Source organism: Molothrus ater, chromosome 5 (genome assembly GCF_012460135.2).
Source record: "Molothrus ater isolate BHLD 08-10-18 breed brown headed cowbird chromosome 5, BPBGC_Mater_1.1, whole genome shotgun sequence".
NCBI lineage: Eukaryota > Metazoa > Chordata > Aves > Passeriformes > Icteridae > Molothrus > Molothrus ater.
Window position 1 is genome coordinate 43,164,785 of NC_050482.2, and position 69,923 is coordinate 43,234,707.

The window sequence follows — 69,923 nt, forward strand, 5'->3', positions numbered from 1 at the left end:
CAGTAGTTTTGTCCCAATATCTGTCTAGGAAAAATTAAAAGGAATTGTTACTGTTTACTTCCCTTGGAAGCTGTTTCTCTTGCAGTTATTCATATTCTTCCACTAGAGGTCACATATTTTCTGAGATTTAGTGCTGGAGCTGCATTTTATCCGGAGCTATAATGAATTCTGATGATGTATAAAAAATTCATGAAAATCCAATATACTTGTTCACTTTTTGTCTGTGTTTTGAGTTTTTTACTGTATGCACACATGTATATACTTCATTACTAAGAATATATACGAGAAAAATTATTTTTCAATATTTATTTAAAGATAAATTAGATTTGTGATAAAAATTGATAAACTGTATGTAAAACATGAAAATTTGCTATGAAATATCAAAAAGGTGCAAGTCATTTACCATAAAATTGTAAATTGTACCATCATAAATCCAAATCCAATATAGGTGTGCGAGCTCTGCTTAGAACACTAACATGATTTTAAAATATTACTTAATAATTCTGAACATGATTTTAAAATGTTACTAAATAATTATGAACTCCAACTTCACATAACTTTCTAATATGTTAAAGACTCTGCTTAACTTCATTCATTAGTAGCTGTATTATGTAGTATGAAAAAATTGATATATTGGATAAAACCTTGATTTTAAAACACTTCTAAAATTTGGAAGATCCTTGCATAGAACTAGAAAACTTACTATTTTGTCCTTCAATCAGCATAACTAGTCAAAGCATTTAATTCTGTCAGGTTAACTCTAATTCTAAAAATGCATTATTTTGATTTTCTTATATGACAATTCAGGATAAAAATTAAGGTATAGCAATTTTCTTGTTTCACATCACCTCTCATAAAAAGAGTATTGCAGACCTGCCATGCTTGCTGCAGAAGAGGGGTCTATGTTAGCAAAGAGGTAGAGTTGTTTTCTGTAATCACCCAGACAGTTCTGTGATCTTTGCAAGTTACTTTCCCAGTGTATCTTCATTTCCCCATGTTTAACAGTATTGTTCAGCTGAGCCAGAGCTGCACCTTTTGAAAGTGCACTCTATTCTTTAAATCTAAAACAATTACTTAGTATCATTACAGGGTTTCACACATCAATGGTGCTGTTAAAAATGTAGGTAATTGTGGAGACCCTGGGGGGCATCCCCTAGTTTAGGGGTTCGGAAGAATCTTCGCCCAAAAAGCTGTTAAGACCCCATTGGCTCCTACCCCTGTTCCCATGTCTGTTCCTATGTCCCTGAGCCACTCCCTCCCTATTCCCTGATTGGCCCTCATCTTTGTACTGCCCCGAGACCCGGTTCACCCCCTGCCCTCGGATAGAGAGAAACCTGGGCCCTCCCTGTGTGTGCCTGGGACCTGAACACCTTACCAGGTGCCTGAATAAAGCATCTGTGGATACCATGCAAAGGCCCTTTTTGCTTCCTTGCCCTGGACTTTATTAGCAGTAATTCAGGCTGCAATAGGTAATGCATTTAACCCTGAAGGTGCTGCACCCCTGTGCTGCATTTAGCACTCCTTATCTTTTTCTAAGACACAGCCAAATACAGAAATTTTGGTCACAGTATCATTATTCCAAGTGCAAAGGCACCAAAGCCCAAAATTCTGCTTCAGTTTTCATCCACTGCAGCTTTCTAGCACAACACCACCACAAAACTATTGAATCCCGAGTCTTTAACCTGACCAAGCATCTCCTTTTTTGACACCATCCCACAGCTACTGCTTTCTTTGCTGTTTTCATGATGAACCAGTTGTTGAAATCCATCAGAGTAGTGTTCATAAATTATAATTGTAAAAGACAGGTAAAAAGTAATTGACTGGCCAAATAGTTAGAACTTTTAAAATTTGGTTTTGTATGTAGACTATAGAAGTTGAAGGAACTAAAACACCTAACATCTGGATTCCAAGCACAGGCAAATCTTTGCTGTATTTGATCCCTATTTGAATCTCTTTGTATGTGTATATATATGTAATATGTAACATATTAATATTTAATATGTGATTCTGCCCTCCTACTCTGTTCTTGTGGGACCCCACCTGCCGTATTGGATCCAGCACTGCAGTCTCCAGCACAGGGAGGACATGGGCCTGTGTGGAGGAAGTTCAGAGGAGAGCCAAGAAGATGAAGACAGGCTGAGAGAGTTGGGGTTGTCCAGCCCAGAGAAAAGTAGCTTTCCAGTGCCCAAAGGGGACCTTACAAGAAAGCTGGAGAGAGACTTTTTAGAAGGACATGTAGTGATAGGACAAGGGGGAATGGCTTGAAGCTGAAACTTTTATATATTATTAAAATCTTTACTGTGAGGGTGGTGAGGCATTGGAAATGGTTGCCCAGAGAAGCTATGGAGTCCCTTGCTCAAGGCAAGGTTGGATGGGGTGTTGAGCAACCTGGGCTAGTTCAAAGTGTCCCTGTCCATGGCAGGGGGATTGGAAGTAGAAGATCTTGGTCCCTTCCAACACAAACAATTCTATGATTCTATGAACTGTGAAAATTTCAGAAAAAAACACTTTACCTCTCATAATAGACTATCTTGCAGCATAGCTATATATAATTACAGGCAGTATTAAGCATTATGATCCTGGATTGCCATGCAACATCTAAATAACTACCTAAAATCTAATTTTTTTGTACATAAATAATTTCATTTAGGTTATATAATGGCAAAAGGTTCAAATATTTTATATCAATTAGTTTCACTGAAGACAGAGAACATGAAAGCAATAAAAAACCAGTAAGCACTCTGAAGCACACAGGCTCAGATTTTGACTAAGAACATTTTAGGTTTTCTGTATCTTCTTTTGTTGTATTCCACTAAGCCACAAATGGTATTACTAATTAGAGTTTATGGATAAAAATGCTCCAACACAGTTGCAAAGTTCACAAAATGCAAGGTAATCAAATGAGCAAGATGACCTTCAGCTGAACTGAGTAACTTTGAGTTGATGTAAGTAAGAGTAAGGATGTACCTTGTCCTTTTGTGCAGACAAATACACAATGTTACCATCTGCAGCACTGACAGTAGACAGCTTAACCAGGAATGGACTTGGGGACAAATCAAAAGAAGGCTTTGGGAACAAAGGAAATGGGACAGATGTTCTCCGAATGGAGGAAGCCTAGAGGGAGAGATACATTCCAGACTTTTATTGACCCAGGTTAGTGCTGCACTAAAGTTCTTGCACATGCTACTTCTTCACTACATTTGTGGAAATCAGATAAGAATCCTTCTTCTGAACTTTGGAATTAAATCCAGAGATTTAAGATCTGTAAATGTCTTTATATGCAACTTTTCTTCTACTGAAAGTAATATTCTGTAGAAGAGTATTTTCAAGATAGGCTTTGTAATTAGTCTTCAGACCAAAGATAATTTTCCTTTCACTTGTTATGGGGTTTGGGTCATCTACACTGACTGCCACCTCTCTGCATATTTGGGGCATGCTTTATGGAACTTACTATCTTAGGATTTGTTATTTACTTTATATTTACTTTATATTTACTTTATGCTTTCTGAGGGTTCTTAGTTGATTAATCACTGCAGCTGTTGGGTAGCAAGTGGACGTGTTAACCTCTAGTACTTCCATTTCTACATTGTTATCTCTTTCTTACTGTTGGATGTTACCTAGATTTGCAGATACACAATTGAAAGTCTCCCAGCAGTTTCCCTGCAAATGCTCTATGTCTGGGGTTTAGGGAAACTGTTCCAAATAGTTAACTTTATCTGTTCAGTGTTCTGCAGTTGTGAGTGTCATAAGAAAATAAAAATTATTGATGTTAGATTAATGATGTTGCAATTTTTATACTTGCAACAGAGTAGGAGTTCATTGATATATGTGTTTTACATACCAGACCAAGAGCATGATCAGTATTTTCTTGCTGTACATAACTTGGACTTGAACCAGTGACCTAAAGGTAAAAGTCTGTTTCCCATTATTGGTCATATGATCCATGCAGCTTTGCATCTTTTACAAGTTTCATAAATCATGCGAGATTTTAACAAGACAAAGATGTTTCTTGGACTATATGCTGTACAGAATAATCCCTCATTTTCCAGATGTTTGTTTATTTTTGGCAACTGGACTTTAATATAAAAAAAATTGATACATAAATGATTGTATATCACTTAATATCATTATTTTCCATTGGGTTTTTTTGGAGGGAGATGGGAGCCTGGAATTAGGCAGGGAGTGGACTTGTATTTCATCTGGTACTTTAAGAAATATTCTTTGTGAAAAATCACAAAGCAGGAAGAACATTGCAGAGAAATACAATAAGATGTGTTCCTCCTTGTCAATATCTACAAGTCTCCAAATAATAATCTGCCTTCCAAGACAGTTTTAATAAATGGCATAAGAAAAAACTGAAGGGGCATCACATCACTTATCTTTAGCCATCTATGTGGTTAATAGTTACCCTAATCTGTCTTTGGAATCAATCAAGAGATTTAGAAAATATCAGTGCAGATTAGTCCCAGAGCGTGCCAAAGGACAGTGATATCTTTCCTAAGATTGCATGGAGTACCTACTTTTTTCCCTATCCTATATTTATCCAATGTGACTCCAATTTCCAATGGAAGATCTTAGTGAGGCTGGCCAATTCAGAGGCAGTTTCAGACCAGGAAGTTACAAAAGTCAAGAATGCAGAAATCAGAACACATCCATAAGTGATAAAATGCAATTGGTAAAGTCTAACTTGCTGCTTGCCATCCATAGGCTGGGCATTTAGTTATATTAGCATCACTTCACAGTCAGTATAGACTGAGACAAAATTTCTGAAAAGCAGCTCCAGACATTGGCTACAGAAATTCCTTTTAGGGTGGGCTCTTTAGGTATCTATATCTCACCACTGACAGTAAAAGAGGTGAGACAAACAAAAGACTCGGAGAGGCTCAGGATTTTATTTTATGTGTCTTTTTTATGTGTCTATTTTATGACAACATCTTTTAGGATCAAAGCTGATGTATTACATGTGATAAGTTTAAATCCACAGAAGACTTCTGAAGTGTGTTCTGTTTCAGTGTTTCTTTTACTGCAAAAAAAATAGATTTAATACACAAATAAAAATGCAAAACTTTTAAAATAGGCATTTTAACCTTGAAGGGACAGTTTTTCCACACACTGACCCATCAAAAGGAACTGGTTTCTCCCATAGCTGTTTTGAAACTACCAAAGGCTTACAAGAAAATGTCTAATTATGGTAGAAGTTATTCATAGAATCACAGAATGGTTTGGGTTGGATGGGGCCATAAAAATCATCTATATCCAACCCCCTTGCCACAGGCAGGGAGTTTTGCTTTCCTATCCAAAAGTGGTCTAAACTTGTTCTTGAAATTTGCATTTAAAGACTTCTTTTCTCCTGTTGTTCCATCTTAAAAAGAAAAGGTATTGTTAGTCACTGCAGACAAGTGAATAACAAGATCTGTAGTCAAAACCTTTCCGAAAAACTAGAAAAATTCCTATTCAGGGATAAAGCTTCAAATGATGTTAGATTTTCTGATCAGCTATGTGGCCATCTGACTTGTACATTACTTGTACCAATTAATAGGGTTTTTTAAAAATTTATGTGATATTCTGAAAAGTCATTGTATATCCACTTTGAAGTCTCCTATTTAATCAGACACTGACCACAAAGACTGGAACAGCAGTGGAAGCCTCTGTCAACTCTGCAGAATGGCAAGAGTGAGCGCTTGCTCAAGCATGGCTCCTTCTTCACGTGTGTTATGCCAACAGGAGAGATGGTATGTGTGTATGCACACAGACATGAGCAAATGTGTGTGTGGAACTCAAGTTCTGAACTTTGTGCAGGCACCAAAATGCCCTATTATTAGTTGATTCAAATTCAACAAGCTATCAAGTAATGCTAGTCAAAATGCATCAAATATTAGACTTTCACTGTATTTCTTTCTGAATATTTTGTGGATTGTATTTTACAGCTCACCTCTTTTGTGTAAACAGACCCAGACCAACCTGTATTTAACTCCCTTACTTTTCTGCTTATTCAGTGCTAGGCAAACCATTTCTATTAAGTGCTCCTTTGCTTTTCAGCCTCACTGATAGCCTATCTTAGCAATGAAAATAAATTTCTGATGCTCCTGTATTTTTGCTTCTTATTTTTCTTAGTTTTTCCTACCTAAAGAAAAATTGACTGATTATATTTGACAGACACTGTGATAAAATTGCAGTGCTATTTTATTAGGCATTAGTAGCTGATGTACATAAAAATGTCTCTCCGCAATTTGTTTTTCGCACATATTTTCCAAACAAAGTTTTAGTTTCAAAGAGGCAAAAAATGAGAAGCTCACATAATAATTCCTTTGAGAGTCTGGCTTGATTCTATTTGTTTTAAAGAAGGAAATCTCTCTTTGTATATGCTTTCAGAGCAGTTAGGAGAGCTAGTTTTGACTGTGGCCTCTGGACTCTATCATTATATAAATATTAATTCAAAATACTAATGAACTGTAAAGAAAAGAGGAGATACATCAGCTCATGTTTATACTGTTACTGTCTGTTTCAGAAGATAAATCCAACGCAAAGCTTGTACACTTACAGTGACATTTCTCTGCTGTAGATTTCTCCTTGAGGACCTTGGAATTCTTTCCTTGATAATAGGCTTTTCTTTTACTCAGCCTTTTTTTAGCCATTATCTGTGAAAGAGTTGATACTGCTATCTTAATGTCTCTATGCACATTTTATTTCTGAGTGATATATTACTTTAAGTTGTACCAGTATTAATTTCCATTGGGATGCAAGGCAGTGAGGGTAGGGGGTGGGCTTTATTATTAAGGTGTTTGTCATCAGGAGTACCTGCTACACGTACTCAAGTCCTACTTCCCTGGAAGTGTTTGGCCGTTACCTGCTGACGGGAAGTAGAGGATAAATCTTTTGTTTTCCTTTGCTTCTGCATGCAACCTATGTTTTTCTTCATTAAACTGCATATATGTCAACTCCCAAGTTTTTAACCTTAACTTCTTTCCCTGTCTGTCTGAGAAGGGGGAGTGAGAAAGCATTTTGATGGTCACCTTGGTAGCCAGCTAAGATCAACCCACCTCAACAGATATCCAAAGAGAATGACTCATTCTTGTCTTGGAGCATGGTTTTGGGATTCCAAGCCTAATTTTTAAAATAGAATGAGTGGAAAGAATCCCTCTCTAATTTTCTTCAGGTCTTTCTACACTTTGGTGATTACACATTGAATGTGTGATTACAGTACCTAATGGTCTGGAAAAGGACATGTTGACACAGGTGCTTTAGTTTAACTCCTTGAGGTGCACAGGTTAATTTTACTTCAATTACATTGAAATTATCAGGAGTAACATTTGAATGCATCTGAGGTACTAGAACTTGTCAGTTTCCTGGACCTTCTGCTAATCAGTTGGGTACACAACCTTGCTAAAGTTTGCATTTTAGCCCATGAGTCTAAAAATGGATTAAACAGAATGGCTTCTATTTGCACATAACTGAATTTTCAAATCTTAAACTGAAGACACCAACAACAGAAAATGCTATTTGAGTTTTTTCTCCACTGCTCCAATAGCCTGAATACATGATTCAGAACTCTAAATGGAAGTTCAAGTCTTAAAGAGTTACTGCACACAGGCTAGATCTGTTGAAGGACTGCTGGTTGTCTGGGTCTCTGTGGTATTGCTCATCATGCAAACTATGCATAATAAAAACTAACCTGTGACCTTGAATAAATATTTTACACATAGATCCATTTGTGTTGTTCACATCATTACGATAACAAGATTTTAAGCAGTAAAGTCATAACCACAATCAGGAAATCAAACATATTCTGCTTAAAACTTGGGTGACATCAGTAATATCAGTGATTAAAATGTAACTTGCAAGACTGACATGCCCTATCAAATAGTACACTGACATGTCTATAAAATTTGCTTGATTTCTACAGCACTGACCACTCATATCTCCTGGGATATGGGGAACTATGAATGCTTAGGATTCTCTTGGGTGGTACATGGTATTAGGAATGTAAGCAAAAAAAAAAGATTTTGGCTAAACATCTATGAAAATAAGGCTCTCACAGTGAGGTCCATCCATAGGCAAAACAAAACTCTGTTCAACTGCTGTGTTGGATGAACTTTACCTGATGAATTTTAAAAAGGCTGTCTGAAGAGCTCAGTAATGGAAGATAATCCTGCTCTGGAAAAGAGGCTTACCAGTTTACCCTGACTCTGCCTATTCCATGCCTTCTAGAAAAAAACAATCCATGTTGGGATCTCGTATCTTTTCATGTTGGGTGCAACATCAGTCATCCTGAGTTTCCTTTTGGATGGAAAAGAACATCGAAGCCTTGCTTTATCCTTCACTCAGAAACTTGGAAAGGGCCACCCCATGTTTTGGTGTTATAGGACCTCGCAGAGAGAGCACAGCACAGGAGAATCCCACCTACCATTAAATGCATTACTAAGAAATCTGTTGTTTGAATGAGAAAAACTCAGTGATGAGGCACATTCAAAATAACTTCTCCCATTTCTGGGAAGGACGTGATTTCTGTAGGAATGATAAAGGCTTCATTTCTAAGAGCAAAGTGAGGCAGAAACCATGGTTTATTAATCAATGTGAAATAGAGCACAGGGACTAAAATTGGTAGTGACTTTATTAGGAAAGTGAGCTCAAACAGAATTAAGTAGAGCACAAGAGTGGCACAAGGGAAACAGGCCAAAGACAAGGTAAGTTCCTTGCAGCAAAGTTCTTCTCAATCCCTCTTAGATTGAAAATTTATTTCCTACAAATTATAAGGTTCTGATCTTAGTGCTAACTTTATTTTTATCTCTTCAGTTCTCCTGTTTTGGAATATAGTTATTCTTAAATTGTCTCTGTCCTTTGATTTCAAAGATGTTATCCAATTTCTATTTCACATTGATGAAAGAAGAGCTCCTGTCCCTCCTGCTGTAATCATGAATCTTTCAAAGGATTGTATTTTCATGAATTATGCATTGTTATGTGAAAAAACACCAAAACATTATGTATAAAAATGAAAATACCACGTTATTTAAATGTTATATTTTTTACTCAACTTCTATCACACACAATCCTGAATCACAGAGTGCTTATATTACCTTCAGGGAAGTTGTGCCAATGTCTAATCAGCAGGGTGAAAAAAAAATTAATGTAGCCTTTTAGTAATTGTAAGGAAATAAAGGATTGTAGAAGAGGAAGGAAACATTTAAGTCAAGAAGTGGAGTCCCTTGCTTCTACAGGCGACATATCTTACCCACTCGTACTGTATCAGAGTTTCAACAGGTTTTTTTCACTATTTTTTTTTACTTTCCTGTGTTTAAATTAAATGCTTTCCCTTTCTTTTTTCTTCCTTCTGCCACTTTCCTAGCAGCAAGAGAAAGCATTAGCATTTATAGCCTGACACACTTGTAGTGAACATAAACCTAAGGAAACAGCATTTTACAACCTCATTTAACGGGAAATGCTGGAAATCTTGTCTCAACTGCCTCCATGCATCACCCAGATAAATAAATTATAATGACGATCTCCAACAGAATTTGTGGTATTTCATGGAGACCTGAGGAAAGCATGATACCTTTCACCTACTCTTAAAGTTTACCACAAATAAAGCCCAGAACAATTAGAATATATTTTGTCTGTGTTTGTAAGTTAGGGAAAAGGTGAATGAACTGCAAAGGCAATAGAAACCACGGGTAGATTTGTCAGATAAGTATTTTCATGGCAAAGAAAACCTGATCAGTAACTACTGCATTTATGCACTTTGAAAGACAGAATAAATTAAGTTCTAATTACCTCTACTTGGTCTGACTGCTTGTTTTCATCATGGGCAAAAGGATGAGGCAGCTCTCCAAGTGGTATGTCATAGAACTCAGAATCATAAATTATGGTATCACTGATAGGGGCAGCTACAACAGACTTGAAGATAAAAAATCCCAGAAAAACATTTACAAAGGTCTGCATTCTGTTTTCTTTTCTGAAAGAGAAGAAAATGGACAGATGGTAGGTACTCTGGTGTTGAGTACCATGTCACAAATACAGTGTGTGTATATATATATATATATATATATATATATATATATATATATATATTTATATATAAACCCCACAATATTTCTGATGAATAATTAACATTTATTTATGGTGACTCAGTAGTTTAATCTGGTTTTCTTCATGAAGAGTCCCTGTAGCTGAGAATTCTGCATACTGCTTTGGCCATATTCATATTCATATAATTCAGAAAAGACCTATGGAATTTTATTGGTGTAAAAATAAACATCTGAACGATATTTTTACCCTTTCATCTAACTTGACCTATTTTCATTGCAATTAGATATGAACTTTTGAGAAACTGGAGAAAAGGTAAATTATTATATTACTTGTCTCTATCACAATAAATAATCTATTGGAATGTATAAAAATGTAATATTATATCTCTCCTCCATCATAAAAAACACTAAATAGAATCAAACAAACAAACAAAACAACCAACCTGTTAGAAAACATTAGAAACTCTGTCATTTCTGGATAAGCATAATCAAAACACTTTTCACCTGTTAGTTGGTTTGTCAGAACATAATTTTACTTGGTGTGGCACATCTGGACCATACTTTTGCAAAGGCCTTGGGAGCAAAATAAAAAACAATATGTTGCCCCAAGGACAGTAACACCAGTACTCTGAATTCCTTCGTTATTCAATCAAAACCATTTCTGAAGTAGTGAGAAATTGTGGTGTGGTGTATTCACCTGTTCTCCTTGGAAAATAGAATTGTAAAACTGAGTTATCACCTATTTAAAGTTCTATAAAATTGAATTATCACTTATTTAAGGTTCCAGAATTCAGTAAAATGGTTGAAAATTCATGCTAGGCTTGAGAAGCAGTGTTTATGCATTCCCTTTTCCTTGTAAATGATGCATTCATTATTATCATATAAGATGCCTGACACAAGGCTCTATTCAATGTTCTTTACTTACATCTTTATTTATCTACAGCTCATATTAATTTCACTAAAAGCACAGAGATAATGAGCAATGCATAAGTCTAATAAACTGTATTCCTTATGCAATGCCGTGATACACAGTCTTAAATATTTAATTTCAAAATTGTAGCTACTTATAATAAAGTACAAGAAATACATGAGACTTTTTTTTTAATGTATGTACTGGGCAACAAGCTGAATTTTAGCTTCATGAAAAGAGGTCTTTATAAAGTTGGTTTAGGCATGAGGATATGAAATTCCTCTGGGGATGGTCAGTAACACAAGGCGTTCATTTTTCTCTCATTTTTATTATTCGGAAAGACTTCAGCTGCTGCTGGAAGAAGCTAGAGTCACTGGGTCTTCTCTTAGATGAATTTCACCTTTCAGTATTAGCTTCCAATATTAGTAAAAGTATTCTGCTTTATAAAAAAAATTAAATAAAGTAAAATAAAATAGAAATGCAATCAATCTCTTAAATAAGTGAGTATGCTAGAATTAGCAGATTTTTGTCGGTCTTTGTTTTCTGCTGCCTATTTTTGACAGAATGGGTTTTGGTCTTGCTTTTCCTTACCATGTCATTTATCTCAGATGATTCAGCAATAGAGGATGTTATCTATCAACCCAAAATGTAGTACTAACATATATGGTGTAATTTTTCCTCTGAATAAACAATTCTTAAATAAAAAATTGTTCACTATGCATAATTACTCGCATGCCACAACTCCTAAAAATTAAAGCTTTTTAAAGGGTATGAGGCTTGATAAGTATTAAATTTTGCATATATAGAGACAAACCCATCAAATATCTCTGGAAAAAAAAAGTTTACCTATGGCTATAGTATCTGCACTAATTTGCAGGGTTTGCATGTCTCTATTTCCCTTTCATGAAATATATTGGAATGCACTGTAGAAATATTGGCATCTGCAGTAGCTGTAAGATCAAATATTTTGATGAAGATTATGCACACCTCTCACAGGAAGGAACTAAGACATATCCAGGGAAAAATAAATAGCCTCCACAATCTGCGAGCTTTGAATCAGTATTAAGCATGATAAAATAAAACAAATACTAGTATTTCCAGCGATAAAAATTCACCTAAGAGAGAAGTGCCAAAACTTACCTTTAGCTTCCGCTGTCTCAAATAGGATGGAGCTACTCAGAGTGCAGAGCCAGTGCTATTAGACCCTGACCAATGGCAGTGGCATTCTGCAGCTGTGGGAGGTAGTACAGCTTCTACCCTCAGCTGAAGACCTCAGCCCAGGGAGTTTCTCAGACTTCAAACACCTTTAATATATGATTTTGCTGAACTGAATTTTTGGAAGGTCAAACAAAGATTTGTTGTAAGGAAATGGCATTTACTTCACATGACAGTTTTTTTACCCCTTCCCCTCAAATTTCTTGGTGCTCCTACCAATATAGCAATAAGTTGTGTTCTGGAAACAACTTTTTTTGTATTATCTGATAACCTACAAATACAAATTTGTCTTTGTCCAAAATTAAGCCTTCAGCAAATTGAGTTATATAATAATATTTTCTCTATATGTAACATCTCTATTTTGTGGCTTATTATATGTGATAATGTTTAACAAATTTCCATCTACTGCAGGTATTATCTGGTATGTATTCAGAGGTACTTTCCCCTCACCCCCCCTTACTTTTCTGTAAGTACTTATGGAGCAATGCTCAGAAAATATACTACTTCAAGTGTTTTCCCTCCAAGAGGAAATGCCACTTTCTTAATTGATGTAAGTCTCTATCATAAGCTGCAGATAATGGCCATACACTCTAGTATAATGTGCTCTATTACACCACAAAAAGTTTTACTATATTAGCATGTCAAGCTGTGTCTTTTCTTAATTGATTGTGTTTTCTTTATTACCAGTTCTGACTTAATTCTTTACCATTGTATTATCAGTATTTGTACAACATCCACCTATTCCTCTGAATATTTTCATAATTTTTCCAACTCTTCAATGAAATATGCCTTCTAATACTGTCAACATCTAATATTTTCAACAGAACCTCTTCTGTATCCCTGGAGGGATGTAAGATTCATGTATAAGGCTCCAATGTGCTAAGGAAAATTTATTCCCTTTGCTTTATGTAACTTCCACAGCAATTTTTATTTTTTTTCCAATAAGGCCATCCTAGTGGACAAAATTTGCATAAGCCACTGAAAGCACATCAAGAATTTTAAGCCATGTGCCTTGTGGCAAGAATCCAAGATGTTTGGCCAATAGGTCAAAGGGTAGAAGAGCAATTGCTGTGTTAGCAGATAGAAGGGGTTAGGGTGTTGTGGGACAAATAGCTCAAGGTATCATGTGCTATTTTGGCAATTGAGTCAAGTCTGCAGTGGCTTTTAGAATATGACCAGTCTTGGATGACAGACTTCTTTCTTAGGAAGGTTTAGCATTAATTGCTTCTATAAAAATAGAGGTCTTGAATCATTAAATCAGGTATTTTTTCTTTTTCACTGTCTTTCCCATTGCAAAAGCATCTTCTTCCATGAAGAATCAGGGCAGTAAGCAGAGTGAAAACGCCACACTATTGTGTCCTGTTGCTCTTCTCTTTCTTCAGATCAGTAGCCTCAGTTTACTCCTTAATTTGGTGATCTAGTTGCTTGCAATACATACCTATGTATGCTCCTTCCTGACAACAAAGCAAACATCTGTACCTGCTGCAGCAAAAATTCGTCATTCACCTTCTTAGTGCTACTGATAATTTTTATGCTGCTCCATTTGCAAGTAGTTAACATTATTTCACTTTTCAGTGTAGTATTTTCTGCTGTGTTTGGTAATTTAAAATTTGTTCTGCTAAATCCTCACTTCCAATGTGTCTCTTTCATTTACAAAATGTATTCTCTCTAGGCAGGTCCAATATTCATTGCTTTCACTTGTGCAAAATATCCCAATTTTTTATTTTTTATTGAGGGAAAATTGAAGGAAAATTCTTATCTGTAACAAGTTATTAATATCATTATTAATATTTATCTTCATTCTTACACAACTAAGTAGATTTAGGCATACTGAGACCCAGGACCTGAAACCTTTGTATCTGTAGGTTTCCTTTTTTGTTTTATAATACCAATGAAGTTCAAACCACTTTGTGTCTGGATCTTAACTTTGATTTTAGTGGCATACTGTACTCTTGTCAGAATACAATATGCTTTGCTGGCCTTGTTTTTCCAGAAACACTAAGCAAGTAAAATTAATTGAAAATGTTAACTTACAAATATTGGATTTCTATTTTTTGTTGGAGCTAGGGAAACTTATCTGAAAAAGAATATATTTTATATAAAGAATTATACATGCTTATGAGAATGATAGTTTGCTAAGCACACAAATAAGAAAACAGTTTTGTTTGTTTTGGTTTATGTTTTAAAGAACAAGAATGTGGAGATTGAGTTCTGCATCTGTAGGGGACATGCCTTAGTTGATGCCAAAATTAATGTTTGGCAATTTGCTTGAGCTTGGATGACAGAAGTCCTGACGCTAGCAATTCTAGACCAGCTAGAAAGCCAAGAGACCCAACAAAAAAAAAAAAAAAAGATAAAAGAAAAAAAAAAACTACTTAGAGGTCTTGTGGCATCACTGAGCAAAACCCCAAGCTTTTTAAAAACTCACAGTAAATTTGCACTTGAGTTAGAAACTGATTCAGATCATTGCTTGCATTTTCTGAGTCCTGTTATCACAGAAGATAATGAAATTCCCAAGACTTGGGAGTGAGCTTTTCATGTCCTCTAATTAGTCCCTTCACTGACGTTTGGGTTTTTTCCAGATCCTCTGGCCTTGTGCAGTCTTACTGTCTTGTGAACTTCCTCAGCTGTCTTTAAATCTTGCTGTTTGACTTAGTTGGGCTTGATTAAAAACTCACTGAAGTTAATAGAGAGTTCCATCCCATTCAGTGGTTTTTGGGGCACTGCTTAAACTGGAAGCATACCCAGCTGTGACCATTGCCTAACACATTCTTAGGAAGAATGTATTCCCACTGCATAATATCTGGCAGTAGTAAATGAATCAATTTATTCCCCTGTTTTTTTGAGAGGCCTTTGTTTCCATTTCAGTTCTCCCAGTTCTTGGAGGTGCAATGACTCCTAAGGGTGTTCTTGAACTCAGTTCCAAAGCCTAAGGGTCATCCTATTCTTGTTCTTCCAAAGCTTTGATTATAAAGCACTGAGCCTTTGATTCAGACTGTCAACATTCCCTCATTATAATTTTTTCTTTGCTTTCTTTTCTTTCAGTCCTCACAGATTCATCCCCAGGAACTTAAGATAAGAAAGAATGTGTGGAAAAAATGTTATCTTTGCCATAAAATGAAAAATCCTGTCTGAATCTCAGAAAGAGCTTGGGTATTGTAGCAAATTTCCCTCTTGTCAGCTTCTTGGCCTGCCAGTCTGAACAGAAGCAGAGGTCTTCAGTCTACAATGTCAGCTCTGGAAAATTTTAGTACTGATTTTTAACTAGAGGAGAAAGGTATGTCCAGCATTTAAAAGAGTGACAGGAGAATCCCAAAATAACTTCTTATTCATTTTGATGTTTCACCTTGGCACCTGGCTAAAAGATTATCCTGGTCTGAAGCTATTGTGTAAGAGTAAAGCAAACCAAACTAAGTTAACATTTTGATGTATTCTCATCTAGAACAATAGTAACAAAATAAAAGATCACCTTCTCCTGGGCCAGGGACCAGTCCTACATAAAAGGGGAGATTATCATTACATGAGTGTTCCTGTAATGGTGACAGTAAATTCAACTGCTGGGTTATGCATTCTCTTAAAACGTCACATTCAGTTTCCTCCAAATTTTTCATATTCTGTGACCAGAAAAGCATCTGTCAGATGAACAAAATTGGGTCACTCGTATTGTGTGACAGAGACAATTGTGTTTTGGTCAGAAGTGGGAGGTCCACGAATATTCATTTCTCAACATATGCTATTACTCATGAGCTTGGTAATGTTAGTGTGAGGAAGCAAATGAATGTTAGTTTTCTTTGAGTTTACTCTAGACAAGCAACTGCAAAGTAGGTGTAACTCCATCTACAGACACTTTAAATTATTTGAATTATTTGGAAAGACATGTATTATTGTGAGTTAAAAAAAATGAGGATTTAAAATATGACTTTTCAAACAATATCCTTTTACCTACATATATTTATGTACCTTAACCTAATTCAAATTGATTTGCTTTTGTTTTCTAAATAAAAGTATTTAGTATTCCAGAGTAGGCCCACTGAATGAAGAATTTTACTACAGTGCCTATCAAAGAGCACTGGATCAAACATCTTTGACATCCTACTTCTCCCAATCATTTAATATGAAAATCCTCCAACATTTTCACAGATGTTACATGATGTACCAGTGTGTCTGCTTCATGTCCAAATAAAAGCTTTTCTCACCTTCTTTTTAAATTATTTTATTATTTCCTGCATCATTATTTATCATTCATTTTCCAATCTGAAATATGTGGTCAGAATTACACTGAACAAAGGAAAAGCACAATGTGAAATTCTGGAATCATTGAAGACACTACAATCATTTCCAGGGCTAAAACTCAGGCCAGTATTTTAGACTGATTCCTTCTGCAGTACTGAACACTCGACTCTTTTGTTTGTTTGTTTGTTTCTTTGTTTGTTCTGTAGGCATAGGAAGAGGATGGAGAGGTAGGAATCTGCTTTGATAGATCCCTTGCCTGTCTCAGTACCAGTTGCACTTCATGAATTTCTGGTTGTGGAATTTCGTTCACCCTAGGGGCCTGGGAAAAGGACAGCATCCTATGAAGCTTGATGGGACTAGGGAACAAAGGTTGGATAACAGAAAAACAAATATCTCAGAGAGAGGAGAAAGGAAGGAAATCATGTGTCTGCAGAAGGGATTAGCATTTCCATTTTGCTCATCAAAGTTAAAAGAAGTACAAAAGAAGGATTTAGAGTGCTCCAACTGTTCCATCCCCTGTGCAAATTAGCATAAACAGCAGGGAAAAGAGAGTTAAACAGAAAATGTGAGATCGCTACAACTGTTTTTGCTAGCAAAGTCTTGTTTAAATTTAATTATTTCTGCATAAACAGTGAATGCAAGCAATAAAAAGAAGCTTTTTAATGAGTCACAGAAAAAACTACTCTTTACATAAAGATCTACTCAAGGGTCTTATTTCTCATGTTTGCCTGATTTTTGTTCTTGATGGAAGATTCCTTTTCAATTCACATACTCTTAAAGTCTGTTATTCTCTTCCTCTGTGTTTACTTTATTATCACCTCTTACTTCCATGGCTGATGGAGGCAGATAGCATATGACTTTTTCCCTGTCCTTCAAATATATTTTGCTGCTTTTTTTGTACTGCCCATCCAGCTGTTTGGTTTTGGATTTGGCGGTTTTTCAGTTGTTTTTTTGGTTGGTCGGGGTTTTTTAAATCTTTCAGAAAAAAATGACAATTTTAAATTTGTCAGGTGTATGCTATTAGATCCACCTAATATTGCTTACTAGCAATAAAATCTCAGAATATTTTCATGCAGTCTGGTCTAGCAGACTGATGACTTTCTAAATGAGCATTCAAAGTATTATTTCCTTGCACATGGAAAGACCATACCTATATAGTCTCTGATACCTCAATGTATTCAGCATGCTTGGAATTTAGTTGTTAAGAAAAAGCATTCGTTTCAACAGAGACCATGCACATTTACAGTAGAATCAAACAATCCATAGTTATAGCAACAGGAATGGATGCCTCTCACTTTACTTTCAGAAAGGGTGATTTAGAACCTTCAATATCTGCTTCTGAAATTACTAAACTTTGTTGCAAACTGTGAGCAAGATCCAAACTTTCAATTGCCTTAAGCCAGGCTTGATATAAAATTCAAAGATCCTCCTTAAATGCATTGCTAATTTTATATGTCTAACATTTGTTTATGTTATAAGCCCACAAGTTAAATCCATCAGAGTATGCTATTCACTCTTTCTCTATGATATGAATTTTAAAGCAGATGAAAAACTTGTCAGATTGTCACTATATGTTGTATACGAATAAACTATATTGTTAGCCTAGAAAAGCACTTTGGAAATCAGAGAAGTCCAATTATTCAAACTCTGCTAAAACAGGTCTGAAATACAGTTTATAATAAATTATGTTCCTTGCACTTCTATTTGATTAAAAAGTATCAAGAGAATATATTTTTGAAGGGTATTTAGTAATTTTGGTTTTGAAACAGCTGGGAGGTAATACTGAAATATAATCTAAATTGACGTTGGTGACTAAAATAAAAATTTTCCCTGTTCCATGCAAATATGCATATGAGAGAAGGAAAGATGATTTTTTTCTGAGGAATGTGCTGGACAAATCTTAATGGGTCAATTTTTTCTACCTTGTAACTAGTCCTTTCATACTTTTGAAATTACTTGGGTTACAACACACCTGGGTTGGCCTGTTGGGTACGTGCATGCACGCAGATCTTTGCAGGTTATACCAGAGCTCCTTCATGAAGGAAGTTTCAGGAATTCCTAGTGAGGCCAAAGGCAGGAGTCAGAGTTTCAGGCTCACATATTTGGATTCTATTCCACTCACATTAGACAGACTGTCATTCTTCTAAAACCAAATTTACAATATGCTGTTTAAGAGGTATAATTTACATCAGTTTTGAGAAGGAGCAGGGAAAGAAATTGCTGTTCTTTCTTTAATCATGGTTGAATATAAGATAGTACTGCTGAGTATGCAAGCATGTGGTGTTGCAAAATGGTTTTTATTAGAATACAGAGCAATTGTCTGCTGTTCCAGCCCAGCCTGTGGACTGGTGGTGTTAGACCCTTTCAGGAAAATGCAGTTCCTGGCCCCAGAGATGGAAAATTTCAGTGTGTTTTTGCTTAGCTAAACAAGTACAGTTCAGAGCTGGGTTATCATATTTATCTCTAGAAGACAAATGATATTTTGCTTGGGATTGAAAAATAAACCAGAAACAAAGGTCAATAAGACAAGGATTTGGAATTCATAGAGCTTTGTGTTATATGTTCACACACCCATTTATTCAAATGAAACTGTGAACACTATTTTACTTCACTTATTTCATGGATAGAGAATAGAAAAAAATTATGTAGCATAGTGTCCTCAATATCCTGAGAAAAATTGAAATTGATGTAATAAATTAAAGTTCATTTTCTCATTAGCATAAATATTTCCCAGTTTCCTATGAAGTTTGATTATGAAATTTTATGTGTACTCTCAGGTTTGCATTTTATATTACATAGATTGCAGTGGTTTATACCCCCTATATGTGTTTCCAAAATGTTAAAAAATATTTACAAAGAAGTTGGCATGATAATTTGCATTTGACTGCCCTCAACATTTGCAACATAAAGGAGTTCTCTGCTGTTACTGAATTTGTTACAATATGCATAGATAATAATAACTTGTAGTATCTTAAATCTTAGAACAACTCACCAGCAAGTAATTCTCAAACACAGTGATCCCAAAAAGTTATAATTCCTCCAGACTGCAGAATACAATCTGGAAATTATTAGTACGGTGTATAAACCAGTCATGTTAAAACTTTGCTTAGTCACCAGTGTGTCATACATGCAGGTTTTAGGTTCTCAAAATATCCATTGCACCCTTCAATGCCATATATGCATTATCTCCTTTTGATTGCTTCTTCTAGCAGGAGCCAAGGTAGTGGCTCTGAGGGCTTGGATCTCAGGGGAAGCTCTACTGACCTTAATTCATGTTGCTCTGATCTAGTATATTTGAAATATATTAATTCTCTTAATCTGTTATGGAATCAATGATTGAGTATGGGTCCTGTTACATGACCTAGCCCTGACTATAACACAGAATTTCAGGCTGAAGGTACAGAAGGAGTGGTGGCACGCAGTGGGTGCATGGGAGGGGGGTGCTGTGGTCAAAAGCAGGGGGCAGAAGTGAAGGAGCCAGTTGCACGGAGTGAGACAGACACAGCTGGTGTGGGCCAGGGCTAACCACAGCCTGACTGCAGGACCTCTGGCACTGTAAATAAGAGACACACCACCCTTCAGCCAATAGTTCTGTTTATTTGGTTTGAATTTCTCCTTTAAACTGTTTCTTTTCTGAGTAGATGTGGAAACATGTCCTTTGAGACACTAATGTACAAAGAATGTGAAAATCTTGGTCTTTCTCACAGGCTTTAAGGAAAACTATTAATTAGCTTTAGTTCTTAGAATGACGATGGACTTATTTATTACCAATAAAATAATGTGGCTGTGAATGAGAATTAAAGATGTTTTTAATCAAACCGTCATTTACACAAATTAAATATTTGGAAAACATCTTTAAAAAGTTTGGAGAAAATATCAATGCAGATAGCAGTCCAGCAAAAGTGCAGGTTGCTATGAGCAGAACAATGAAGGAAACTATAATTTGTTAATGAGCAGCATGTGAATTTCTCTGCTATTTTACAGGTCAGACAGTCATATTTTTAAAATGCAGATATCCAATAAAAATACTGAAGTTAATACTCCATGTGTGGTTGAATTGAAGTATTAAAAAATTGCTTTTCAGCTCTATTTGGAATATAGGCAGCGTTTTCCAAAAGTATTTTTCTAATTTATGCACATACACACACACACAGTCACACACACAGAGATCCTGGTAGCTACAAAAGATCTCAAGATAGTGCGATCAAATAGTCTTTAAGCTTTTGATTAGTGACATTGTCTTTTAGGGGGTTTGTTTGTTGTGAGTTTTCTTACTCAGCTCACCATCTGCATCAAGTTACCACGTGGTGTCTGCTCTGCAAACTCAGTCATCTCTCTGTTGCTGTTAACAGAGACAGGACCAGAACAGGGTGAGAAAGGCCTTTTATCCAACACGCTCAATACCTGTTTTCACACAAAGCTGTGCTGATGAGTGTGTGAAGGAATCATTCATGGGGAAGTTTCAGCCTGTGCAAGTTTTCTGAAGTCTGTAAACCCAGAGCTATCCAGATTCATCCAGTTTTAGACTAAGGGGATAACTCCAACTATGTGCAGAGAAAAATTCTACATCCAGGCACATGGGAAACAGTGTTAAATTTCATTGTATAAATGGTACTTTCTTTTTGTTTCTGTCCTTTGATGAGCAGTGCAGTGATTATAGTATCGTTTGCCCAGATACCCGCAGTTATTTTGCTGATTCTTTGGTAGTCAGTTGGTCCACTGTAAGTAACTGGGGAAAAAATTATCTGCTGGCACCATGACAAAAGGCCTTCTGTCAGCCACATAAAAATTTAGGTAGAAACTTTAAAGTTTCCTAACTGTAAAAGCACTAGAGGAATTGTCCTATGATGGCTAAAAGCATTTGGTCAATTGTCCTATGATGGCTAAAAGCCTTTGGTCATTTTACTGTAAAATCACAAAAATGTGTTAATTAGATTATGTGATAACAAGTAATGGACATTTTTGCTCCAAATGAAAACGTTGTACATGAAGATCAGAAGCGGTTCTTTTAGCATCTGGGGAAAAGAAGTGGGAATATTCAGTCATAGACTGTCATAGTCAAAATGGCAGGCAAGGAGGAGTATTTGAAACTGGGTGTTTACAATGTATGAAGTGTATCTGAATGGCCATGGGCAAGGAGAGAAGAAAGAAAAAAAGGATTGCTGTACTGGAGATCAGAAGGAAGATATTTTAATAACAGAGCTTTATAAAAACATTGACAAGAATCATGCATAGGAATAACAGTTCAGGTATATGAAAGAGCATAGCGTGTAGTGCAAATACTCACACCACAGAATTGTGGTATCCAAAAGAAGAGTGGGTGAGATATTAGTATCAGTAAGGAAGACATATAGATGACATTGTGGAGAATTGTGAAGAAAAAGAATTAGCTTCATTTCCCCCATCTAAAATTCCAGTTTCTTTAATATAGTTGTCAGCAGGAGACTGGGGAATGAACCCCTACCACAGAGGTTAAAGATCAAGTAGTGTGAATCAATAAACTCATCCAAGGAAAATGAGCAAAGGGAGATCAGCAAGGAGTGGAAGAGATTGAGGGAAGGACTAAGAGCTACTGAAGAATGTCCTGAGAATTAAGAGCATACCCAGTTACTGATGTTGCTATTTAACCCATAAATAAAATGCAGAACCACCACCTTCTCACATAACCATTTCCTGGAAGGAAATTTTATGTATGCAAAGATGAAAGTGTTCATCTCATTTGCAATTTCTAGTATTCATAGATTTTCTTTGCCTTAGTAAATTCTGAGGGATACAGCTGCAGCTGGTAAAAAAGATCAGATTTTCCTGTCAGAGTGCAGATTAAGGAAAGTTGAGGCCAGAACATTTTATGATGGTTTAATGATAGCTAATACATAAGCATGATAGGCCAAAACTAATTAAGGAACAGTGCAGTGTGACTTGTTAAACACATTACTGAAGTAAAGCCATCTCTGAGGTAAATCACTTGGAGCCTGTGGCGAGCTTAGTCTGCTGGCAAAAGTCATTGCTTTCATTTACACCTCTGAAACCCCATTAACAAAGGCAGATTTTGGCCCATGTGCTACTTTAAATATAATTCAAGGGAACTTAATAAGTCAGACATGTCTATCATTAAAAAGAATCCTGCTGAGGGGACCACTCAGCTTTGGTTGCTACTCTGTAGTGCCAGTGACTGTCACTGTATCAGCTGCTACAGAGAAAAGTTTCTTCCTGAAGGACTTAATGCAAGAGTATTTGAAATGGTTTCATTTCATTATGTCTGGAATTTTATATCATTGAATAAAGATAATAAAGGGAGCAGAGGGAAACTCCATAATATATAGTCTGAGAAGAATAACCAAAGGCAACAAAAACTTTCCCTTTGGCAGTTAGTTTTTTCCCTTTTACTCCATGAAACATGAGAACTTTCATTATATAAAACTGTGCTTTCTTCTGAATTTTTCCTTTAGGTTTGCCAATGAGAGATGATGATTTAATTCCTTCCAGATATTCAGTTGATTTAATATAATTTCTTTCATGTGGAACAAAAGGGGATAAATGGGCACAGATCCTAGAATATCTATTCTTTTTCACAAATCCTTAAGGGTACATTTCATGGAATCACAACATATTTTTGGCACTCAATTCTTGAAATAATTACACGGTGTTTAATTATAAGGCTGTTTATTGAAGATCATATGGTATTTGTCCTGTGTGCTTACTGTGGTTTTTTTTCTTTGTTGTAATGGATTGAGATGTATGCTTGAATTAGAAATACTATTAAAACAGACATATTTGAATAAGAAGCCCTCTTGTCCAGCGTCTCTAGACACAGCTGTTACTTTTGCAACCCCAGAAGCTTTCATGTACCTCATTCTCATTTCATTTCTCTTGGATTATTTCCAGAATAGCTTGAAGCATTGATTATGGTTAAAAGCTTCATTTTCCTCTAACTAAAACCAGTTTCATAAAAGTCTTCATTTCATGGTATCTTTTATTCACTCTTGTGCCTCTTCCTCTATCCTGTGTCTTTTACGTGCATGCAATCTGTTTCTGTATGTTTCTTTTGTGTGCTGCACATATTTAGTTGGAAAAAATCATCTTGAAACAGGCATATGTATCACTCAATTGGGAGCTATTGACACAAAGAACAACCTTGCCACTGTGGAATTCTGGCAAGAAGATGAGTCACTGTGGAGAGGGAATGAATGATCCAAACCAACATTTTATTCCCTAATTAGATTTTGTATTGAAACAAAAATATGTTGTGTTAAGGTTGAGCCAAAAAAGCAGTTCTGTGGGTACAGGGATTTGGTGGGAGAGCTGTTGAGTATTTTCTTCTCAGCTTTCCCTTTCCTTTGAAATTTACTTTCAAAATTAATATCTTTTTTTAAATGTTCTATATATGATTGAGGTAAAAAAGAGCTTAGGGAAATTTGCAGTTTACCTTTTAGCTCTTCTTTCTCCCTGTTTTTTTTAATAGGAACCCATAAGATCACTCTCCCTGTCTGGAAACGGCTCCTTCACTGACTTAATTGTCCCGAATGAAGGAACAGCTGAATTTTGTTGCTATTGCTGTCATGGCCATTTCAAAACAGTGGGGTTGTTCTCACTGTCAAATTGTTGACCAGAATCCATTTGGGAACAATCTAACCCAATCTATCTGTATAGTAAGAAATTCACTTTTGCATTCCTGGACCCCAGAGGATGTAAGATCAGACATTTATCTGCCTTAAAAAAAAAAAACAAACCCAGCTGAAAAGAGTTTATCTTGACAAGTAACCTGTTCTTCAGTGAAAAAAAAAAATCAAGTTGGATTTCTGATATTCTGAAATATTAATCTAAATTTAAATTTGGTCCATATCAATCAATGTTAAGTATTCAGTTGTTTTCCCATCAGGAGAAGACTTACAAAGCCTTCCCATTTAGATGGCCAAAGATTTTATTTTAAGCAGTGTTTGGACAGTTCTTTGAATTTCTTTAAACATTTTTTCTATAACCATCAAATATTGACTTTTCTGCTTCAGCATGGACAATTTGTTTCCAGTATTCCTAGACAAAAATAGGACTTTTTCATTGCATGATGTGAAATGGAGGCCAGCAAGAAGCAAAACTTTACTTTTGATCTTGTACTACATCTGAGCTTTGATTCAGCACCTGAAAGTATTTAGGGGGCCCTAGCACTTCTGTAAAGCCCAACAAGTAAACATGCCTCTGAACATTCATAGACCTTGGATCTTACATCTGCCAGTGTCTGATATGTCAGCTGATAAAACTAGGTATATAAGCTGATAAAAAATGGAGAAGTATATGTTTTACAGGATGAAGACTAAACGTGAGAAGCTGCCAGAGCTAATTTGCTGCTGACATTACTGACATTACCTCTTCATGTGGTTTCCAACTAATGAAATTGATGGTTGTGGCCTATTACCATATTCCTTCTGGAATTCGTTCTAAAAGGCATGAAAAAAAGCATGAAATATGCAGAATACAGCAATGCATGATCTGAAGAAAGCTCAGGGGTGTTATTCACACATCTGCACACTTCCTTTGTGTTTGGACTGTCTATTTATCAGTGCTTTAGTCAGCATTACAAATATTGAGCACTTACTCTTAGTTGTTGCGGTCATGCCAGTTCCCAAACTCTAGACCAGGCTGAAGGATTATAAATCTCAGAAAATAAACACCTTTGTAGACTGATATTTTCCAAGATTTTCAACTCCCAGTTTTTCTCCCTAAAAGTACATGAGTATCCTGTGTCTGCTTGCCCATTGTTTTTTTCTTATGAAAAGGGATGCCCAGTAATGCTCTCAAGCTTCCTTCTTTTCCAAACGTCTTTCCTTCTTCCTCTTTTATCCCCTCATCACAAGTTTTTCCTCTTCCCTTCCTAGTCATCCTTTTCATATCTTTTATATTCTCTCTTCTAGTATTTGACTTCTTTTTTCTTCTTCCTTATCAAGGTGTGGTTATATTGGTTACATAAAATATGAAGGATAAAGTTGTTTTGTTACTTTTCCAGACATGGACCACAAGAGCTTTTTCCTATATCTGGAAGTACTGAGTAAAAGTGGTGACAAATAAGGCTCCTGCACATATGTTTGAGATCTCTAAGATTTCCTCATAAAAAGGCAGTTTTTCTGCAATTACAATACTGTGAAAGGGCACTTTTTTTACAAGTGTAAAAAGGCCATCTATAGGGCTAAATTTACCTTTCAAAGTAAAGAATGCCATCCACAGATATTTTGACTGTGATCTGTTAACTGATTTCTGATTTGTTCATATCACATCACTTCCTCTTCATCACAGTTTCTATCTGCTCCTGGTTCTACAACTGAGAAAATAACTCTGTGATTTTGTGATGCAGAGGAGGAAATCTCACCTAATCCTGGTCCAGGGCTATACAAGCTACCTAATTTTCTTTCAGCTTTTCTTTTCAGCTGTTAATGGACAAGGCTTCAGAATATTCAGTTCATCTTTAGACAAGTTAGACATCAAAAGGCATCAGTCTGAGGGCTAAGTTTCTTGAAAGAATAGGAATTTATATTCCCACAAGAATGTTAACTGGAGTCAATAGCTCCAGTAATTCCCAGTACCTCAGGCATTTTGTTAAATTTGAAAAGAATCTTAAAATTATTATATACGTCACTACACACACAAAGCAGGAAAATTTAGAAATATTAAATGTTTGCACTTCAATGGGAGGCAAATATTCCATACAAAATGTGTCTTCTAGCAGATCAACACAAAAAAGTTTATCTAAAACATTTCAAATTGTCCACTAATGGCAAGATATGCTTGTTCCACGTTTATTTTCTTTTAAATAAGGCACGTGAATCCTCTGAAAATAGTTTCTGAAATAATGAAAACTTAATGCAAACCGTAGAAGTACTTAGTATATTCTCCCTGTAAACAATAACAGCTTTCAAAGGAGAGGCACTCTTAGTTTCCTGGGTTGTTTTAAACAAGCTAAATGTTTACATGAGCTTTCAGCAACACATATGACTGCTGGGCTCTTCCTAAACTGGTATTTTTTAAACAGTTTCTGAAGATCTAGAAGTGTTGCCTGATGACTGTTTAGACCCAGTCTCAGTGATCAAATAAAAAACTGTTTCAAACAAACCCTATTGACAGCCTACTGTTTACCTGTGAGAAGGTAAACAAGAGAAAAATCCTTACACATTATTAGAAAAGTCTGTGAGTGTTGATTCAGCCAGTGCAATCAGAAGAGGCAGTCAGAGGGGGTAAAAGTGTTTCCATTTCTGCATTCACAGCTTTCCACTGTTTTATCTCTCTGAAGTCCCTCTGGGTTTATGCCATAGCAGCAAACTACCCAGGCTTCATGATAGGTTTCCAAAGAGCTGTACAAGTACTTGCACATACTTTTAAGTTTGACAGTTAGCCCCAATTGCATCTTCATTTCTGTCTGTCTTGCTCTGGATAATTTTCTGCTTTGCACTTTTGTGATGAAATAGACTTCAATGTTGAACCCATTTTTGCATTGATTCCTGCCACATAATTCAGTGCCTTCATGAGCTGAGCTGCTGGTTATTTGCTTCAGCTCCTCAGACACAAGAGATCCTGGCTGTCATTCTCTCACTAAGGCCAGAGGACACATGCCAGAAGCAGCCCACCAGCAACAGGACTTATCCCCCTCCATGCCTTACAGTGCTAACATTGGGAAAAATCCCAGTATGGAGCTAGTATTAAACCAGCAGGAAATAAAACCACCTGAGTGTTGGGATGTAAGCAGAGGATGTCTAAACATGGGGGAAAGCAGAACCACAGAAAGCCTTGAATCTCTAGGAGCACCTTTTTTCCTGAATAAAGAAATGGGGGCTGTAGTGCAGGGTTTTCAAAACTAGGAAAATATAGGCATAAGTCTTATTAATGCTTTGAGGAAAATGGGAAGCATGGATAATACTGCAGCTGAAATAATTCTCAGTGTTCCTCAATACCTAATAATTCTGCTACACTGATCCCAGACAGAATGCAGATGTAAGCAAAGAGCAATGGAGAAAAAGAGGAAAGCATGGAAATTTTGGCCTGAGAACAGAAAATTCGCTTTTCTGATTGTTTGTTTATTTGATGGCCAGTCCAATGTAAAATTATTTATATTTATTTGAGAAGGAATTAATTATTTTAGTCTTCTTCTTTATCTAAAAATGAAAAATAGACCTCACACCATGTTCATATGTGGTATTTTAAATTTAATGTTAAAGAACTTGCACCAAACCAAAATAAACACATATATAATTAGCTTTTTAAAAGATCCAAAACTGGGAGAGTTTTAGAGAAAACCTTCATGCACAGCTTTCTCTTCCCAAATTGGTCAGCAATTCAGAGGAAGGAAATTTGGGCATCTTGTTTTTGGCAAATTTTAAGTGTAACACACTTCTATTCTGCTGCTAAGCAGAGTTGAGAAGGTTTGCTATCAGTCTTCTTCATTAGAAGCAGTTCCAGTCATTGAAAGGAACAAATCTTAGGATTCACAAAAGAGTGAATCTCAGCATCTCTAGTCTGATGCTGAAAACAGCCTCCTCAGAGAAAAAATAAATCTGCACTCCAATTCAATCTGCTTCTGATTCAGACAGGGTCTTGAGCCTAGATCCTATAATACCATGAAAGCTATCCTCACTGCCAGGAGAGAGAATTGGTGATTATTTGAAGTCCTGTAACAAAGTAGGGCATCACAAGGAGATTACCATCCTCAAAATAGGCTTCCTAGCAGTGGGAGCATGATTTCAGACAAATTCAAGGATTTCAGTAACTGGCGAAGGGCACATCATGCTCCATGGACATCCTAGCAACAAGAATATTAAGTAAGAAACATGAACATTATTTTTTTTTCCTTTCCTTTCCTTTCCTTTCCTTTCCTTTCCTTTCCTTTCCTTTCCTTTCCTTTCCTTTCCTTTCCTTTCCTTTCCTTTCCTTTCCTTTCCTTTCCTTTCCTTTCCTTTCCTTTGGCTGAAAATATTTGCTTTTTTTTCTGCATCCACTAAGATTTCATAAAAATGGTAATGGACTACTTTAATGAATAAAAATTATTGAAAAAACCTAGCTTCACTGAGAGCTGCTGAGTCCATATGTCACTTTCATTGCCCCCTGTCCATAATTAAGAACAGCTTTTCTTTGTGGAAGATGTGATTCTAGTTTCTTCATAAATTTTCATACAAAAAAGACTGGGAGTGAGGAGACAAAGTCTTGGAAATAGATTTCCAGATATACTCTACCTACAGGGCAGCACCAGCCTGGGTCTGCACAGAGACACTGTGGGAGGTGTGAGCACTGTGAGTAGTGGGGCTGTTCTGCTGCCATGGCTGTGTGCAGTCAGGGCAACCCTTTCCCTGGGGAATTCCAGATGGAGCTGAAGTGCCAGGAAAGGGCAGGACATCAGGACAAATATTAACACCACATGCATAATGATGCCTAAGCTAAAAAACACAGAAGAAATTAAATAAAGCTGATGGGCAGATAGTTTGGTCAGATGGATCATAAAGTGATTGAGACTGGAACAGACCTTTAGGATCATCTAATTCCAAGAGCTCTGTCATAGGCATGGAACCTTCCACTACACCAGGTTGCTTAGAGCCTCATCCAACCTGGCCTTGAACACTTCCAAGCATAGGGCACCTACAACTTCTCTGAAGCCTTCTCTTCTGCAGGCTGAATAGCCACAGCCCTCTCTGTCTTCACAGGAGAGGCGTTCCAGCCTTCTGATTAACTTAGTGACTCCCCTCTGGACTCATCCCACTGCTACTGAAATCAAGACAAAACCAGTAAGAAGAATATACAGGCTGTTGGCAGCAGTGCAGGGAGTATAAGAAAAAATTGTTTTGGGAAAGATTTTGAATTCATTAAAGTGTAGATTTGCTAGAACTAGCACTGCTAGAGCAAGCACAGGGCTTAGAAACAATATCACTTCCACTAATGGGTGAGATAGTAAGTTAGCTAGGGCAGAACATGATGTGAATTATGGATATTGTTTCATACACTTGACCTGAAGTGGTTATTGCTATTCCTGAGCATCACTACACACACAGTGTGGTGCCCTATAGAGCCTCTCATCATGTTTAAATGGGTAAGCAAGTTTGGGGAAAAAAATGCAATTATGGAAGAGACTTTTAGTCAAGAGAAAGACATTAATAATTTGCCTGACTTTAACAGCACCAAGGATTCTCAGCCATGCTTGGCAGAAGATATTAGCTCTTTAACAATCAAGACAGAAATATAGATGTTACAGTAACCTGATTCCCAGTAGGTAATTAAAATAGCTGCAATTTGATATCAGCAAATAGTTTTTCTAGGCTGGAAAAGTGAATAGCAACTACTTGTAGCAAACATTGGAAACCATTTGGGTGCAGCAAGGGTCACTGGAAATCCCTCCAATGACACTTGATATGTGCTGGAGTTAGTAATTGCAAAAATGCAAATTAGTTTTCTAGTTGTCTTCTGAATTTGTACCTCAGTGTTTGTGTTCAGCTGTCATACAGGCTGCTGTGGTCACTGGCATCTATGCATGATTGTTATGGTGGTGTTTTTCCCTCAGAATGTTGAAGAATAGTGGTAGCACACTGGACTCTTGAGAAAGAAACAGAAAATGCCAGAGAACAATATGGAGCAGGGAGAATCACACATGTGACTAAATTTTAAACTATGCCGGCAGCACCTGAAAAGAACTTTTTTCCTGCAGAGCCAGCTGTGTTATAAAACCCCACAGCCTTTTGATATATCCAGCATTCCAGCCTCCAATCATGCTGGTAGACATGTCAGAAATGTCTGGGTATTTTCAGTTCTTGAGTCTCTCACTTTGCTTTAATACTTTTCTTTACAGGGCAACTGTCTGTACCCTGGCTGAGGTGATAGCACATCTGTGTTAACAACCCTAATTTCAAAATTACCTAATATGTAAGATGGATTTCTGCAAAAAGCACTGGATGTTTGTGGTTTGATTAGTGATGGACCATGGCTGCAGTATGCTTATGGTGACCTGTTCTCAGCTTGTCATACTTGTAAAGGCCTTTGCTTCCATGGTATTCAATTCAAAACTGATTGCAATGTGTTCTGACAAGTAAGGGAAGCAAATGACTGCTCTGATGCCAGCTGCACTTTCAGACAGGACAGCTGAGAGGTGTGCTCCTCCCTGCTTTCAGAGGAAAAGAACACAATTGTTTCTGAACCAGGAAATATCTGTGGGAAGTCCTAGAGAAATCTTGGATTAGGAAGAATTAACATCAGAATTTCAAGCACAGTGATGCTTTTTACATTGTATTACTGGATCTCAACATTAGGAAAAAGACAATGGGTTTTACATATTCCTTTATAGTCTTCTGGCACAATGAATGAACTGACTGTGTAGTGGCTAAAAGCCTACATTGTTTAGTACCACACAATAATGCAATTTAGGCCTGCTATTGTAGTCTGAAAGGAAATTTCACCAACTTTCCCAGGACATTTAAGAATATTAAAACTATTGCAAATGGCCACGTACATGCAGTAAAGAAGCTTAACCCCCAATCAGTATTGATTTATTTTGTGAAGGTCACTGCAGCAACATAACTGGCTTTTATTCTGCTTCATAGAGCTGGCTCAGGGAGAGAGCATCAAGATGGAACAAATTAGCCTAAGTGAGAATACTTAAGATTTTCTCTTTATTAAGTAATTCTCAGATGTGGAGTCTGACAGCATTGCACCCAAGGTGTAGAATATAGAGCACTTGGCAGCAGCAGCTCTTCAGCCCAACAGAAGTTTGTCCAAGGATGTATCACGAAATTTTCACTTCACTCAGATTAAATGGGATTTGACAGAAACAAATCTTGAGCATCCATCTGCATGTGTTCTAGAATTCCTGCATAGGATAGTACTGACTATTTGAAGGACTGATTTATAAGGATTTCCACATTACACTGAATTGGAAAAATAGCAGTACAGCTGGTGAAAATGACTTAAAAATTATTTCATCACATCTTGTGCTCTTGATTCCATCACATAATGCCCCTATCGAGCAAGTGGAATACTTTGATGCTCTAGTATCCCTTTATGATTTTACATATCAACCTTTGCCATATTTAAGCTTAACATCTCTTTGGGAAGGTTTAGTCTTTTCTTCAATGTGTATATGGTACCTAAAAGGGTAATTTTTTACTGGATCTTCAAGATCCTTTCTGTACAATTAGAACTGTAAAACAGATTAATAAGTGCATGTATGCCTGTGAATATTCACTTTGAAGTACCTGTATTTGTTGTTTGTTTAAAGTAGAAATTAATTTCCAAGTACAAGAACATAATTAGTTATAATTTAATTAGTAGTATTGTCACATAATTCTTTTTCCAAAAATAAATTACTATGCTATTATTGAGTAAAGAACATAACTAAACATGCATACATATTGTAAAGACTTTTTAAATATGTATTTTTTCATATAGGGTGAACACAGAGGTACAGAAAACACTTTTGTTAGAAGGGCAGGAGTTTCTCAGCAATCACATAAAAAGAACAGCAAAAATAAATGGTTTAGTGATCAGATTTATGAATTACTATGCTGGGTTTCTATACTAGGTTGTTTCCACAAGTTCTCTGGATCAGAATAAGGCCTGATTTTCAGATAAAAAGGATTGATTGTCAGAAATTACAGTTCTCAACACTTTCAAAAATCTACTTTTAAGAAAATACAGCAAAGCAAAATAATACCATGTGCATAGTCTTTAAATGCTTGCTGCTGAGGCCAGTCTTTAAATGTTAGCAATAGATGCAACTAATTGCTTCTATCTAGAAATGCAAGAAGACTAAAATAATGACTGATGGATAGTCTGTTGTGCTGGCTAGCAGAAATAAGAAAGTAATACTCTGTCAGTGAATAGTTGACTCTTATATTCAAGTTATTTATTGAAAGTCAATATGATAAAATAGAAAAAAATCAACTAGATTTGATAAAATCAGCCATATTTCATTAAAAGTTACCATTTGATATCTCCGTTGTTAGTGAATTGTTAATGTATTGTGTTCTAATAATCTGGACTTCTCTAAAATTCAGTATTATTGTGTGCATGTGTGTGAGTTAGCAGATAGCTGAATACTACTCTGAGTTGAATGTATTTGCTTAAATGGCACAGTCCCTATGCAAGTGCTTTCCTAGTTCAGCAAATAATTGGGAGGGGATGTATCTCTGAATTTCTTAATTTTCTCTTCATCACCATTACATTAACTAGCCATTCAAATTTTTATGAAGTACCTAGTCCATGAAATATCTAATCATTCCTATTCGTGGTTGTATCTCTCTGCAAACTAAAATTAACCAAATATTCAATGATGATCCCAAAGTTGCAGAAAGAAATGGTGTCAAAACTAGAAATGGAATAAAACAGCAGAAAACTGGGACTTTGAGAGAACATGAGATGTAATCTCATGTTCTCTTATCCCTGGATTTGAGCTGGATCAGTTTATTCCAGTTCTGAAATTCACTGAATGAACCCCTACAATGATATATATTCAGTATACTTCGGATGCTAAGCCTCATGTACTTTTCACCTTAAAAGTATTAGTCTTCAAAGGATGACAGCAGTTGATGGGTTATTTGCATGTTAAGTGGTTGTTCACCACGAGTCACTATCTGAAATGTCAGTGGCAGTTCTGCTAACTAGTAATCATGCAGCTCATGATTTTATTAGCATATGTATTTCGTCAAGTGCACCCAAATTCATTGTGTTAGTTACTATATAACAAAATGAAGACACATAACTTGTCTATAGGAATTATGTTAGCAGGGTAGGCATTGTCACATTTGACAAGAAAGATGGAGTAAGTAAGGATTTTCTTTGGAATATTTGAGATCTTACACCAATGATTTTTCAATATATTCACATTAAGAATTTATAGGATAAGGTGTTAAGCACATGTTTCAGGTCCATACAAAATCCCTTCTGAAAGAACAGCCTTTTCAGTTGTGGAAAAGATACAAGCAAAGAAAAAAAATAAAGTCAAATAAAGCTGTTACTTCTTGATTTGAATTAGAACAAGTTTCATTCCAGCAAAACTTGTATCTTAGCACTCTCATGGTACAAGAGTGACACTGCAATATCTTTATATGACAACAGCTTGAAGTAGTCGGAAACAAATCATGATGTCCAGTGGGATTGGAGGCTGAATTTCGTTTCCATCCAGACGAAGGTATCGGAGGCGAGGGATGTTGCCATAATAACCATAATCTTCTTCTAGGGCAATGGAAACTGGGCACATCTGAGTACCATTGACACCTGAAAGTGTAGATCAACATGTTAGGTTATTTCCATGGGAAAAGTTCGTGAAGATAAAAAATTCACCTGGGACACAAATAAAGTAAACTTCCACTGATGTTAGCATGGGAGACTGTTGCTTTTGTTTCCCTTTAAATACTTTGTTGATTGAAAACAAGCATCTTCATATAATGTGATCTGGATCAGTGAATTACATATTTACTGCGGTGCAATGATGAAAAAAGGCCATTAGATGCATAATTTATCCTTGGACAAAGGGGATACTAAGTTATACAACTATGTGGTAAGCACTGAGAAATAGCTCTTTACATTCTGAGTGAGCAAGGCAAGATTACTTCTGAGGGGTTTTGAACATCTTATTTCAATGACAGTACATTAATTTTAGGCTGATAATATTCCCTAATGAAGATCTTGCATTCAAAACAATAGCAGTATTGAATCAGAGGAACTTTTTGTATAGTGTTTTTAATTTTTAACATCTGTACTTTTCTGTTCTCTGACATTATTAAGTGGCTTTGGTTCTAATTGCAAGACTATAACTTGTGCAATGAGATATTTTTCTTCCTGATCTGAAAGCTAACAAATCCTCAAAATTCTACATACATCATGCATCATTTGTTTCTGTACAGATAAAATTTGAAACTATGGCTTCAATCATTACCCATATTCTGAAGTGTTGAATAGCTTGGGCTTTTTGTCTCCTCTAGGTGTCTACCTCTGCACTGTCACTTGGATAAAATTCTTTTTTTAAAATATTTTGTTTTTAGTTGTTAAATAATCAGGAAGCCTCAAAATGGCCTCTAGAAAACACTGAAGTGGTGTTTGTTTATCAAAGATGTCAAATTCCTTCAACCAAATTATGATATTCTTGATCTAACTGCTTGAAGATCTTGGCCCCATACTGACTGAAAAAAAAGTGACTGGAGAATGTGTATGTAACAGATTTTTTGAACAAATTTCTTTACTAACAAAGAGATAAGAAAAAAATTTCTCCCTTTATATTTAGTAATGATACCATGCACAAATCTTCTGACTACAATCTTCAAAATCAGAGAAATGTTATGAAGTAAAAATAACAACATAACTTACTTTTTTTTTCCCTATAACTTTTTTTTTCCCCTCCACTCTATTTTGAAAAACTGCCCAGATGTTTGCAACATCTTGGAAGTGGACTCTATCTTTGTCATGGAAACTAGATAAATACATCCAGTTGGCCAAGGCCCGAAGCTTTTGTTATATCCGTGATAGCAAATTGTTTTGTTTATCTTGTGAAATTTGATTCATGTTGGCAGAGCTTTTGGTATTTTTGGAAGAAACAAGCTACAGCTTATCTTTATGTGTGAATTTACAACACAGAAAGCTTAAGAATTTTCATTAAGGCAGCTATTTAAAGTTTTAGGTGAATCAACACTATCTAGCAGAAAATATCTGCTTTGTTTTATCAGCACTACTGGTCATAGAGACAAGATGGCTTCAAGTGTATCCTAAATGTCTGTCTTCTCTGACTAAAAACTATCTCACTGCACTCATTTTTACTGGGTAATTACTCCAGGCTTGAAGTGAGGCAGCAGTTATCTAACCACAGGCCACCTAGGAAGAAGTTATTTCTGATGATGTGTGGTATGAATCGGTTTGGGTTTTATTGTTCTCTTCCCATAAACAGTAAATCCTACCCAAACTATCAGGGGAGTAAAAGCCTGTCTATTTTTTCTCTCTTTCAATACTCTTCATGGATATATGGCTGAATTTTGTTTAAGTAGGAGGAACAGGTTATTCCTTCCAGAGGTACAATTCACCTTGCCATGATCCATTTAGAAGTTGTGGCAGCCTAAGGAAACCATTTAGACTCTCTGTATAAACTCTAGAGAGAGATGAATACTTCCAAAAGGGGACTGGCAGCTCCTTAAGATGGGATGAATTTCTCTATACAATTGTGTATCCCTTTCCATTGAGTAGGTCTGTATGACTACTGCAAATTAGATAAAAAAATCTAGGATAGTTTATTCAAAGAAGATGAATTCCACCACTTGTCAACAGAATTGTTATGTCCTTGAATATTTAAACATGAAACCTAGAGCTGCTGTAAGTAAAAACTGCCAAAGTTCTCGTTAATGGCTAATAGTGTATGTCTGCTGAAGAAATGCAGAAGATCTTTTCCCAGTAAAACTTACAATTAAGGAACAAAATTTAGATACATGGCCCAGGGATTTCTCCCTTTCTCTAAATGTGGAATAATATTAGCTCAGAGTATCTATCTTGTCCTCCTGGTGTTCTTCCAGGGGACTACTGTTTATTCCCTTTCATTTGCCCTTTGATAGCACTGTAATAATACCACCTGCTGACCCTTGCTCACTTGTTACATCATTTCATACCTTCTCTTTGCTTACTTTAACATTCTCTTTTCCATTATTTAACAATTCCCCAGAGCCTCACAAGTGTATCTCCCAGGTAAATATGTTGGCATGTGAGTTTTTTAATGCCATAGAACAAATGTGTTGCAAATCTGTTGGAGCCATAATTAGTTTTGGATTTAAGTTGATTTTACTTCCAGAATTAGAATAGTTTTTTTCCTCTGTGTATAGAGATCCTTAGGGATGGAATTACGGGTGAAGTTCTTGTTCCACTGAGACAAATGATGAGGCTATCGTTGGCTTTCCTGGGCTTCAGAAGAAGGCCTTGCATCTTCATAAACAGTTTCTGGAGAAATAAGGCCATGCACTTATATGAAGAATTGATAAAACATAGTCAAATGGTATTTACATAGAAATGCTGATGTCTGAACTCTTGCAATGACAACAGTGTAACTATGATTCACCAAGAGAAAATAAAGCAGTGATTTGCAGTTGTGAAGGAATACCTGAGAATTAATGTTATAAAAAGGGCTCATACTGCACACATAAAAGTAAACCTTCAGCAGGACTCTTTTGTGAAAGAACCAGATCAGGACTTTACACCTGTTTTTCTTTCAAACCTTTCACACTGATTATCTTAAAATAATGTCTGATCTGGGCTTAAGAAGACAAAACCAATCTGCAGAATTAGTGTCAGCTCTTACTACTCTGGTCTGATGGAATTACATTCCTGGTTTGCAATTCTAAAGGCCCTTTAAGATATTATCTATCAGAGCAAAGTCTCATGGAGACTATATCATTATCCCTTACTTCTTGAACAATTATTCTATGTGGTAAAACATCCTTACATGATACCCAAGTTTCATTTAAGGCATCAGGTTGCAACTATTTTATATTCAGTTACTAATAATTCCTTTTTTTTTTCTTTTTTTGGCTAAAGTCAGCCACAAGCCAACTTGTGCTTAAGTTGACAATGACTTTTGAAAAGTGGTAAAGGCACTAAGGAATACAAGATTTGTGGAAAAGCATCAGTATTCAGTTCATCACAGGTTATGTGTCATTGGAACGTGAGATTTGATTTTGTACGTACTACAAAAGTTAATTTTCATGGTCTTAAGCTTTGTCAAACTTTTTCAGGGAAGGAAGAGGACTGGACAGCTCTTTAAATACTACCTAGACACAAAACTGTTCTTAAACTGGACGGGCTACATTCCATTGATTTCAATTTTGTGTCCACTTGAAGTGAGAGAATAAAGTCTGCACCTGAGGCCTTGCAGTGAAGCAATTAAAATAAATCTCTTAGTAACCAGGGGGAAATGAAATATGTTCAGAAACAACATCTGTCATAAGCTTTAACTCTAATTAACAGATAGAATTCTTTCAGACCACAAAAATATGTGCCAGTTATACACATTTTTAATTTATTTAAATGATTTCACATCTTTATTTTGCCAAATGCAATGAATAAATATAAATTATCAAGAAGTATCTTCATTTCATAGGTCCTTGTTTTGTGCAAAAGCCTAACCATTATTTTTAGTATATTTTTGGACTACAGTGGCATAAAGAAGTGGTAAAGGACCATGTATTCAATTAAATCATCATGATGAGAAGATAAATATAGAAACTTGGCTTCCTTCTGTGCAGTGGTGAATAAAAAGTCATCATTGTTATTTTGGCTTTTGGCATGAAATGAAGTACTTACTGATTAGATACTTTCATTATATAGAGTATGGAATATTCCTACCCACCACACCCCCTCTATACCTGGATGAATTTGGAAACAGTCCTGGAAATGAAACTTAAAACCAGCAGGCTTCTGTTGCCTTGGGTACAGAAAACCTCGTCTCAGAAAACCTCATGGAAAACTTTTAAGGACATAAACCTTAATGGAACAAATATGCTGTAAAATAGTAAAACACAAACACAGTTTGCTCAGAGAGGGAGTGGATGCCCCATGCCTGGCAAATTTCAAGGTCAGGCTGGACAGGGCTCTGAGAAACCTCATCAAATGTCCCTGCTTATTGCAGGAAGGGTGGAATAAAGGGACCTCTAGAAGCCCCTTCCTTCCCAAATTATTCAATGATTCCATGATTTTAATCACTTTATCTCAAATACCATTTTTATAGTTAAGTAGACATTTAAAATGGAGATGGTTTTGAAGGGTTTCACTCTGGTAATACACACTTACTTTTGATTTTGTTGTGATCAAGATGAAGGTGCTCAAGATGAGCATTGATTGGTGGAATTTTAGTGAGCTGATTGTGAGACAGCTGTAGGTCTAGAATAGATGAAACATTAAACCCATTTGGAGGGATACCATCATCAGATAGTTTATTGTAGTTCAGCCTAAGGAAAGTCACTTTGGGTATTGCACTGAAGTAGTTTTCTGGTATAACTTCGATGGAGTTGTTGTCCAAAAATAGCTGCAGTGTATTAGCTGGAATGCTTAAAGGCATTTTCTTGAGTGAATTTTTTGCGATGTTGAGCTGCATGAGGTTGTTGAGTCCTTGGAAGGTGTCACTTTGAAGAGCGCTGTCCAACAAACTGTTCTGGTGCAGGTCTAACATAGTAAGGTTTTCCAAGTGGCTGAAGACTCCTTCTGGGATTTTGGAGATTTTGTTTCTAGCTAGTCTTAGCTGTTCCAGACCCACTGGTAATGGAGCAGGCACCTCTTCCAACTCATTATCTTCAAGGAATAAGTAAAGCAGCCTTTTCAGCTTGCTCAGCACACCATTCTCAATCCCACTGTTTGTGATCTTATTCTTGTTCAGATTTATCCATCTCAGATGAGTGGCATTTGCAAAAGGCTTCTCTGAAATAGTTTCAATTTGATTGTTTTGAAGATAGAGGTACCAAATTCTGGCTGGAATTGGAGGTATTTCTTTAAGTCCTTTGTTATCACAGTATAATGCGTTGGGGAAACTAGGAGGACAAAAGCACTCCTGTGGACACTCAGAAGTATAGTGAGACCAGTGGCCAGGATCCAGATCATCATAAACTTGTCTCACAGTTCGAGTCCACACAGAATTGACCAAGAATAAGAGCAAAAGGCTTGTATAGACTTTTAAAATCATGGTGTTTGCCTTGGAAGGGGAAAAAAACAATTAGCTGTTTCTCAATAAAACTCCCTAGTAGCATACTAGATTAACAATACAATTTTGCATATAAAATAGTATTTCCTTTATAAACAGCCAGATTCTTTCCTCTAGGATGGTATCCATGGCCTGTTAAGGAAAAACTAAAAAGTAATATAAAAGGTATAAACAATTCTGTGCTATATATTGATAAGCATATCCCTGATTCAGCTTAGACTCCACATTGGCTCCCAGTTTGACTGATGTTCATGCAAGTATCACTTAAAAAAATATGGAAATATGGATAATTTTTAGACAATTAATCAGTACCTCTTTTTTTGTAAGTTTTCCTGTACAGACCTATAATCTACATTATATAATGGTTAATTTTCAGAAAAGATATCATTACCATGATGATATAAATACTATAGTACTCAGTGTTCCTCCTTTTAAAATTAATCATCCCCTCTTTTCTGTTTTTGCTCTCTCTTAAATTATAATGACATCTGGATCAGATTTTCCAGGGTCTTTTGTCTTCATTGAAAAGTGGAAGATCAAATAGTGTTTTAACAGCTGTTTGTTGGGCATGTTCTTAAAAGCTTGGAGGGAATATGTTTGACTAATCTATTCCCTGCCTCACTCATTCTCTCATATCCAAAGTTACAAATTTCCTTCCCTAAAGCAAACAGACAAAACAAATATCTGCTCTAAATGACACAAAAAAAGCCCTAAACAAATTATATCCACAATAAGTAAATCCTGACCTAACTGTTCATATAGCTTTATGCATATTTTAACTATTTTTCCTACTTAATTATATGCTTTTTTTAGCCTCTTCCACAATTATAATTATGAAAAAAATTATCACTGATAATTTACTCAGAAAGGAAATATTTGTGTAGCACAAAAACAGTGCCTTACAACCTCTGTTATCTTGCTCACTGGCTCATGAAGATTAACAAGCATTTTGCAATGTAGAGGCAAAAGACTGATAGCTGAAATTTCTGGTCAAAAATGGGAGGTTAGCTGCGACAAAAATAGTATTTAAATAAAAGTAAGTTCTCTCATAGGATTAATGCATCAGTAAGGTTAAGAGCTCACTTCAGTTGCTGCATATGATATGTAGTAATTTAATAGTTTTCAACATCGTTATTAGCAGTAACAAGTGCAAAATCCTATAGCTTTTCCAGCCTCAGAAACTGCTATCTGGAAGTGTTCCAAAGAAAGGGACAAATAAAGTATTTTTAAAGAATAACATTTCTATTTCACACAGTGAATTTGCTACCTTCTTACTCTGTAAATATTCATAACCTTAATAACTCTTTAAAAAAGAAATATAAAGCTGTTTACCTTGTTAGTCAAGTTCCTGGAGCTATCTGAAGCCAGTTAGAAATCACAGTAAATTCACCGCTTTTGGCTGCTAACCCCTGTGTTTGTTTCCTGTCCTCCTAAGAATTAGCAGCATATAAAACTGGAAGTACATACTAGTATTCCCAGATGTATTTCCATGCACACCTTATTAGCTATTGCTTCTAGTTTGACATTGTTTCAGAGTTTGGGCTTACCTCAGCTTTCTTGGATCTTCTTCTCTTTCTATTGGTCCCTGTTGTTAGACTGTAATAGCTTGAGTCGGGCTACAAGCCGTGTTCTAGGAATACAGCCTCATATATACGCATCAGTGCTTACAGCTTTTAACCCCTGAAACAGCTCAGGCACCTCAGCACCTAGGCAGGGAAAGAAGAAAAGCCTGGCCTTAATATCAACCAGCCACTGAGCTGAAGGCATTTGATTTTTTGTGTTCTATCAGATGAGGGGAGCTGGTCTAGATGAAACAGGTAGCCCAAAGTGTACATTTATTCAAGATTTTTGTTAGAAGATACTTTACACGCAAAGCTGACTTACATCATAACTCATTCTCATAATACCTGACTTGGCCACAAAGGATTAAAACCAGTGCCATCTGTTTCTACGGAAATATTTTATTTGATTTTTATTAAATGCAGATGCTGTCATGCCATTTAAAGACAAAATTCTTGATTAGGAGAAGAAGAGAGCAAATGCATTTGCTAAGATTTTTTTTAATATTTTCAGTTCTTTAAAGATTAAATCTTACCTTTTCCTTTTTGTTCAGAGAGATATTTACATGTATTTCTACAAAGTTATAATATTCCTCAGTGTCTCTTGCAATTTTCTTTCATCATTGATCTAAAGCAAACTCTTTGCAGCCAACTTGCTCTCCAAAGATAGCCACATATTTCTCACATTAAGTATTTTGGAAGATTTTGTTTTCCTTTTTAGACCAAACTTAAAGTAACAACTTCATATCAGAAAAACTATTCATGTTCAAAGCCAGAACAATGACATAAATATTTTAAGGGAAAAGTTAATGGAAAATATTGAAAACATATAATATATAGGAGTCCTTTAAATGATTTATATTAGTTTTAAAACTTAGTTGCATAATTATTTTAATTCAGTTTCATCTGTTTGATTTTAACCATCAAACCTATAACAACCTATTTCATAGTTTTTAATCCCTTGCTTCTTAAACTCAGAATGTGTCAAAAGAAGTTTAGAAGCAGAAAAGACCAAAAGTAGTCAAAAAAAGGAAAGCAAACCTTAAAAACATGGGCAGATTTCACTGACTTCAGTAAGGCTATAATGCTAAACACATCATAAATTTTTTTCTTTAGTTATGTTTGTGCCACCATGTTTCTTGTTTGTGAAAAATCCATCCTTACCATCAGTAATTTTTGCTTTTTTATGCACTTAAAAATAAAACAAGTGCTTAAGTGTTTCACTCTGCTAGCACTCCAGGCCATTCAACACCTTTTAAAGATTATCAGAGATTTCTTACAAAGCAGGTATAAAACTGATTCCTTCATGCGTACTAAATATTTTAATAATTTAAATTAGATTAAATTAATTTGCATCTATGCCTTAAACAAAGGTTCTAATTTTAAGCAGATGTACTAATTATAGGACAAAAGCCATAAAAAACCCCAATTTTCATTGTGGATTTCACTTTGAACACCTATAACTTAAAATGTTTAAGACTTGTACCTCCTGCAGCAGAGCTGGTACCCCACATTAGTGACAAGGATGCTTCTCAGATGGAGTCCACCCAAGGGAGATGGGGAGGGGCAGAGGCATCACTGTGTGAAATTTAAAATAGTTGTATGTCCAAATGTCCTCCATTTAAGGAGGCTTCACCATGAAAAGTGCATCTATGATTCTTGTAAACAGCAAGCAGTGCAGTATAAAACTGCTTTGTTTTTGTGCTAAATCTTCACAAAGTGTGAAGAGGGAATGTGGAAGCCTCTTTGCCACTAAAAAAAGAGCCGAGTCCATCCCGAATGTTGTACTGAAATTGCAAGTCCTCATGGCTGGTATCTGCTGTGACACACCTAAATGCATCTTGCCAGATGTTTACATTGAGCAACAACAAAAAAGATTAATTTATCTTTTGCTTCATGGTGGTCTGAATTTACCTGCTATTTTTACCTGCTAATTATGTCCAGATACTCATTATGTTATCACAGAAGTCCCTGGCAAAGGGACTTGCTGTTTACCTTGTGGCAGGCAGTGGTACTATTTGTATGAAATATTATTCAGCAAAGGGTCACAATCTGCCCTTTGTGGATTTTGAGGCCAGATATTTGGTCCTTACCAAACACACATTTCCATTCAAAGGAAGAGTCCTTCACTAGGAGAAGAATATAGCAAAATATATTTTCTAAGACTTTCTCAATAATGTGAATTTCCATTTCTTCTGATGAAAACAAAGCAGAAAAAAATGACAAGAAATGTCTTCAAAATCAAGAAGCAAGAGTGTTTATGACAGTCATACATATTTTCTTACACGCTCCCAAAAATTTTTGAAATATCTCTGTAGAGACAATGATCGCCTGGGTGTCTAGGCAGGCTTTGCAGAAAGCCTTCTTCCCATGGAGCCTTCAAGATTATGCACATCTCATGCATTTGTTGTGTTGAGTCCTTTGTCATCTGGTGTAAAATATTTCTTATTTAAAGGTTGCACTTTATGGTGATAAAGTTTTACAGGCTAATAAAAGACCACGGCCAAGATTTTCAAAAATGACTAATGGTTTGGGAGACTTTTTGTTTTGCAGATCCAACCTGAGACTCTTTCCAGAACCTTACTTTCAGTAAGAGCTAAGAATTTTGTGTTAATGAGGTAATTTTTAACTTGAGAAGCTGAGTGATCAAAGGCAAATATCAGTGAAACTCAAAGTGCTCCTGAGACCATGAACAATCTCTCAAAAAGTAACAGTATGAAAGGTATTTGCACAACAATAAAAGGAAGTGGATAAAAATATTACAGTAAAAATACTGTGGATACCCACCCTGAATTTTGGAGATAATTTCTAAGAGATACTCGTGGGTTTGTTCTAGTTTGAGAAAGATGTCTGAAGCTATTACAGGATTTTTACTGCACATGTCTCCTTTCAATCCACACTGTTAATCAAGAGAATTTGTATTAAAAAAGTATAAAAAAGTGAAGAGCATCAACAATTGCAGGGGGTAGTAACATCTCCTTGAGAGAAGTGATATACATGCTTGAAATTAAAACAGCTCACAACCTTGGGAAAGACTAGAAGAGTAAAAAAGACAGACCAGAAAGACCCTTTGGGAGGAGAAATGGACAACTGGGACTGCTGTTTGGAGCTGTTCTGTTTTAGCATCAGGGCTGCTGACAGTGAAAAAATGCATTGCTTTCTTTCAGTAATGGCTGCCATATGTCTAAGATTGAATTTGAAGCAGGTCTGTTAAGCATCAAGCATGTGTATAGTTCATCACCAGCCAACCCAGGAGTGTACTGCAAGCAGAGCTTACTCATTAGCCCGGTGCATTGCTCCATATAGCAAAGGCTGCAATCCAGGGTGCCTCAATTTGGGCAGTACTTCACTAAAAACCATGTGCCTTGCTCCACAGGACGATCAGTTCATCTGAAACAGGCTCTTGAATGTCTTCATGGTTACTAGAGAGAAGGTAGTGCTTCAAAAGCTGAAGACAGTAAGTCCAGTTTGTGTATCCTTCCTCCTATACTCCTAATGGTAGCTCCAGACACCTTCATGGGGTTGCTGACTTTTACTCAGGCTTCAGTCTGCCTCTTTCACTTCTGATAACAAGCATGTAGTGATCTCTCTCTTTCTGCATTGCTGCTCTGAGTTTTACCAAGAGTCAAAGAGACAAAACTTCTATTTCCAAACAGTTCCCTGACCACCAGACAGTGATATAGCTCAATTAATAATATCTGCTGCTCCTTTTAAAAAACAGCCAAAGGTCAGCAAGATCAAAGAGTCTAAAAGAAAGCAGATGACTGAGCCCTTCAGGCTAGCCCAAGGGACACTGCCGACAGATCAAAGGACTAGCCCAGATGTTCCAGACCCTGCTCCTATGGATGTATTTTACTCTACATCATTCCCAGTGAACAAAAGAAATTAAAACAAAACAGACTTAAGAGCAGGAATGCTGCACCTCTACTAGAAGTCTAGAATTACATGCTTAGACCTCGCAGTGGAAGAAATTGCATTTCTTATTTAATTAAGCATTTTTTGTGCATATGCAGGCAGCTGAAGTATAGGGAGTTTACGTGGGGAGTTTTCAGTTTAGATCAGAATACATTGGTTGAAGAAACCCTGGGGAACAGTTTGACTGGCTTGATTTGTTAAAAGGAGATGTCACCTGACCTCTTGTTTATATAGGATTTAGGAAGATAAGATTCCATTCGAAAAGTCTAGAAACAAAACTTTAGCAGTTTACTTTCTGCACAACTTCACTGCCTTATCAAAACTGTAGTGGGAACTGAGTAGCTTAGCTGAAAGTGATCATTGCAGAGCAACACATTTCAGAAAAGAACAACTATGGAAAAGGGCTCAGCTTTTATGGGAAATATATTGGTCTCCTGAATATGCTTCATTAAATAATTTTTTGGCACTCTGTTCACTTTCTCTCTGGTTTGAACTCTTTACCACAGTGACACCAAAAAGGTTCCATGACACAATGCCAAAATCTGGTATTTGTCTTGGCTTGCTAGGTTTACTTTAACTACTATGAAAATGTTACTGTCAATCTCTTACTTTACTTTTTTTTCATGATTTCAACAACTTCAACACTAACAAATCTATCCCACCCTGGGACTCTATTTTTAAAATGCTAACTGTATCTCAAATTAAAATACCTAACATGCATTTATCAGTGACACACATATTGAGTTGCTGGGACAACGTGTAGCTATTTAGATAATTTATATTTTCCAGACAAGTAATGGTAAATGAAAATATGAATTAGTGATCTGATGCCCATTCTGTAAACCTGCAGAAGTTTTGAACCATAGACCATCAAGGATTAAATATCTGAGATGACATCAGGATAGTGAAAACAAACTGGCTTTACTATCCTTTAATTATGTCCTTATCCTTAATTTTTGTTAACTTCTGTTTTCTTATTTTCTTCTTTTGTTAAAGAAGTCCAAAAATATTTTAATTCATCTTCATTTTAGATCCCAACAGTAAGACAATAGATTTCAAGAAGTTTAAACTCACACAAAGTTCTGTCCTCTAAAATGAGTGACAAGCATTGCATAAAAGAGAATGCCCACAACTTAATGAAAAAAATATTTTGTTCCCTTTACAGTAATGATCTGCTACAGTGATTTTGCCACATGACAAATTCAAGGTTCGGGGCTTTTTTAATATTTAGAAAGAAATGCCAAATGGCATACCTATATGAAAACTCAGCTCTTATTTTCCATTAATTGTAGTAATTTTTGCTCTAATTTTTAATGCAGATACTCTTGGGAAATACTGAAATTAAACATTAGACTATGTGATTTTTATTTTCTTAAATTACGATATCAGTCATCGCTTTCAAGATCTGGCATTTCCCAAAGCACTTGAGTTTTCTTCCAGAGTCCCAACTTCAAGCTCAAATCTCTCTCACCATGACTACTCCAGTCACTGATTATCCTTTCAGATGGAACATGTTGAAACTAAGTCTTTATTGTGTAGATGAAATTCCTCAATTCCCAGCACTTTGATGCAAACTGACACCACCTTTTTCTCTGAAGACAGCTCTGGAACCCAGCTCCAGGGAGAATTCATCACCCATCCCTGTCCAAGCACCATGCAGATCTCCACAGCCCTAAATAATGATCTAAATCACCCTAAATAATCAAAGGGGTGTTCTTCAACACTACCTGCCCTTTTCTTAGATTATTCCATGATCTTCATGGTGGCAGCTGGGAATCCCAGCAGTAAATGCCTAGCTCCCTTCTGCATTTTCTGTGTAATACATACCTCAGCTCAAGGCTGTGATTTCCATTAGGAACACACACCTTTCCTTCTTCTGAATTGAGGGTGGGAATAATAATATTGCAGGGGATGGTTCTTCTTATCCAAACTTAAGAACCTGTACAAAAAAAAAAAAAATCATTTTTATACACGGGTAATCACAAATTCTTCTTCAAATCAATGCAGCATTGCACATAGTTTTGAAAACTTACTGGTCTTACTGTTTATTTTTTTGACAGCAAAATGATGAAATCTAGAAGTGAAGTTCAGTAAACTTTTGTTCATGCAGTTTAGAAACCAGCGTGTGTAGTAAGATGGATGGCAAAATCACATGACATGATGCTGGAAAGATGATGGCATTAGGAATTTTGATAGACTTGTGTATCTTCAAGACAGCTTATTATTAAATTGGTTTATAACTTACGAAATTTATAAAGACTTCCAATACTTCTGTCTGAAATATTTTGCATGTTTCAATGAAAGTGTTATCATCAACGGAAATATATTTTTACAAGTATTTTTTAATGGGTTCCAAAGTGTCTTCATAGTTATTTGAATATGTGCTCTGTTCAGGTTGACCAAATACCATGACAGACTCATATGCATTGCCCCACACTGTGATTCACAGAGCAAAGACAAAACTGCTTTTTTTTTGCACAGTGCAGGAGCTTTCCTCTCCTTCAGAAGTCAGGTGCATTTGACCAAATCTTTGTTTCTACATTGTCATATAGACAACATAAATAATATTTCTCTTCTCATGTATTTACCTAATTTCTTCACTTCCTTCTTAATTAGAATTTATTTTCTGCTTCTCTTTAATAATTTCAGAATTAAAAGGTAGCTGTAGCAGAGATGTGCCACATAAGAAGAATTAGAAGAATTATACTTTTAAAAAGAAATTTTTATAGTAATCAAAACTTGTTAAAATATTGTGTTATTTGATCTGTAGATTAAAAATTCAAATTATGAAAATGAAGATGATTCACCTCTTAAAACAAGTAGAAGGGGTTTCACCCACAAAGCAACATGTTTATAGCACTAAAGAGTAGCAATATGTACATTTTAGCCCATAATCACAATCTTATTTCAGAACAGTGTGATAAAAAGTCCTACAGCCTCTAAAGCTGCTTTTCTTTACATAATGAAGTGATAATTTGCCCTGGTACTTGAACCTGACCTTTCTGCCTTCAAGGTGAGTGTCCTAAAGTGCAGCTACCACTCTTTTCTTTCTTACTTCAACTGATGCTGGACTTTTCAGACTAAGTAGAAAAGAGAGTTATTTCTGTGTGAAAGCCTTAAGGCCTACAATTAAGTTCTTTTTCTTATGGATGGAAAGCCTTTTAACCAATATCAGAATCTGAAAAAAAATCATAACCAAAATGTCCTCCATGAGCACCCTGTCCATTAGGATGCTGGCATGTTTTTTAGTGCTGTCCCACATGGGAGAGTAAGAAGGGATGGATCTCTGATTTCACTGCCACTACTCAGTAAATCACAAGTGTTAAGATGGGAGCAGATTGGCACAAGCCAGCAAAGGTATCAAAAGAAAGATTCCACAGTTCCTGCCTATGGAATCTATATCCAAATGTCAGCTAAGTTAAGGTTTTGTGAGTATCATAGGAGTTGGAATTATGGACTGGAACCTGAAACAAGAAATTTTCCACATGAATTTCATGCTAAACTCTTCAGCTGTAGAACTGGTTAGTAAAACTGATATTTTTCCCCATTGGTTACTAGTATTCTTAGAATCACAGATTGACAGAAGTTATAAATAAGTTTGAAGAAACATCTGAAGGTTGTTTAGTTCAACCTCCTTCTAAAACTAAGACTAGCTTCAAAGACAAATCTGTCCCATGCACGTAATGAAAATTTCTGAGGACACAGAGTCCACAGCTTCCTTGGGCAATCTGTGACAGTACTTTATGAACTCACTGTGAAGAATTTTTTATATGTCCAGCTGAAATTTCTCCTTCTGGAACTTTCTCTTTGCCACCATTCCCTTTTACCGTGCATCCTGACACTGGGCACTTTTTCTGTATCACTCTTTTAGGCAGTGGCAGACTGCAGTAAGACATGGACTGAGACATATGGTATATTCAGAGAGGCTAAGGGGAGCACCTTGGCATTACCTGGAAAGAAGAAGGTTGAAGGATGTCCTCTTAACAGGTTCTACTCTATCATGAGTTGGACTGTTCTCAGTCTCACTGTTCACACTCTTTCATTTTGCATAAATGTAATCAGTGTACTGAAGCAAGCTGAAAAGAATAATACTTTTCTGTTGTGTTGTTAGATTTCAGCAATCAGCTGGCATATCTCATCAGTTTGTGCTCTAGAAGTCTTAGTGTTTAGTATATTTTTACATGAAGGGAACAGTTGGGTTGAAAGCTCTCTGGGAATGGTTAAATACCATTTCTCATTCAATTTTCTTTTCTTTGGGGTGTTTTGCATGCACTTCCTTCTTCTTTTTCTGTGTAACAATGCCTAGGTGCTATTCCACAGTGATTCCCACCCTGATGTGTTCAGAAAGCCCCAGATTTACACTTCATTCTGCAATGAAAACTCTAGCCAACTTGTAACAAATTTTACTGTCAATCCTTCCTGTACATGGGTAAAAAAGAAGCAACATTTATGAATTCCAAAATGAAGAAAAAAAGGAGGGAAATATTTCTATTGTTTTCTGAATCTCTCCTTTTGTTTTAGTCCCGGGTTTCTTTGTGAACTGTGTTTTGATTTTGAACATCTGGAACTGGCAACATGCCGACTAAATGGTTTGGTATGAATTGGTTTGGGGTTTTTTTCAGAGGTGATAGTTTCTGCTTTTGCTATAGAAACTAGCAAAGTTTCTGTTTGAGTGTTTAATAGTCTAGTAGTTGAAAATAAAACAGTACCCATGGGATGATCTGTACTTGCAAGCAAGCCACTTACAGCTCTCAGTTACTAACACATCTATTTTAGTGTGTTCCAAGATGCTGACAGTATTTGGACTATTTTAGTCCTGGGTGGAACATACTACCATGTCTTTACCATGTGTAGATGCATTTTACTCACCACCTGTGGTTTCTGACAGATTTCACTGTTCTTTTGACAATATTGAAACACTAGTTTGCACGTTTTCATAGTGCCATGATTCCCATACAGCAAACTTCATAAGGCATCGATTTATTGGCCAATGCAAGTGTAGGGGCACATGTTAAATTATGTGTACAAACATATTGAAACATCAAAGTAGAGAAAACAGTTTATTTAGCCTTACAATAATTTTTATAATGATAGAATAGCTTAGATTGTCTTGTCCTAACCTGTTTTTTTTTCATTTTATAAAAGAAAGAAGCATAGTTGTCAATGATATGGACAAAAGGACATTATTTGATATGTTTTATTTTCTAAAGTCTGGTTAAAAATAGCATGCAAGTAATTGAATAAAAATATTTGTATATATGATTTATTTTGAAATAACAATTATACCAACAATGAATAAAAATCTTACCATGACAGTTAAATGAAAGTATGACAAAAAGAAGAGTAAACAATTATTTAACCTGAATATTTTTTCCTCATTATCTTTCATGTATTCCATTAATATAACAATGTCATATGCTCTGAACACATATTTTCACAAATTTTAAATTGTTTGTATATTGTTAAATAATTTTTTCCTTTGCAATGGGTAACAATATATAAAAGGCATGATGATTAGGAAAGTTGGACAGGAATCTTGTATGGACACAGGCCAGCCCATACTTCTCACTATAACTCACAATGAATCCCACCTAACTTCCCTGTGAGTCTGGAACCTGCTGGCATGTATTGCATGCATGAATATAGATTTTTATGAAGTTGAATCTTTTAAATCAACTCATTTAGCCAGATAAAGAAATATTTTGCATCAGATTTAGTAATTCTTGTGCTTTCTAAATAGAACCATTTGTAAAAATATGCACACGTTCCCTTAAATTTGCCAAGTCCTTGCTAAATGTTCACAAACAGAACGGATAATATGCAGATTGACACTTGCTTTAAGGCATACCCTAATTTTAAAGCACTACCATGGTGTGTTACTCCTGCAGTAAGTGCCCCTGGGAGGGAGCTGGGCGATCCCGGGTGTCTCACTCCAGAGAGATCTCGGCGGCCACGCGCAGGCAGTTGTACATCTCCTGCGGCAGGTCAGCCCGCGTCAGGTTGTTGCCGTCCAGGCGCAGGTGTGTGATCTTGGAGTAGGTCGTCGGTCCAACCACCTTACAGAAGCTGCTCAGTGGGAACTCTGAAGCAAAGAGAACAGAAATAAGAGGAAAACATTAATAATTAGGACAAACCCATTATTTTTCTGCTTTTTTTTTTTTTGGATTTCAGTTGAAAATTGTGACCTTAATTCATTATACTATTTTTAGTATTTTGCATTTACACTGATGTAAATCTCTGTAAATTTATTGGAACTTGAGGGACTTGTGTTGGGAGAGGTTCTTTCTGTTAGTTGTGAGAGGAATTTAAAGACTGAGTTTTTCAAATGCCATTTTCTTCCAGTACAAGTTTGACTTTTAGACTTCAGATTTTATATAGAGGTCTAATCTGGCATTTAGATAAAAGGAAAAAAACAATCTTAAAAAAACCCCTAGAGATGCAAAGAGAGGAATCAGCCAGTTTATGTACATTACAATGGAAGGGTAAAAACTGTTTTATAAGATATTGAAGTTTCTGGAGAAATTGAAATCATGATACAGCTTTGCCCTAAAGAACAGGCAGCCCAATTGGTGTCTGTGTATTTTGTATGTATTTATATGTGCCATTTTGATTTACCTGTTTCAGAATTAAATTTGGGTCTAGGTTGGAGAAGAGCTTTACATTTAAACTGTGCAGTTGAACCTTTCCACATCAGAATTAGGTGAGTATGAATAAGGAAATTACTGATAAAATATATATATATATATTTATTGTAATTTATATATCATGTTATTTATGGTTCTCTATTCAGTTGGGGGATTATTTTGTTCACATAACATCAGATAGACCTTGAACAGAAATTTGCCTTGTGTCCTATGATCAATATTAACTGTAAGGTAAAAATTACATTAATTACTGAAGTTCTCTGCTCAGTATGAAGAGCACACCCCCAACCTCTTTATAGACTTCTTTCATGCAGAGAAGGTCAATCCTCAGGAGAGAACGTATGTGAATAAATCTGATGTCGCCTGCATGCCACATTGTGTAATTTTGCAAAGAGAGTCTTCATTCACTGTTTCCTTTAAGTCAGACAGAGGATTAATCTATTGAAAAGCTCTACAAGTACTAAAGAAACAGTCTGAGAGACTTGTTCTTCTTCAGAGCACTGACTTTGGATGAATTCACACAGAAAATACTTTAAAAGGTTAAAGGGACTCCTTCAATGAACCCATCCATCTCGTAATTTCTGAGACATCAAGGTAGTATTATCAAAATCAAATGCCATTTGATTTACCTTTCATAGGCCACCTTTATGTATCTTTTCTATATGGCTACTTAACTGATCAAAGTATGATCAAATTGTAATACTAAAGAAAGTGGAGGAAGTACCTTTCTTACCTTTTCATAAACTTTTGGATTAACATTCTTCTAATTGGATTCTTCCAGGACATGCTTTAATAATAATAATTTTCTATCACTAATGAAACATGGCTTTTGTATACTAAGTATAAAGCTGTACAAGGAGCTCTTTAGAGCATAAGAGCTTAGGTAATATTTTGGACAGAGATATGATGTTAAGAGTGGGTAAAGACTCAAGTACCATCAACAAAATAAGTTGTTTTGAGTAGGAGTTAAGGAAATATAATTTAAAAGTCAGATCTTTATCACCAATTTGATTAAAGCAAATTAAAGCAATTTCCTAAATTTTGTGTAGAGTGCAGCCTTCTTTTGGAAGGGTGAAAGGTGAATGACATCCTTTGGGCAGTCCATGTTGTAATACAGTAAAATTTTAAGACTTCAGACCAATTCTGATACTCTTCTGGTTCAGAATGTACCAGCAGAAGCAAACTGATAATTCTTGTTCATTAAGATCATATGATCAGAGAGATTTTTATAGGATTATGTCTGGGTGAAATTTTGCTGAATAAAAACATAAATTCCTGAGATTTTAGCTCATTTTCTTGGGCTATAGGCTATGTCATTGACTATTTAGTTCCAGTTTTCTTCAGATAACTTGGATTTAATTTGTAAAGTTTAAAATAAACATGAATTCTAATATCAATTTTTTCCCATCTTCTTGTCCTTCAGGAATGACATAGTAAGTACATTTTTGCTGATGACAAACATTAAAAAACTTTATAAATTTAAATTTTAGGGGTTTTTTTCATATTGTTACTTTTGAGCATAATATTTGATTGCAAAAGAAGATTTGCTTATACAAGCTGGATAGATGGTTAACTACTCAAAGAACATAAACTTCATACATGTAAATCACAAAATTTAACTGTGATAACAAAACTCTGATGTGTGCTGAGTGTTTATGAGACTAAAACCACCTGGGAAGTGGATGGAGATCTTGGCCTCACGTAAGTCAAATGAACTCACTCCTGGACCTCAGTGGGATTTTGTTCCAATATTTGGTCCACACCTTTTATATGTGGGTATCAATTTTTTATACTCTTCATACAATTTTCAGTTGTTAAAAACATATTAAAAATGTTTCATTTTAATTGCAGTCTCTACTAGCAGAAAATAAGACCAGTGGTTCTTGTGAGTGCACTTGATGAGCTGTTACCTGTATGATCTGTATGGGAATTGCAATCCTTTAGACTGGACTACTGTGGCATCAAATATCTCTGTAGTTTACTTCTCTTTTGTTACACTTATTCATGTTGCAGGTGAAAAAATGTCTTCCTGAATTTATAAAATTCAGGTTCAGAGCTAGTGTAGCTGGAATTTTTTCCCACATATTTTCCCAACACAGAAATCTTGCATAAGCCAGACACTGAGAGAATAAATATTGGATGAAAGCTGGATTTTCATCTAAGAGTACACGGGGCAATCCTAACAGGATCTGAAGTTCCATAGTCTCTATTGTTGGTCTGTTGTCCACTAATCACATGTGAAACATTTTTAGATAGGCCATGTTAAAAAACTCCTTTGGGAATTGTTGGAGTGAACCAGATAAAAGACCATAAAGCACCTCCACAATTTGGTATGTAGTCTCTTAATTGTCCTCTGGCACATTTTCATATTTCCCCTTTCATACTCCATTTATGTGGAGTAACCCCGTTACTTCCTGGTGTTTCATGTGGAAGCAACAATTTCCTCATTAATCCCTTACAAGTACAGATGAAATATGGAGAAGGCCATTTTTGGACCTTCTTCTTGTTTCACTGAAACTCTTTGGTTCTTGGGTTTTTTTTTTCCATCCTGCAGAGTTTCTTTTTGCCTTGAGAAGTCTGTAACACAAGTCTCCGTGTCTGTGTGTGTGTGTATATAATAATAATGGCATCTTAAAGGCATTTCAGTTTAGAAACTACAGTTTAGGTTTGAGCTGTGGAGAAAGTGAAAGCTTTTCTAAATCTTCCATGGTCCTATTTTAGCTTGGAAATCCAATGAGCACCAAGTACAGTAGATAAAAGTGTAGATTTGACACCTACGATCAATATAATGGATGTGCTTCAATTTATTAGAAATCAGAGGAGCTACTCTGAATTTGATTTCTCAACAGTTTGCTATCTGCTTCACCCACTGCTTCTTGTAACAGCACATACTAAGGCATAGCCAATTCTGCTACATATTTTGATGTGTTTGTTTTATTCATCAGTTCTTGTTCAAAAAACAGTCACTCAATAAGGGTATTTCTCAAACAGATTATTTTTTATGAATGACAATGCACAATAATTGTAACAAGTCCATGGTGAAACTCATGGACAGTAATTTAGAGAAATATTCTTCCAGTAATATCAACAAAGCTAGAACCAGATTATTCTTTCTTAGACAAATATAAATGTTAACTGCAAGCTTTAAGGTACATGAGGAAAGGGAAACATAACAAGTTAAGAACTCTGGAGAAATATCTTTATGTTAGGTATCAGTATAATGAAAACTTCAAACTAAGTAAGCATGAACTGAAAGATTATATCTTTTGTGTATTTGAGGACAAATTATCATTACTCCTTAGACAGAAGTCTCTCACAGCATAGGGGTACCATAGGCCATCACATGGAATGGAAGCTGGCCTAATTTACTTTCATAAATCACTGGTACATCATAACAATTTATTAAACAAATGAACTGGTCATTGTTTGGTTTGAGGCTTAAATAATCACAGATCAATTAATTCAATTTCCCAAAAGACTAAGCACTCACAGCTGTAGGTCAGGTGTCATGAATGGTGAAATCCAAGGGCTTTGTTTGCCCTGTATTAATGATTATTTATAATTAATTTTTATGCCACATTGTCAATCAGCATCTTAGGGAACTATATATTATGCCTGTAAATTGATTCTTGAAGTCTGCTAGTCTGCTAGATTTTATTATAAAGAAAAAAAAAAGGAAATCATAATTCTGTTGCATCAGTCCACAGGGTAGCAATGATAGTGTAGCAGTAGCTGGTGAACATCCACTCCCCACACCATCCCCCTGAAAATGCAGCTTGCCCTGAAAAGCTAAAATTGTTGTCATAGTCCCTGACCCTGATGTCCTTGGAAAAGTGAATAGCAGCCAAGCTTGGTACCTGGTTATCTTGCAGAAGGCTCAGATCATTCTAAGTAGGGGAAAGCGCTTATATCTCATGAGAAGTTAAAAATCATAATTTTTAGCTATTTTAGGAGTGGCAGAGTATCTGGTAGAGTTCCACAGGTTGCTGTATGTAGTGCCTTGGGTGGGAACTATTAACTCATTGTTTTCCCTCATCAAAACAAGAAACTGAGATGCACTAGAAAAAAAAAAAGCCACTGAGAAAAATGAAACATAGTAAATACAAAACATTTCAAAATATCTTGCCCTAAATCTGGTAAGGTCTGCACTAAAAATGTTTGGTTTTAAAGGCTACGTCTCCATGGGGTTAGCTATGTATGGAGTAGCTAACACTGATCCTCTTAATCCTTGATGGATGCAAGCAGGCAAACAGAAGGGAGGATTTTGTGGTTTACAGCAAGCTTTATATCAACAAGCAAGATGATGTAAATCCTCCTGAAGAACGACAGTCATACTTGGAATATCTCCCTCTCCATCAGGGACTACCACTGATGGAGGTGCAGCTGGGGAACTTCTGGCATGGTGGTGAGGTCTCTCCAGCCCTGCAACACCTCCTTGTCAGCCCAGGAAGGGGACAGCCTTGTGAAAGCCCTGTCTCTGCAGAAACCTTCATGGTCTCGTGCAAGGTGTGGCGTTTCTTGATATCACAAGGAACATTTTTCAGATTATAAATGAATGGAGACAAACTTGCCACCTGATCATATGATGTGCAAAATGGGAATGAAAAGAAAGAACAGGGGTAGCTCTTTGGATTTCTAGAGAGGTTTGGAGGGATACTGCATGAGGCAAGGGAGGAAAGAAACAAATGCAGTTACTTTGATGTATCTGTTTCAGTGCATCTTGTGCCTGCTATCTCATGAATTTGATTTTTCTCCCCTTGTCCTCCCTCCAGCATTTTGTTGCCAGGTCCTGAAAGGTTACCGTAGTCATATCCTCCCCTGACATCTCTATTTTTTGTTAACTTAAGAATTCTGAACATCTTTTTGCACTGATGAAACTTTTCATTTTTTTCCTGAATGGTACAAGACAACTTCATTGGCTTCTATGTAGTTACTCCAATTTACAAAAGATGAGAGTTTGAGGAAAAAATCCACTTTAGCATGAAAGCATAAATTTCTCATTTTAAGGATATATTGAGTGGCTATTCAGTAAATATCTGTCTTTTAACATGACAACTGTTAGGTAAATGTCAGTGTGCTAACAGTCTAAACAGTACTATTTTTTCAGACTGGCTCATGTGTTATTTCAGATACTTGCATTGGCCATCAGGATCTAGTCTGTGGTAAACACTAATGAATATGTGCAAATTTAACTTACTGTTAATTTTGTTGACTTGGAGGTAGAAGTTTTCCAGGTTCTCACTGACAATTGGAATGCTCTTCAGCTGATTGAAGGAGAGATCCAACTCAACTAGGGATGTGATGTTGAAGACATTACCTGGTATTCCAGAATCTGTTAATTTATTGTGGGATAAGCGTAAATATTGTAGGGCTTTAAAACCTTGGAAGTACTCATCAGGAACATTGGAAATCTGGTTATTATCAAAATACAGCATGAGCAGGGAGTGAGGCAGTCCTGTTGGTAGCTTTGTAAGTTGATTGAAGCTTAAGTCAAGATACAAAAGTGAATTCAGGCCTTTAAAAGCCCCAGAAATAGAATCTGCTTTCAGCTGGTTGTTCTGGAGGTGAATGACAGTCAGATTCATCAGCCCCTCAAATGCACCAGGACTGACTTTTGTGATCTTGTTGTGACTTAATTGCAAGTCATCTAGAGTTTTGGGAAGTGGTCCAACAGCTTCTGTCAAATTGTTGTAGTTAATGTGAAGTTTCTTCAGGTTCTTTAGTTTAGAAAAGACTCTTCCCTTAATTTTTGAATTTTCCAGATGGTTGTGATCCAGGATCAGCCACTGAAGGTCTGTTACATTGTCAAATGCATTCTCTTCAATTCCCTCAATCATATTGTTTCGGAGATAAAGGTATTTAATTCCACTTGGTACAATTGGAATGGTTTTCAGCTTAAGATTGTCACAATACATGGCAGTAGGGTAGCTTAAAGGACAATTACATTCTGGGGCACAGACTGCTGCAGATGGCCCGAAAGGATCATAGCCATAATCATCTCCAGGACCGTAGTCATACTGGCAAAAAATGCCACTAATCAACAGCAGAAAGACAGCTAGGAAATTTAGAGTCATCTTTCTAATGTGTCCTGTTCCTGTATGATGAAAGGGAATAAACAGGATATAACTTTAGTTTTTTTATCTCTCTCAGCAATATTTGAAATTTTACCACATAAAGTTTATATTTAAAAACTAATTATGGTTCCTATTTAAAGTTTTTAATTAAGAGAAAAATATATTGGGTTGTTAGTATTACATTGTTAATACTATATTACTGCCTCTGTCTTGTATAATCTTCCTTTGCAACGCAAAATTGCTGGCCATTTTGCTGTTGTAAGTAAAACTTTTTTTATATCTTTCTGCATTCATTGATTAAGTCACAAGAAAGAATGAAGTACAAGGTTTTTAAACTTGCCACAGAAGTTTTCAGTTTTGCTGAAGGCCACATTCAGAGACAGTTCCACCATTTAAATTCTACCAAGCATTCCATGTGCTGAATTGTCTCATTTCTAAACATGTGGCTATTTGACTTAAGATTGAAAGAGACAGGGAAGTTAAAACTGAGGGTAATGCTCTCAAGCATAGTGGGTTGTTAAGATGTGTGTGGCTTGAAAGCTCTTTTTCTCATGGATTATGCTCTGTAAAGCATGGGACACTAAGTTTCATAGTCACACAAAGAACAAACTAATAGGAATATAAAGTGTATTATCTTTAACATGCCAAACAACCGGTATTGCATATGTGTGTAGTGGATCTGAAATGACTGAATCTGACAGTGGACCTGAAATGACTGAATTTCAGATAGTGAAAATGTTCTTGCAAATTCTCTATACAACAAAGGTGTTGGTTACATTTTATGCCACTTCTAATTTAACTGAACAATAAAACACTGGCTTTACATAGTTAGTTTTTCAGTTCACATACAGCAAGAGGATATTTGGTGTCCTTGGAGGTGTTTGTGATTCAGTATACATGGGGTCCCTTAACTCTTTAAGGCCATAGCTTTCTCATCAGGTACTCCACAAGATGTCAATTAATCTGTGAAGACTAGTATCTTGTTTATACCTCTACCTGGATAGACAGATGTTCTGCTGGAAAAGTAGGTCTAGAATCAATAAAGTCAGTGAGCTTTGATTTTCACTAGGAAAAGACAAGGCTCCAAGTACTCAACTACTGTTCAGAGACTGAGAGGATTAAGAAAATCCTTAAAACCTTTTTTTTTTCTCAAGGAATTTCAGAAAGTATGTGAAGCCTGTAAACAGACCACAAGGCATTGATCTCAGATCTGGGCAATTTTCCAGCAGAGTAAGTTAGTCTTGCTATTGGAATTGTTACACAGAGGACTTAATGTTAAAATGCAGGGCCATAGCTACAAAATTTTCTCTAATTCTAAATGTCTTTCCTTCTATTGACTTCTTAAAAGCCATAAAATATTCTAGTGAGATAACAATCTCATTTAAAGCATCTCTAGGCAGGGTCTATTGATCTCATGCAGTACAGCACAAAGAATTTTTTAAAAATGTTCTTATGTTATCTCTACTCAATAACCCATGAAGTCCTACTGCTAGATATTAAGCTGCTGTCCCCTGGAAAAGAAATCCGATTGCATATCATCTCCATGGTGTTGGTCCCATCACATTTACCTAATTACAAGCCCTCGGATAATCACTGAAATATTAGTTGTCAGTGTAATTTTCTTTGCCTGTCTTTCATTACTGCATGAGAACATGCAACATGAACATGAGCTAGACCTTTAGTCCCCTGCTGGTATAAATAAGTACAGCTCATCTGAAAGCAAAGACTGCAGTAACACAATTCATCTCAAAATCCAGTCCTATTTAGGTACTAAACATCAAATAAAGGAAATCAAATACTTCTGTATTCAAAGTATAAAAAGAGTAATGAACTCCTTGGACTACACTCTTTAGCCTTATGGTGACATTTTTTACACACCTCTTTAATTTTATAGTTTTAAAATAACATAGACATTTTAAATTAAAACTCTTTTTTTTTTTGGTTTCAAATTATATTTGTAATGCTAAGTTGCATTATTGATATCATAGTCCTGCAGTCCTTTAAATAGAGGAAAAATTTTACTGCTCTGCAGAACCCTTCAAGTAACTAAAAATGTTAGATGGCAAGTGTTTTGAATTAATTTATCAAAACGTTTTAGAATTTATGTGACAATTCAATAGTTCAGGGGCATATGGGCCTGTGTGCAACACAAAATTGCAAAGTAAATGGGAAATTTATTTAGCTTGTTTTATTAATGCATTTCTCATTCAGGTTTGTGAATGTCTCACTGTCAGAAGTGTAAAAGGTTAATAGATCATGTTTGTTTGTTGCAATGAGCTACACGAATCCAAAATATAAAATCAGAAAACATTCTTAGATGCTTATATTACAACATAAACATGCTTTAATTAATTGCCTGTGCCTGTTCTAAGCAGTTGTCCTGCAAAATACCTGTGAAAATATTTGTGAAGTTGCCCAGGCAACTTGCCAAAACATACTAAATGATAAATCCATAATTTTGGGAAAACGCTTGCTACATTAATGTAGAAATACTATTTGAATTATGTTTGACCTTGTTTATATTTCCTCAATCATTAATTGATTATGAAACAGAATAAATCTAAAATTAACAGTCAGTCAACCTTAATTCTGTAGTTTAACTTCTTAAATTAAGTTTATAAAAGACTATCTTTTTAAAGATTCACTAGTATATTTAAAATGAGCTTTAAAATTAATTAGAATTTTTAAAATATCTACTGTTTCCCTCTCACTGTTTATGTGATTATTTAAATATCAGGATACATTGTCTTTTTGTAGAATGGAGCAAAATGATTTAGCAAATGGGGTTTACAAAACTCCCATTAATATTATGAATGAAAAAGTAAACAGTGAGTACTCTTACACACTTCTTTGTACTGTGTATCAAATCTTATTCCGATGTAGAACAAAACAGACTGTGAAAAATTGCAACACTGATGTACAAAGTATGTGAAGCTGTTTTAAGGAAACTGAGAAAGTGAATCGACAGTGAAACTGTTAATTTGTGCTCAATTTACAAATTGGCAAACTTATCCTGTCATGTTTTCATGTTCCCATTACAGCTACATTTAAACAGCTGAACATTACGGTTAAAGCATGCAGCAGCACTTACCTTACTGCCTTCAAGCTGCTTTCCTTAATTCCCAGAGCAGATGCAATAAGAGGCTGTATCGACCAATATATGCTCTAAACAGTGTCAGGAGGTAAAAGTCTGCCAGATCCTCTGTGTTACAAGAGGGAAAAAAAAAAAAAAAGCCCTAGTCACGCTGTTCTCTGAAGCTGCTATGTCATCATGGTGATCTTGTGGTGTGGCATGTACAAAAATGCAGCTCTTTAATGAAGTGCAGGTGGATACCATATTTTGTACAAGGACAACCCATCTGTTCCTCCTGTGGGATCAGAGAATGATATTTCACAAACCTGAGAAAGTTAAAAAGCCACAGGTTTATACAAGATTTTTTTTTGTATTTCAGAGGGAAAATACGTTATATTGTAAAATAAATTGCAAACAGGCTTTTGTTTTCCAACTTATTTTATATTGCTAGACATGAGCTAACACATAGCACTCAGACCTCAATGCTGCTGTTCTTCTTCAGCCAAGTGACTCATTCATTTTTCTGCCTATTTCTTTAACTGTCTTATGACCACAGTAAAATATCCTTAGTGAAAACTTTAGCCTAAGGATCAGATTCAAAATTGTCTTTGAATCATGCCCTTTTCCACATTACATACTGAGTTCAAAGAGTACATATTTGCGTTCAAAGACTCTTCTGCAAATCATTGGAATTGATTTGGTCTGGAGATTTTCTTTTCTGGTTGAATGTATGTTTGTTTAATAAAAACGCATCCCAGGAATGGGTTTTGAGCAGTCACTGTAAACTCACTCCATACATTCGTTCTTTTTGCACTTACAGTTTTCTCCTGCATTTCAGAATCTGGAACTACTCAGCTTTATGTTGTCTGTTTCTTATTCCATGGATGTAGTTCAAGAATGCATCTTAAGGCTTGGATGAGATGTTACTTTCACCGAAAATGTCGAAAAAAATTACATTAAGAAAGTAACAGTTTAAAGTGGATCTTAATGCTCCCATAAGAACTTTCCTTTATCTCTAAATGGAGGATGTCTTCCTTTTTATGGGAAACATATTTTTTGATAGATTTGGGTAGGGAAAAATGTCAAATGTGCTTATAGAAAGCACACACAAGCCATTTTAAAGTGTCTTGTGTATTTCATTGAATTGTGATTGTTGGGGTAGAAATTCAGGGATTTTGTCCATTTTCAACCTATTATCTTTATGAAAAGTTGTAGTACAGAATGTGTCTGGGCTAGAGAACCCTATCAGTTTCCTGAAGAGGAGCCTGGATGTGAGTTTCTCCCAAAATTTGCTGCTGATGCATCTCAGTCTTCACAGCAGTGAAGGCTCCTGGGAGCAGGGAAAACCAGTGCCCTTCACCAAGAACAGGAAACACAACCAACACTTACAGACCTTTGTGCTTCTGCAGTGCCCCAATTAGCAAACAATTTGCTTAACACAGAGTGCCATGTGCCAGTGCAGCCCACAGGGAGGGAATGTTATGCTTTTGATGTTCTGACATCATGCCTGTCTCCCTGGTGTGGGAGAACCATTTACACTCTGGGAAACACGTTGGTGACAGATTGTTACTGCATTACTGCTTGCATTGTGCCAAGAAGTGAATGTGCAGCAGTGGGATTACAATTGTGAATTAATCTAAGTGAAAAACTGCATGGTATCAGGACTAGAAATGTACAAGTGGACAAAGCTGCTGTTGTTCTGCATGTAGACAAATGGAGACCAGATGGAGTTTCTCATGCACAGAATGATATTTATCTGAAAACTACTTCATTAGCTTTACTTGACCAAGAAAACCTCAACTGTGACTTGACTGCAAATGTAGCAATAAGCAGCACTCAGCAGTTGGAATAAAAAAAAAATTCATGCAGAAAGAGATAACCTTTAAGGTAATATCAAGATTTGCTCTATGGAAGAACATATAACAAGGTGAGCAATGGAGCATAATATTTGTTAAGAGAATTTTTAAAATCACAGGAAAAGCATTAATTGTGCTTTCTCTGACTATGGATTTGTTTTGAAGGACAAGCCAAATATTATGATAAATTAATGTATATTTTGAACCCTCAGTAATAGATGTAGTTTTGCATTTGCAGTACAAATAGAATTAAACATTGGCTGCAAGTACAGGATAATCCAGGCTTAATATGCTTTTGGCACAGTTGTGTTTATGAACCAGTTTTTCTATACATCAAGTACACATCCCTTTTCTCATTCTGATAACAGAAATACAAAACATGCATATCTTTGTAACTTACAAATCTTATTAATCAAACTGATGATATTTTGAAATTAACATATGGTAAAAGCTTGGGTCACATAAAGTTCAGGTGAGACTTGTTAATTCATATAGTTCCTGTTTTGCTGACTGTTTTAAATTAGCTATGAAATTGCACAGTCAAGATGAAGAATCACATGCCTTCTGAGGTTAACATAAAAAACAATAGATTTTTCTCCCTTTTTAATAAGATTTGTACCATCTCTCCAATCTGTTACTTAATAATGCCCTTTGGCATATTTTTTATGCTTTTCCTAATCTTACAGTTGTAACTCATGCATCTATCACTTCATAAACCTGTTTGGGAGAGCAGGTAGGTGCTACAACCCAGCAAATGAAGGTATTGCTTCTTCTGCAACAGAGGGTGGGACTGTGGTGGGGTGATTTCTTTGTTTCTGGTCCTATTTTGTGTTCTGTGCAGGGGTTCTTTTGGTAGGTCTCAGAAGTCATTAAACAGCATGTGAATGAAGTTTAATTCTTTAATTTCTAAGAAATACACAAAGTAATATGTAAATTCACCTATGCCATGTAAGTTGTAAAGTGGTTATAAATATGCTTCACACTGATGATGTCAAGACATATTAGTATTTCAATTTTACAACTACTGTGCTCCAGTTTTTCTTCAAAATTTATTTTCTTTTGTACCTTAATTATTCATCTTTCTTTGATGGAAATATGATCAAAACCTACTATAATCTAACTTTCTTTGTCTTGTGATATATGAATAATTTTTTTTAATGTGATACAAAGCTCCTTTTTGTCTTGATTTTTTTTAATTCATGTTTTCATGGCTGGAGATGGCCAAATCTAATGGGTTGTAATGAAAGAATCTGGAAGTAGAGCTCACTGCAAGTCAACTTGCACTGGCTGAGATCTAGCAGTCAAATATTGTTGAGTGACAGTGTCACCCTTTTGTTTCTACACTCATCAGTGATATCCTCTCTGCTTTTAGTCTCTTGTAAAAGTGCCCTCTTTATAGCTTCTATGCACTTCTGCATAAATGGAAGTGCCTCCCAGTCTATTTGGATTTAATACCCTTTTCCCCAAAAGACTGAGGTTAATGAAAATTAATAGCTACTATCTAAACCAACGGCTGCTTTGCTTTCCTCTTAAACCTCTGCACACATCTGGTGCACAGAACCAAGAGAATTGGGGGGTGCCCAGTATCAGGAGTAGTGTGTTTCTGCCATGGGAACATAGAGCTCCAGAAGAATTCCTCATGGAACTTTTCACACTGCCATATGAAGTGAACAATGAGGTTTCTCCTCTGATCACTCAGAATTTAAACTAAATATTACTCTCAAGATGAAATTAAGGTTAGCTCATTTTATTTGGCTACCTGCAGCAGGGGTTAAGAAACCTCCATCAAGGCAAAAGGCTTCCATGGACATCATGCAGCAAGCCACTTAATTATAAAGAGGCAACATAGTGTTTCTACATGATGTTTTCTATGTCTCTAAACAGTGAATATACAGCCTATTAGCCTATATAGAGTGAATATACAAAAATATGATCTTGGCATAAATCTCCAGGAACAATTAGTTAAGTATTTCTGTAAAGTTCTGCAGCATTTTGAAAATATTACTGAAGGCTGACTCATATTTAATGAGTTCCACTAAAAACAATTCAGTTCCAGGTTCTGAAGGCTGTAGGTGCTTATTTTTTCATCTGAAAACTTCCATTCCTCCTAATTGAAATTTTATTTTTTCAGTCTCTACACTGGACTTACATGTTAAATGGAAAGTGTTAGACCACATACTATAAGCATTGCAAAATTTGTGGTGATCCAAATCCTTCTTTTCCTTTCTCCTAAAAAGGAAATGCCAGCTATGGAAACTTACAAAAATGGTAACAGTGTTACAACCTATTAGCAGACCGCAACAGATATTTTTGTTGAGCACAAATCTTTGTTTTTGTCCTTCTGAAAGACTTCTCACTGTTTTGCTTCAAACTTGACAGCGTCTGTATTCTTGTAGTGTTATCCTCCTCTCTGTTGTTTTTCAGACTGGTTTTGATTTGATTCAAATGGTCAACAGCAAAATTTCTTTGAGTTGATCCAAAGTCTGATCAAAGCTTTTTTTTGATGAGGACTAAACATGAAGGCAAGATTCTGTTTTTAAACTAGACTCTTTAATATATCCTGTATGTTTTGTCATAGCATTTAAAATCTACTGATTCATGTATAAAAGAAAATAAGGTGGCCTTGGAGCATGAGACAATTCAAATTCTTTACGTTATTCCTAACGTAAAGAATTCAAGAGTATCTCAAGGAGCTGTTATATTTGTGAGTAAGTTGTGGTTACATGTAAAAATTATAGCAGCATATCTGTATTTCTGTATTGTAAACAGTACAGATAATTTATGGAAAAGGAAGAGTTGGACTTCGCCAACTTGGTTAGTTCACCACCTATTATTTGTATATGCTAATGCTGTACCAACTTTGTACAACTGTTGTACCTGCTTTGAAAATCACTGGGTGCTAAACACCTTCCCAGAATCTTAGCATTATCAATGTCTGTTTGCATTCAGATCACTACAGATTAAGGTCAGAAGAGATGTTAAATCATCTGGATTCTGCTGTACAATGAGAATATAGCATTTGGCTGTCTGCTAGTTCAGGTGACTCTGGACTTGAACAGATCCACTAAGTCATAAATCATCTTTGCCATGATGGTGGGACAGTTTTGGGAGCCACTTAACATGCAGCTTTTAAAAACACTGCCCATTGTTGTCGCAGACATCTTTTTATGAAAATCCTTCCTTGAAGTTGTTTTTCCTCCTGAGAAACTGAGAGACCTCAGGGACCAAATGTAAACAATGGTTGTCTGCTGCTGTGGAATGCATCAGGTGCATCTGTGATTGGTCTCATGTGCTTGTGTGTAATTAATGGCCAATCATGGCACAGCTGGCTCTCTCTCTGCCCGAGCCACAAACCTTTGTTATTCATTCTTTTCTATTCTTAGCCTAGCCTTCTGATGAGAACTTTTTCTTCTATTCTTTTAGTGTAGTTTGTAATATGTATCATAAAATAATAAATCAAGCCGTCTGAAATATGGAGTCAAATCCTCGTCTCTTCCCTCATCTGAAAACCCTTGTGAATACCGTCACACATTGTCATTTCTAAAATGAAGCACCTTGCACAAATATACTGCAACTACAGAAGATGCTTTTGCCAAAATTAAAACCTCTTCAGCAAGTAAAGTTTGATAGATATCTATTATATCATTGGCTACCTATTAGTATCCATTTTGAAATTAGCTGCCACTTAGTTCATTACCCCCTGAATGCTGTCTGAAATTTTTGCATTATTTTCCCTAGGACTGGTGGCAGATTAATAGCCTTGAGGTAAAGATAGCATTTACCTATTTAAAATCCATTAATAGTAACACCACATCAGTGTTCTGGTATTCCCATGTTCATGAAAATGGACTGTAAATGACCAAACAACTCCTACAAGTCTTCCTGAGATGTTTAAGTACAAACTATTGTGACAACCAAATCTAAAAGTAATTCTCACTAACATTTTTGTTGGGTTTTTTTCCTTTAGAAAGAACGTGATATAATAAAAGTGCATCAGTCTGAAAAAGCAGATCTACTCCTTTCCAAATGCAGCAAACAATGATTATTTTTATTCATATTCCATTGCTAACCATTGGCTTGTGTCTCTTTAGTTGTAGTAAAGATAGATATATCTACTGTATATATGTATAGTAGGAGTATAATACTATTATACATAAGATTACTAGAATTTCTTTTCCTCATCAAAATCTCCATCTTCTTCCAGCTATCTTCTGCCATGCTATCTGTGGATCTGTCACTGACATATTCAGTGCAACTGCTTTACTTTTTTTCCTTATTAATAATATGTACAGGGACACATTTAATATTAACCTTTCTCTTTTTTTCTTCATGTCATCATTTTTTCCCTTCATCTTATATTGTACTCATCAAGTGAAATAAAGGAAGTTATGGTTAAAACTGGCCTTTTTTGGGTGTTATATCAAGAAACAAGAGGTATATGAAGAGGTATTTTTATTCTTCTTACAATTTTTTTCTTCCAGAGAAATTTATTCATCCTTTTCCTGTTTGGAGACACAGAGCTTCTCTGAAAGAGCTGGCTGGAAACATGCTTTTGGCCATATTAAATGGTCAGCTTTGGCAACCACAGATTCCAATCCAGTGATTTAATTGTCTTTATTTTAACAGGAGATCCAGAGTGGATTAACCTCATGCTGTATAAAATGCTTTTTGACTTAGGAATTGTGCAGTGTTGAGAAACTCTACAAATGCTTTACTACACAGCCACATGGCACTGCTAAAAGCATCTCACAAAATCAGGTTTTCCATTCAAAAAGCTACTTTTTTTTTTTTTTTTAATTTACTCCACCTTATATCTCACTAAGATTCCCTCCACCTCTCTGCAAGATGCAGACTATCTATTATTATAAATAGTGTCAGATAAGTGATGAATCTGACATTTTGGTCCTGGGAGACAGCAAACACAGGTGTCTACATGTGTGATAAGAGTCCAGCTACTGCTCAAGATCAGTGGGGATGTAATAAACACTGTGAAGCCTGGGGGTGAGTCAATTGTCAACACAGACACTATAACAGTATTCACTTACCTAAAGGTAGGCATCCAGCATTATTTGAGAGGCTCTCAGGTGTCCAACTCACCTGTATAGATTATGGAAGAGGACTTTAACACTTATGCCCTTTTCAAATGGTAGCTGATGGCAAAGCAATGAACTTTGCCACAATGGCAAAGCAGTGCTTAATAGCAAGACATCTGCATTTAGGCAGTTGCCTGTGGTCAAGGGGTCAAGTCAGACCGTGCAAGGACATGCAACTGCTCTCTGAGGTACCCTGGGCTGCACAGCACAGCCAAGGGGGTCTGGCTACTGTGAGTCAGGATTTTGAGGAAATCTGTCCTGAAGTAGCAGCAGGACGCCAGGCACATATAAGCAATCCAGAATGATATTAGACCCTTATCTTTTGCAAGCTAAATTGTGCCCTTGGAGCTTCAGTGCAGGAAATAATCAATATCCTAAGTAATAGCTCCACTTTGTGTAAACTGTCTGAATAGTATTCTCCAGCAATTTTCTCCACAGTCTTCTCTTAGCTGTGTATTCAGCAGAATATCTGCAATGAAATGTCACAAAAGTAGAGCCAAGCAAAATGGGATGTACAAGAATGGAAGCAGCAATGACCCACAGGTATTTTCCACTTTCTTACCACCTCTAAAAGTCACAATAGCAAAAAAAGCTAAAATAAGCAATTCACTGAAAGGTCAAATAAAAACTTAGTAGACAGTTCTCTTATTCCATTAGACCATCCCCTGCAGCCTCACTGATCAGTTTTCTTTTTTTCAGTCAAGAAAAGCTTTAAGTATATAAATTGTATACATTGGAAAGGAGAGAAACTGTTAAAGACATTTTGTGTCATACATAAACTTATTTTGACTGGACACAAATGTGTTTAAGGCCTAAGTTGATCTCCATCCAACTCAAGCATGGCCCAGCTGCACTTTTTCCCTCATGCTGCAATGTTTTAAGGAGAATACAGCATTTCCCAATTAAACTTGTTCGCCTCCCATAGATTTCAGACCTCTACTTAGACTAACTCTTTTTTCTTCATCTTGTGTTTTGTCAGACTTCAGCAAGCACCTAGTTATTGTATTTGGATAATTCAGTATCTGTATATTTTTATAAATGTGTGTCTGTTTGTTAAATGGTAAACTGAATTGGATCAAAACTGGAATCAACATCTGGCCCTTTAGCTTCCCAGGAGACCTTTTAATGCTTCCATAATATTTTAATATGTATATATATATATATATATATATATATAAATACATAAATACATTATGCTACAAAACAGAACAGCATTTTGAAAGATGCTGCATCTTTTGGAATAGTGATAGAGAGCTAACCCAGAGGGAATGCCTTCCTTTCTTCTCAGCTGGGTTGGAATGGCTTCTGGGTTGTGAGTATGGAAAGTAAAGTGCTGCAATCAAATACTGTAACTCTTCCCAAATCTCAGTCAGATCAGAATGCTATATTATCAGCATTTCAAAGATATAAAAACACAGAGATAAACTTTACCATGAAGGATTGCAGAAAGCATTACAGCTGACTAAGAAAAAGTAAGGAAAGCATTCAGATAACAGGCAGATTAACAGCATTTTCAATATTTGGGTAGATAAATGCAAAATATTAATGTCACAAAAAATTATTGTATAAAAGGAAATTGTTGACTTCTCTCTTCTTTAGACTTTACTTAGACTAGTAAATCACATAATGTCCCTGAAACTGGCAAGTTATTCTTTGCAGTATTTGTATTCCAGAATAGGTTTTTGCATGATTCTAGCCTGAACTAAACAATTCCCAGCCAGGATTTGGGAGTTATCACTCTCAACAGAGAGCTTAAACTAAGCCACTGTGCTTCATGATGCAAGAAAGCCTTACAACAGAGATGGGACTAAGTCGTGTTCCAGGCTTCAAAAATGGCCGGATTTCACTTAATAACAGAAATGTAGCTTTAGACTCTAGAATATAACCTAAACCATCAATAGGAAAGTAGATATTCAGGTCCTAAGATTTGCGGACATACCCTGAAATAATTTTATCAAATTATAATTTCACTATTTCCACCATTTTCCCAAAATTTATGAGTGTGTGTTGTGTGCATGTGTGTGGTGGTATTTATATACACTTTTGCCTTGCACTGAGGTTTTGAAGAAGATACTATGGACTATTTTTAATTTTCAAAGGAGAAACAAATATGCTTGAGAAACAAGATCTGATTGAAAGATTTAGCAGAGGAATAATATTTAAGTGGAAAAGCTGGTTTCACATAGAACTGCTGACACAGACTTAGCCACAGGAGTACCAGTGAGCAACACGATAATTTAGATTTTCTTACCTCATAGATAGCTTCTAGATAGACACAGATAATATAACTACTCAGTTGTGATATAGCAAACCCATTGCTCATATTCAATTTCATGAAAATGGAATGAGAGTATCGCATATTTGTAATAACTTCACTCATAAAGGGAAGGGTTTTACACTGTGTTTTAGCAGTTAAATCTTTGCCATTATTATGGACCTTTTTACACAACCAGAATTGAATAACCCTGAGACCCATCAGATATGTGTTGTCTCAGAATGGATACTCTTCCAGGGAGCCCACACGAGGGCTGCTCTTTCAAGCAAGTAGGCAATAGATGTGCAGGTTATGGCCCACAATATTTTGATTCAAAGCTTGGTGAAGGGAAGAAGGTGTTTGCTTTACCAATTAGCAGGAAATCCTTCTTCTGAAAGCC

General features: G+C 36.0%; 3 protein-coding genes across 3 annotated transcripts in view; all 3 read right to left on the minus strand.

Moving 5' to 3' along the window:
- The window catches only part of EPYC (epiphycan), a 16,689-nt gene extending 6,753 nt beyond the window's left edge, over nt 1–9,936 (minus strand). Inside the window, exons 1-2 of the mRNA XM_036401222.2 lie at nt 9,769–9,936; nt 1–24 (exon numbers count right to left, since the gene is read on the minus strand). The exon at nt 1–24 is cut by the window's left edge and continues 130 nt beyond it. Of these exons, the coding sequence (XP_036257115.1) occupies nt 1–24; nt 9,769–9,936 (192 nt within the window). The remainder of the gene's footprint in view (nt 25–9,768) is intronic.
- Nucleotides 9,937–33,436: 23,500 nt separating this feature from the next.
- KERA (keratocan) lies at nt 33,437–39,037 on the minus strand. The gene is made up of 2 exons (XM_036401236.2): nt 38,152–39,037; nt 33,437–33,609 (listed from the first exon to the last, which is right to left on the minus strand). Exons 1-2 carry the CDS (start codon nt 39,035–39,037, stop codon nt 33,437–33,439), a joined length of 1,059 nt encoding a protein of 352 aa, XP_036257129.1.
- Nucleotides 39,038–49,576: 10,539 nt separating this feature from the next.
- On the minus strand, nt 49,577–60,462 carry LUM (lumican). The gene is made up of 3 exons (XM_036401404.2): nt 60,339–60,462; nt 56,371–57,267; nt 49,577–50,611 (listed from the first exon to the last, which is right to left on the minus strand). Exons 2-3 carry the CDS (start codon nt 57,245–57,247, stop codon nt 50,457–50,459), a joined length of 1,032 nt encoding a protein of 343 aa, XP_036257297.1. The 5' UTR covers nt 57,248–57,267; nt 60,339–60,462; the 3' UTR covers nt 49,577–50,456.
- Between the last annotated feature and the right edge of the window lie 9,461 nt (nt 60,463–69,923).

Coding starts and splice junctions, on each gene's coding strand:
- KERA (XM_036401236.2), bottom strand. CDS start 39,037: ATGATTTTAAAAGTCTATACAAGCCTTTTGCTCTTATTCTTGGTCAAT. Junction 33,610..38,151: donor TGATCACAACAAAATCAAAA/GTAAGTGTGTAT, acceptor CTACACTTTCAG/GTGTCAATGGTACTCAGATG.
- LUM (XM_036401404.2), bottom strand. CDS start 57,247: ATGACTCTAAATTTCCTAGCTGTCTTTCTGCTGTTGATTAGTGGCATT. Junction 50,612..56,370: donor CCAAGTCAACAAAATTAACA/GTAAGTTAAATT, acceptor TCTTTGCTTCAG/AGTTCCCACTGAGCAGCTTC.